This window comes from Humulus lupulus, chromosome 3, assembly GCF_963169125.1.
Source record: "Humulus lupulus chromosome 3, drHumLupu1.1, whole genome shotgun sequence".
In the NCBI taxonomy this organism is placed as follows: Eukaryota; Viridiplantae; Streptophyta; class Magnoliopsida; order Rosales; family Cannabaceae; genus Humulus; species Humulus lupulus.
The window spans coordinates 14,707,672-14,779,760 of record NC_084795.1 but is presented as its reverse complement, the minus strand read 5'-3'; the positions used below and the strand labels follow the sequence as shown (position 1 = coordinate 14,779,760).

Here is a 72,089-nt window from a genome sequence, read left to right as displayed (position 1 = left end):
TTTTTAAGAATTTGCAACTTAAAATGCCTTTGGTAAATTTAAAAAAAAAAAACTTCTTTAAAAATTTATGACAAAGCTAGAGCCAAAATCAAAAGCCAGCTTTTAACTTTTAGCTTATTCGGGAATTAATATTTCCTTTTAATGAAACTTTTGTCTCGACAAACATAACCTCGTTGAATTTGTAAATTCCAACTTAGCCCTCTCAAGTTTTCTTTTGTTCTTCTTGAATGCGGCTTTACTTACAATCTCCAACCCCAAGTTCTCCCACAATTGACCACCACCCACCACCCATCTCCATTGTCGTCCTTGAATGAACCTTCAATATCATCTTCAACATCTGTTTTTTTCTTTATGCATCATTGATAGGACTCCGATGAAGTCCTGTTTAGTATGGGTGCAGGTCGAGCAACACCCATATTTAAAAATTAAATAAAGTTGTTTATTGATAAAAGTCTTAGTAAATGGTACAATTGCAGTTTTCTCTGACATACTTACATAGAGTTGCGGGTCCCACAATAAGGTAAAATAGTATAAAATATTGGCTGTAGCCGGTTTTGTTAACTGGTTTCACATTAAATGATTTATTAATATTTTTCGAAGGGGTAAACATGTCATTGTACGATTTAGTCAATATTTTTTTATTAACTTTTTGGGTTAAATTTGTAATTTTTCTAATCTACATATGCATAGTATTCCAATGCATGCAATGTTAATCATCAAAGCGCAAAAAATACGTCAGAACACACTGAGATTTCTACTATTTTACACAACTTATAGCCTATGATCCACATTATTTTTAACCTAATTGTTGTTACTATATTTTGGTTGATGGAAAGTTTAAATAACTTATTGGGGTTGAAAGTAATTATTGAACACTTTTTCGTACCATGTTATTTGTTTATTGAAGTAATTTATTCTACCGATTGTCTTTTGAGAATTATATGCATCATCTTTAAATTATTATGGTATAATTTTTTTGACAATAACAAAGTAGTGAATATGTAAGGGAGTCTAATTAACATAAAACATGCCACATGATCACAATAATTTAGATATAAATTAGTGCTTATAAGTCTATTGAGATCAAATTGGTACTTGTAGACTTGTAATATTTCATTGGAGTCAGTGTTCTTATTGGGACAATGACCACATGATCATCTTTCACTTGGACTATGTTAGTTGTGTTACTGGTCACTTCGGTTTCATATCCTATGACAATAGTGTCCTCGTTATAGTGAACACACTTTACTGCATAAATATAAGTGGAGAGGTGTATTTGACAAGTGGTGCATGAACGAAGGTCAAATATATATAGAATATGGTTTGTGTAGTATACCCCATCAATCCCATTTGCATTGGGCTACCTATGTTGTTACAAAAAATATTTTGGGGTCAATGGTGGGCAACATATATATATATAAATACATGCAATGAATATAAGTAATGAGATAGCAAAAAAAAAAAAATCAAATTATAATAGCTCACCTATAATAATCGCCCAACGTGATATTGCCATCTTTGTGACTGGTGTAACTGGCATTGATCTCCCCAACTTCAACACCCGATGTGAGAACACTCCTTGGGATGCTAGTATTCAAATCCCATATTGTTATATCTCTTTTGGTTATGGTGGCAACCAGATGATTATTTTGCCATTGTATTGAATTTGAAAATCGATTATTCTGCAAAAGGTTAGCTAGATGCCACAGCAATATCTTTTCTCCATTCTTTATGTCGTAAAGTCATATTAAATTTCCACCACTAACACCGTACAACATACTATTTTTAGTCGGTGCATGGTAATGATTGGTGGATACTGGACGAGGTAGTGTTGGATCATCTCGTTGGTGGATAATCCCTACCTTGAACTCAATAGTCTTTACTTCCCATGAGCAGAATGCTGCTGTCTCCATATAATTGTCTGAACCCAGAACTAAATATGTGTTGGGGCTTCCATCATTTTCTGCTGCTTCTACCTCCCAACACCTGGTCCAGTTGCATGATTTGAATTGTTCGGATGTGTAGTATAGTTTCTGCACTTGCAAAAGAAATATTTGTCATATAATTTCAATGTTATGCAATGTATTTATTTAATTAATTTGATATTTTATGGGAATAATCTACCTTGTTTTGTTCGTAGTCAACAATTTTGCATGTTCCGTCTTGATATGTTAGGACAACAACATAGTGTCTTGATTTCATGATGGTAGAAAAAGTAGTTGATGAACTATTGAAGTGAAATCGATTATAGTGTCTTCTTTCATGCCTATTGGTTGGTGGATCAAGACCACTAGGACGGAAGAAGTCCTCATTATACGCCACTTTTTGTACTGAGAATGTTTCTAGATCTCGAAGACGTGATCTCATGGGGATCAAATAATCCATGATAATTGAATAAAGATAAATTTAAATTTAAATGATAGAAAAATCTCTAGAAATTAAATATAACTTTATCAATTAGTCTGTGGTGGGTGTGATGTAAAAATTAACTTTGATGAAATTGCATCCATAAGCACAATAATGTAATTTATATAAATTAACTAAAATGAAACTAAAACCAAATACATTAATTGTAGTGACGGTGCCATATATGATAGATAATATAATGTTTTACAAATTAATCGCCACTACAAAGGATGATGATAAGCATTCCTACATGACTTGTGTTGAATAAGGCATCTCACTCTCATTTCCCATGGTATCATTACCTGATTCTGTGTATCGATCAAGACTTAGACTGCTCGTGCTTGCTCCTCTTCCCCTAGTAGTTGATACCCCACGAGTGGGACATGTTCGACTATTATGACCAAGCGCACCGCAGACTCCACATGTTTTTTGTCTGTAGTTGGAGCTGTTTGGTGGAATCCCTTGTCCACCATCACTGCATGGTCCTGGATTACTCTGGCCTTTTGTTCGAACCCTAACAGGGTCTTTAGTTATGTTAGGATTGTTTTGGTATGAACGTGTTGCATGTGTCCCTTGTGATTGGTCTTACATCTCAAACCCTTCCTTGAAAATTCTGGTGAGGCAAGCAATTTCTTTCTTTGCAGTGTTAAAGTGGACTTGTGACTTTGAAGCATAGAAGTTCATCATGGTATCATTTGAATTCAACGCACTAAATTGTGACATTTCACACTGCATGGTATTCTCGTCTATTGGCTGGCTTATCTCCATGTTGTCTTGGTTGGTTTTAGCATCCACGCTCCATCATTTTAGTAGAAGTTAATTTGGAATTAGTCTCACACAACATGCCTTCATGACTGCCCAAATGTGTCTGCAAGGGTACCTGTTAGTCTCGTACAATAAACACATGCATTCAAAGTGGTTTGTGCCTATGGTGCGAGTGACCCAGTGTCTCGTTCGGCCATCTTGAAACTTCCCAACCCCAAGTATTGTGCTGTTTGAATGGTCTTCATGGCTGCTAATGAAATACTCATTCTCTTTTTTTAGTTGTGATTCAACTTTGTAGTACATGTCTAGGGTGTGATATTTTGCGCATTGTTCATAATAAATCCTCAGGGCATCTGTTTGCGGGGGTAGATGAGGTAGCGTGTGCTTGCTAGAGTGATCATTTTGCCTCTCGGCGTGGCAGATCTTAGTCACTGCAACGTCTATTGCATTAACAAACTGACGTACAATATACCTTTTTAAGAGGAATATTTTAAGGCAGAAATTCATGGACTCACACCGTTGTGTTGTTCTCATCCCTGCTACAAACTGACAATGGAGGAAGGTCTCAACCCACATTCGCTTTCGACTGTACTAGGTTTTGCACCAATAGTGGTCTTCCATTTAACAAGTCTCAATCAAATCGCTCCATCTGTTTTCAAACTCCTCCTCGGTTAATATGTGTACATTAGATCAACGAAACCTTTTGTAAACCCTGGATCATTTGCCGCTCTTGAAGCATTTGTCATTAGATGCCAAGCACATAATCTATGTGTTGATTGTGGAAGAATCTCTTTTATCGCTTCTCTCATTGCATTAACCCCGTCTATGACTACAACTAAAGGGTTCTTTTGATTGTGACACTATAGGAAAGATCTTAACATCCATGAATAAGTATTTATTTTCTCATCCACCAGTAGAGGAAAGCCAAAAAGACATGTAGAGAAGTGATGATTCACACCCATTAGAATGCATAAGGGCTTGCTGTATTTGTTTGTCATGTGTGTTGTGTCAAAGGCAATAACATCACCGAACGCCAAATAGTCCTTTCTTGCAATTCCATCTGGCCCAGAATACATTGGCGAGTCTATTTTCCTTGTCTGCTTAGTGGCACACAAAAAAATTTGGATCTCGAGTTGACAAACAGTCTAAGAAACCCAAAGCACCTTCTACATATGTCTCTAATTTTTCCTCTCTTATGACCCCTGCTACTTTGTTGTACACATCTCGAGCTTGGCAGGGCATTCTTTCGTACCCTCCTGACTGCATGGCTAAGTGGGACATGATTTGAAAAGTCTTTATCCTGATTGTGTTCATCGAACGAACCTGTGCAAGCAACCCATCTGACACCTCACGGTTTGATCTAAGGAATTGTAACTCCAACACTGACACCATTTCATGATTATGTTCCCAATTAAACTCTTTTTCCAGCCACAAGTTGTTTTTTTTATATGAACCACTCTGAGAGCTGCTTGACAACCTGTTCTTGTAATTGATTTGGGTCGCTTCTTGCGGTCTGCCATATTCACATATTGTTCCCGTCTATACCCTTCTCTGTTGCAAACCCATCGTCTCATGGAGAGACAACACCGTCTATTCTCTTAATATCGTTAGACCGTTGCCAAAACCCATCCATTTTTCATATATTTCATAAAAATACTCCCACTTCTCCACAGAGCTCATGTACTTCCCAACGATGTCTGGCGTTTCTCGTTCTTTCATTGTTTTAGTTAAATTTAAGTCTTCTATAATTGAGGCCCACTCCGAATTTGAGACTATGTCTACATCCACCATCTGTGTGAAAAATTAAAGTAATTATTTGTCTTCTCTATTTCGTAGTCTATAAGTTTGTCTTATCTATTTTCTATTTTATTTATGTAAAAATTAGTAGCTACTTCTGATGTTGTTTAACTAAATTTTTTTGGGGACATGGTCAGTTTTTTGGTCCCTGTCTATACTTAAAGGCCTTTTAGATACGATTTACTTAGTTTTTCAATTAATACTGGGCCTGGTCCAAAAACTCTCAGGCACCAGCTTATGGATTGGGTCGATCTCCGACACCTCGCTTTCGTTTCATCGCATCCACCCTACAAGATTATGCTGAATAACAAAACAATTAAGAAGCATACGAGCTATTCAATCCTGAGACAAGTATTGCAAGCAATTCTAGGCTAAATCGTGTGACACATAGTATAATTGCCAAAAAAAAATGTGGACAACCACCATTAAATATTAAAGGGATGGTCTAATTTCGGTTATCATGAAAAAAACTCAAAGATTGCATGACTACAATCAAAACAGAGTAACACAAATGCATGTTTAAAAAAATGGTCACTACTTAATTGTAATCACAACAAACAGATCATAAACTACAAATACCATCAAAACAAAACATGCTCTTATTATCTTTTTAACCTATCAATTGAAATCGGAACAAGTTATTACATCTTATAAAAAATTGGCTCAAACTTGAAGACTACACCCATTACATTCAAGATTGAAGCTATAATCCATGCATGCATCTTGTAAAGTGATTTACGATCAATCGACAGCTATGGTTTCATCCCAAAATATGAAAAGAAAAACATATAAGAAATTGAAGTTTTTCACTCAAAAACCACGACTCCCCCTCGACGCAAAGATCAAATATGCAAAATTTATTTTTATATAATAAAATTTAAAATAAATATGGAGCTCAAAAGACAAAACAAAATACATCACCACTGAGCTAAACATACATGCTTCACTATTAGTTCTTCAAACCCATAAATTTCAGAGTAACATTAAACATTTTAAAGAAGTTAACGAAATTCTTCAACCCAACTAAGATAAACAAAAAAATAAATTTGTACTTGCACAGAAGGCTTTACCTCGTTAAGATCTAACACAAATAGTTTACGATTCCAACAATAACAACTGCGCACTTGATCTTCCACTAACACAAAAAAATTTATGGCAAAATTTTCTCTTTGAAATATGATACCAACCGATAATGGGGGTTTTTTTTTACAAGAGAAGATAAGTAGTAAGGAAGTGCAACCGGCTCTGTCTCTTCTCTAAAACTAGGGGTGGCAATTCGTGTTATCGTGTTGACACGATTATGACACGACACGATTAGAGTAAACTCGTACACGACACGATTATTATTCGTGTCAGAAATCCAAACCCGTACACGACACGATTATCTTAGCAGGTCACACGACACGACACGATAACACGTTTAATAAATTTGTCATTTGACACAAATCTAAAACTGACACGATTAATACACAATTAAACGTGTAATGACACGACATGAAATTGACACGATTAACATAATATAAATAAATTAAATGTTTATATCATCTTAAACGTGTCATTTTCGGGTTAAGCGTGTTGACCCGAAAATGACACGTTTGATAAACGTGTTAAACGTGTCGACATGAAAATTAAATGTGTCACCCAAACCCATTTATTTCGTGTCGTTTTCGAGTCATGTCATCGTGTCGTATCGAAAATTGTCAGCCCTATCTAAAACCCATTACAAGCTCGGTTTACCCCTACACCATAGGTCTGCCACTGTCTAATCAAATGTCTATTGTCATTACATCTCTCTTGGTCCTCCCTAACCACACGTTTAGGTTAACGGCTACGATTAAAAAATCAACTAGCAACTGCAGCCCTCTAATTAAGGAGGTGTGGATGAATGACTGCGATTAATTGACGACACCCGTCTCGCCTTCGTACCGGGTTGGGCATCATCGGGGTCCTCATTGATATTGTATATATTAACATTGAAGTTAATCAGTATTCAGGTTTAAGAATATTTGGAACCAGATTCTTTATGAGAAGGGGTTCACATGTTTTGTTATTTGTATTTCGGGGGTACTATTTTCTTCCTCCAATTACTATTCTGTATATATGCTTTTGGTGATTTTTATGAATTTTGTGATCTGGGTTTTGGTTTTTCTTTCAGGCTATTGATTTTAGAGACTAATGCTAGCATTTGGCTTATATAGTTGCTTCTTTCTTGGTTTGTCTTTTATCAATTTTATTTTGTTTGGTTTCAATTTAGTATATATTTTCTACAGACATCTCCTTAATTTATCAGTGTCAACTTAGTTAAAATGCTCCATCATGATTTATATATATATATATAAATTTATTTCTTCGATGTTTTTTTTCTAAATTCTCTTGCCAGTTTGTTATAGTATAATCAATTTGTGGATTGGGACTTGTTTCTAGTAGTATGCACTTAATTATTAGAACTTTCAGTGCATTATTATCGTGTGATGATCACGTTAAATGTATTAAAAAATAAACAAAAGACTATTTATGTTGAATTGAAAAAAAATTGTTAGAAAAAATTATTAATACTTAAATTATAAATATATTTACATTTAGTTTATTAATTTAAAATAAATTTATATTATAATGATGTCTATTTTGGTTATTTTATATTTATTAACAAATAAGATAAATACAATTTTTCCAATTCAGAACACCTCTAAATTTATAATTTATCAAAAGCTCAACAACTTTTTTCAACAACACAGTTGCAACAACTTTTTCCTGCAGCACAACTACAGTTGTTTTTCCAATAGCACAGCTATACCAAACGGACCCTAAGAGGACCAACAAACCACTACTTTGATAATTAATTTTTCCCTCTCCAATAGTGCGTGACTTTTGAATAAGCCACTTTGTCGTTAATATTTAAATCTATGCAAATTTTACAAAATATTTTTTTCAGGGAAAAATATTTTTTTCTCAACATGTCAAAATTATTTAGAGTTTATATTTTTTTGGACTATGTATTTTGTCTAATTACCTATTTGAACTTTGTATTTTGACAAACTACTTTTTGGACCATGTGTTTTGTAAAATACTTCAAATAGACCCAAAACTCAATTTTGATGAAGAAAATATTGAAAGTGGCAACACAGTTATTATACAGAATAATTGTGTTTTTGTTATGAATTGTTAATTTGGTAAATTATTTGTGATTTTAGTCCAAAAAATTTTGACCAAAATTGAGTTTATGGGTCTATTTGAACTATTTTTCAAAACGTAGGGTCTAAAAAGTAATTTGACAAAATACATCGCTCAAACAAGTAATGAGACAAAATGTAGGGTCCAAAAAAGTATAAACCATTATTTAGTGTAACTGTTTTGAAAAGATTATTTAGTGTAATTTAAAATTATACACAAAGTTATGTTTATGAATAATTAGGAAAATTTATACACAAATTATTATATTTGTAGCACTTAATTAACCAACTTATTATTATTTTTTGACAAAAAATAGCCTGGCTGATATGATTACAAAACCTCTTCCAAGCAGTAAGTTTGAACACTGCTTGGAGACATCATTGGGATAAAATGCAGCTAAGCCCCTCGTGGCTATGGGAGCAATTCATGACATGGCTTATAATCAAGGTGGAGATGTCTAAATCTTATTAGCTAGCTTAGTGGCTGTTAAGTTAGTTAATTTCCCTTCTTTGTATATATACTTTCCCTTTCTTTGAAGTATTATCATGATTTCATATTACTTATTTTACTGAAAGAATTGGAGAGAGAAACCGTGTCACCTAGAGACAAGTTCTTGTTGCGCACAACAAGAAAAAAAAAAGGCTTTTACTTCGGTTTTTAAGCTGGATTTACTTTGAAAATTCGCAACCGCAGTAGTTTGGAGCGAAGTAAAAATAGTTAAAAACCGAAGTGAAAAATAGGCTTTCTACTTCGGTTATTATGTAAAAAGTGAAGTAGAAAGTGGGGATTCTACTTCGGTTTTTACATAATAACCGAAGTAGAAAGCCTCCTTTATAATAATTATTTCTAATTATTTTTAAATGGCCCAATTTTATTTATATATATATTTTTTGCCCTAGTTTTTTTTAAATAGTCTAATTATATGAATTTATAGTTATATATATTTTTACAATTGGAATCGGTTTATTTTCATTTAATTTATAACAAAAATAAAAATCACAAAATTTATACACTTAGAATTAAAATTCTTATAAAATAAAATATTTATACATTCACATAATTGTTAAGTAGAATAACATAATCATTCATATATACATTCACATAATTGTAATTAAATAAAATAGCCTAAACATTTATATATACATTCACATAAAACTAAATGTATGTATAAACAAAATAGTCTTACTAATAAATTTAAGTCATCAATCAGCTTAACTATTCTTGTTGGATTGTCAAGATGTTCTCCCAACCCTTGGCGACAATTTGACTACTAGTAACTTTGTCATTTAGTTCACTTTACGAAACAAACCAATGTTAGATTAAATTAGTAACTTGTAACAGCACTTAAAAAAAATTCCTACTTTGCTTTAAAACACTTACAACTCTTTTTTCAATTTTTTTGTCCAAATTATCTTCGACAAAAGGTACCTTCCCCCTGAAGTACCTTGGAGTCCCTATGAGACCCACAAAATGGAAAGCGGCTGACTGTGGTGAAATTCTTAAAAAGATAAAGCTCAGACTTCACACTTGGTCTAGTAAACATTTATCCTATGCAGGGAGAGTTCAGTTCATCACTTCTGTTCTTTTGGGGCTGAGAAATTACTTGATAACTCTACAAAATAGAGTTATTTTACCATATTTTATATGCTAATTGTTGCTTAGTTCTTGAGTTTTTAATTAACTTATTAAGTTTTTATGTAATTTTTAATTTATTAGTCTTAGTGTAGTTTTATAGATTTTTGTATGTTTTTATAGATATTTTATTATAAAATGTTGTAATTTAATTATATGAAATTTGGATTGTTAAGTTAGAAGTTAAAAGTGTAATTCTTTTGAACTTAAATGCTTTATTAAATTAAGTTATAATCAATATTTTCAAATAATTAATATGATTTATTTATAATTGAAAATATTTGATTGTTATTTAATTTATTTTTATCTTGTAGGAATTATATTGCATGCTTGAAAGAAAGAAGAGAAAACAAAACAAAAATGGCATTTATGAAGAGAAAATAGCAAATTGTGGCATAGAAGCCCACCAGCCCAGCCACCGCAGGCCCAAGCGCCTGGCCATTTACTCAGCATCTCCTCATATATGCAGCAATGCACTTCACGTGACCCACCATTCAGCAATTCTCCACCATTTAGAAATTTTCAGCAAGCCAACTTGGGCCTCTTCAAATCATTCAGCAGCCCACCAAGGCCCAGGCCCACGCCAGCCTTCAGCTTGCTCCAGCCTGTCCCTTTGCCCAGCCAAACCGGCCCAGCAGCTCCCAATGCCGCCTGCCACATCTGCCAGCAACAACCCAGCCCCCTCTTGAGCCCATCAAGTTGTACAATGTCCCCTATGTCTAAAATGTCACTTTTTACCCATTTTTCTACACACTTTTTACCCAAAAATCATCATCACTCCTATAATTTATCCCTATTTACCATATTATTATTAATTTAATCAATTTACTTAATTTAAATTGATTATTTTAATAATCTCATTTTGGCTATAAATAAGGGTTTTGAAGACCATTTTGGGTGTGCTTAATGTTTTGGTTACCATCTTTTTCTCTCATTTTCTATCTACCATTCTCTCTTCCATTTGGGTTTTTCAAGAGCATTTTGCAAGTATGTATGTCTTTTATTTTGTAATTTCTACTCTAGTTATGTGCTTCTAATCTTTTTCATAAGATTATTAAGATCATGATGAAGCAACTTGTAACTAGGTAATATTTATGTTGTATGTTGATTTCCCTTGTAATACAACAAAGTCTATGGATTTTTCTTCTTCATATATTTCTTTCATCTTAAATATCTTGTATTTTAGATTGTTAGAACATTTTTACACTTTGTTCTTCATTAGTGCATAAACATAATATTCTTTGTGTAAGATGTGTCATTAAATTGTACACATCCATGCTTAGAACAAAAATATTATGTTTTGCCTTATAAATAATGTTCATTGATTTATTTGTTATTTCATTAGATTGATTTACACTAAATGCTTTGAAATTATAATTTTGAAAAGTGAAGAAAAATCCTATCTTTTTATAAGAAAATTGTGCTTAAAATTATAAATATTTTTGGAAAATGATAGTTTAAATTATTTTAACTATCACTAAAACTTGGGAATCAATATACTAATAAATATTATTAAACTTACATTTTGTGGATTCTAGTATCTTAATAATCTTTTCTTTTAACACTTATTTTCAACTCATTATTGGTTTATTTTCATTATCTTAAATAGCTTTATTTTTCAATCTTTTATTTTATGTTCATGATATTGAAACTTATCAATCTTTGGAACTAGGTTAGAATTTATTACTTTTGATTTAAAATAGTTTCATTTTCGATTTTAGACAACTCCTTTGGGTTCGACATCCTTGCTTACGGTCACTATTCTATATGGACGATTCGTGCGCTTGCGATATATAAATTTTTAAACATACCCGTTTTGGGTCCAACATTACTGGATGAATATTTTTTTACTGCCTCAAAGTATAATCAAAGAAGTGGACAAGCTTTGCATGTGGTTTCTTTGGGGTAATGATGGTACAAGGAGCAAATTTCATCTTACATCCTGGTCTACGGTTTGTTTGCCTAAAGCTTTTGGTGGATTGGGGTTTGGAGAAGGGTCTAAGTGGAATAAGGCATTGGTTGGTAAATATATTTGGGCTATTAGCCATCAACAGGAAGCATTATGGGTAAAGTGGGTTCATGCAGTGTATTTAAAGGGCCAAAACTTTTGGCAATACCAACTTAAAGCTGATGCTAGTTGGTAATGGCGCAAAATCTGTCAATTACGTGAGTTGTTATCTCAAGAAGAGATTGAAAAGGCTGGTAGTAATGGAAGGTTTAAAATTAGACAGCTGTATACTGGTCTGTTTCAGCTTATCCCTGTCAATTACAAGCAATTTGTTTGGAACAGAGTGAGTGTTCCTAAACATAGGTTCATCACTTGGCTTGCGGTCAATTCTAAGTTGCTAACTAGGGACCTTTTACAACGAGTGATGCAGCTGGATTCTTCTCTTTGTCCGGTCTGTGATCAAGAGTTGGAGAGTCATATTCATCTGCTATTTGGTTGTTATTTCTCTCAGCAGGTTGTTCAAAAGGTTCATGACTGGTTTGGTTGTTCTTGGCCTCTTATCTACTCAGACTGGTGCAGATGGATTGGAGGTATGAACAAGGAGGTTAGAGCTTCTAAAGTGACGGCTGTGTTCTCTGCTACGGTCTACTATTTGTGGCATAACAGAAACATTTGTGTTGTTCATAATTACTCTCTTAGTATTATGGCTGTAGTTGAGTTGATAAAAAATGCCATTAAGTGTAGACTGAGTGCTTTTTTCTTTGCTGATGTTGTAAAGCCGTGAGTTTTTAGTGTTGAATTTGTAGTTTGGTTTTTTCCAGTGAGCTTGTGTTGGCTGTAGCTTGGTTGTTTTGTGCTGTGATCAATAAAATTCTCTTTTCTTGATCAAAAAAAAAAAATTCTTCTTCGTTTCTCGCGCTCTTATCCAAATTTCATATCCCTCTACATCTTCCAATCCTAGTTCTTTTTTCTAGGACATCCAACATAATTGAAGTTTAATTATTAAATTTTCCTAAGTCTAACAAAATTTCAGCAACATAACAACTGCATTTTAACATCTCCAAAAATTTAAAAACCTGTAAATAACACACAAAATATCTCGACATAGTGTGCGAATTGAAAAAGAAAAACAATTAATAAAATCTATAAAAAAATGGCAGAGTTTACATTGTTTTTGTAGCATATCCCAATTTTATGATTATATATAAATTCAATACAAACAAACACAAAATCAACACACATAATTTCATCCTTATATCACCGCCAACAACAAATTTCCCAGAACCTACTTCACTAAAGTAAAACATGCATGATTTAACTCTAATTTTATAAATAAATATTGCAATAGTAATAAATAAAATTTAAATATTACTCACCTCCAATATTACTCTTGAAGTCACCCAAAATCAATACCAAATTGGCAACTAAATCAACAATCCTACGAAAAAGCTTAAACAAAAACAAATAAAAATCAATTACATAATTAATTAAACTAGTTAGATAATCATCAAACAACATATCAAGCCAGCTAGTTACAGAAAATAAAAAACAAATGTCACTAATAATCCAAACATTTCAAGTTCTAACATTGGCAACAATATTACCTATTGAAGCTATGTTTAGAAATTTAAATAGCAAGTCACAACAATTTTTAAATTTTACTAATATATATATATATATAATTAATAACATTATATAAAATAACAAAATAAATAAAAAAATATAACACAAATATACTAAAAAATAAGTATTAAATTCGGAATAATATAAAAAAAATTAACACAAACAAAGTTTTAAGGTAACACACATTCTTTGATGCTCAAAATAACATCTAAATCAATATTAGCAACTCTAAAACCTATATATAATAAACACATTATATTTATAAGAATTTTTTTTTGAAAATAATATAGAAAATAAAAAAAATCATACAAACAAAGATTTAGTGATTCATACATTTTTTGAAGCTCAAGAACACATTTTAATGTAAGAAAACCAGTCAAAGTCCAATAACAATACCCATTTTCGAATCCTAAAAATACCCACACCCAAAGTTTTTATTTTCTCCCTCAAAAATAAAAATGGAACTAATATTTCTGTTTTTAAGTAAGAAAAATGGTTTCAAATTGTAATGCCCCAAATTTCCTAATGAGATTTAAGACCTTGATTAGGAGGCCGGGAGGGCCATAATTGATTTATTATAGTATTTAATGATTATATGCATGTTTACGTGAATTATATTATTATATGATGGTGAATGCATGCATATGGGTTCATATGTTAATTATGAGGGTATTTTGGTAATTTGGCCACTGTGGGCGTAATTGTATATTTTGGGTGCATAAATGTGATTAATTAATATAGCCACATTATAAGGTGGATTGGTTCGAGCTAGTCGACATGAGACGATCATGAGATGTAAGTGTTCGGTCTAGTCATAACGGGCTTAAGTTCGGGGCTCGGGGTGAGTCTCGGGGTGAATTGAGCTAGGAGATCAAAGGTGGGAGCTAAGGAACTTGATTCAGACATTTAAGGGGATTCAAAATCGTTTTTAAGGTGAGTTCTAGCCATTGAATTCAGGTTATGCTCTGTTTTCCTTTTGGTTTTCAGCTTATGGTTTTTGATGTGGAAAGTGGGAATCAAGGGGAGTTTTTGTGTATGTTTGGTTGGGTTTTGATGAGGGGGAGTTATAGGTGATGTTTAGAGGTTTAATTGTGTGTTTGGAGAAGGTTTGGAACTGGTTTGAAGGCTTGGTTCCAAGGGAAAACGCAGGGGAGAGTTGGCTGGTGCGTGCTGGTTTCTTGGCTGATTTGCGAAATGAGCCGCGGCCTGTGTTGGCTCTAAAGGTGAAAATGGCTCTGTCAGGAGGGTGAGCCGCGGCATGGCTGTGGTGAGCCGCGGCCCATCAGGGCAGATTTGACCAAAATTGTGTTTTTAGCCTAGGGATGTCTACCATAGGCCTCGGGGTTGGTCCTAGTACCCGGTTAAGTGGGGATTGATGTCCCGGAGGCTAGATATTGATTTGGGAACTTTAGTTGATCATTTTTATTGATGATACCTTATATTTGGTTATGACTAGGTGACCGCTAAAGGACTAAAAGTTGATCGTTCTCAAGGGTTGTTCTTTTAATCGTTCTAGCTCGACTTTGAGGTAAGAAAACTGCACCCTGTGTATATGAGACATGCATGGTTGTTGTTGATGCATGTCGATTGATTATTATGTATGACATGCATGGTTATTATGATGCATGTTGGTTGATTAATGGGTATGACATGCATGGCTATTTTTGATGCATGTTGGTTGACTATTAAACGTGACATGCATGGCTGTTACTGGTGCGTGTTAGATTGCTGGATTTATTGCATATGATGCATGAGAAACATGTGATTGGGACATGCTTTATATACTGAGTGAGATATTGTTCAGAGCTTGAGCCTTTGTGTTTATACATGGCTCTAATAGCACTATTACCTGTTTAGTAAGCATGCTAAATGCCTCGTTTATGGATATGGAACATGTGATATATGGTTGGTGGCATGTCTTACTTGTGAAAGACACTGACTAGTCAGGGACCGACTCTAGAGTCGAGAATCGTGCATTGAATGGCTCTATGGCATTAATGCCAGACCGAACCTAAGGTCGAAGTACTTATAAGCGCTTGCCTGGTCTATGACCAGATGTTTATGGCCAAGGTATATGACCCCGGTGACTGTTTGTCACACGGCCAAGGGACGCTGTCCATGGCACGACTCTAGGGTCGGAAGGAAGGTTATGTTGGTGACCATTCACCATGCACCTGTCCTAATCAACTTATGAAAGGATCACTTATCAGTTAAGCCCTGGTGACCCTATCGTCACATGGCTAAAGGGAGCGATGCTCATTATTGTGACTTTTGGCTATTGTCACCTATTTGCTTGGACTGATAGTCCTGAATGGTTATTATGATCGTTGTTGATATTATACCATGCTTTATTGTGTTTTCTTGCTGGGCTTCGGCTCACGGGTGCTACGTGGTGCAGGTAAAGGCAAGAGGAAGCTGGACCATCCTTGAGTTGGAGAGCTTAGGTGATGACGTGTACATATGCAGCTGCTCGTCCGCCAAGGCCGAGGTTTAAAGTGGAACTAGGGTTGAACCCTGTTTTGCCGCTTAGAACGGCCTGTTGTAAATATTTTCTGTAATAGACTTTGAAACTTTATTTTCGGGATCCCAATGTATATATTAAACGTTCTAGTGAAACGTTACATCTTAACCAAAATGTTTAATCCCTAAATTGCTAATCACACTTAGTTACACGTTTTTTGGCCAAATGACTCGAATAGCGGGTTTAGCACTGTTTACAAGGCACACCGTAACGGTCCCTGGAGTTTGGGGCGTTACACAAATGGTAAAAAAACATAAAAAATGGTATATTTAGTGAAACCATTGTGGAAGTACGACAACAATGGAGGTTTTCTGGGTTTGGCGTTTGAGATTTTTGCTTCAGAGAGACGAATGAGGCGAGAGCTATATATTAAGGGTATTAAAACTCTTTTACTTCGGTTCTTATATAAGAACCGAAGTAGAAAGTACCATTTCTACTTCGGTTTTTACATAAGAACTGAAGTAAAAGCCTTTAGGGCCGCGTTTGGTTTGCCCCACTTTTCACTTCGGTTTTTTCATAAAAACCGAAGTGAAAAGCCCTAATATAGTGTGCAAACCAAACATGGCCCTTGCTCATTTTCTATTTTAACTTCGTTTTTTAAGAAACCGAAGTAATAGCCTATTTTTATGTTCTACCATTCCCAAAAGCGAAGTAAAAACCCATTGAAAGGCTTCTACTTCAGTTTTTTTATATTCTATGTGTAAAAAACGAAGTAAAAGTCTATATTTCTAGTAGTGTCGTTTGAAGCAAGAGAGTACCTTGTACTGGTTTTTAACTTGGTGTTTCGAAGGAAATAAAGATTTTATTGCTCCCTAAGGAAGAAGTGTTATATTATTTTATAATATAATGTAAAATTATATTATGTTATAATATAATGCTTTAGATTAAATAAATGTGACAAGGTGTGTCATATATTGTAACATATAATAGAGAGTTACAATATTTAGAATTATGAGGTATATCCAAATAATGTAACATATTTGGTGTTACAAATTTGTAACTTCCAAATATTACCCTTTATTGTGTAAAATTGTTGTTACACAATATTGAGATGAATTTCATAAAACCATATGTGATATGGCTGTTAGAGATATGATTTTAACCCCAATAATGTGTTTTGGGAGTTACAAAATCATTTGGGAAGGTTTGGAACTGTTTGGAAAAACAGCACAATTTTTGTGCTGAAATTGGTCAGTGGCCGCGGCCACCAACATTCAATGGCTGCGGCCTGTGGGACAGAGACCAGTGGCCGCGGCCACCATTGTCTCTGGCCGCGGCCACAGGCCAAAAAACTGACCAATTTTCAGTTTTTTCAATATTTGTTGAACGGCTCAAAAAACCCAAATAACTCCCAAATCTCTTTTTTAATTCCATATTAATCCAATTAAACATTGGTAACAGCCATGAGGTTGGTGGAATTTGAAATTCAAAGGGTGTCTCTAAACTCTATAAATAGGAGCCTATAGCTCACTTGTAAGACACAACTTTTCTATCCACTAGAACACTTGGCTAGAAACACCTTGAGGCTTGATAATTCCAGAAAGCTTTTCTAATATCTGAGAGAGATCCCTTAGTGCTTGAGTTAGGGGGAAATAAGCTTTTGGACAAAGGTTTTAAACCTTGTTCAAGTTGGTGATCTCCAATCCTCTTCACTTAGGTTGTGTAAGTGAGAGTTTGATTGTGTTTCTGTTATTCCTTTTATTCTATTGCTTTTCTTCTTATTCTCTTGTTCTATTTACTTGTATATTTTTTTTAAGAGTTGTAATCTTTTTATTTGGTCTAAACACTTTATTTTACTTGTAATCTTTTTCTTAGAGTTGTATTCTCACTATTATCTTCTTCATCATCATCTTCTTCCTTTCTTTAGTTTATTTGTATTTTTAGTTATAGAGTTGTAACCTTATTTAATCAATCTATATTTACTTGTAATATTATTGCATAGAGTTGTAATATTATAATCATTTCCATTGAGGCAAAACAATATTTTTTCCACTAACATTCAAAAGCTTATCCCTTTTTTGTTTCAATGGAAGGGGAAACAATCAAGATCATGAACCAAGACCTAGTGAGATTGGATAGGTTTGATGGATCCAATTTTACTTGGTGGCAAGACAAGGTGAGGTTTCTTTTAACCACTCTCAAAATCTCCTACATCCTTGAGTCTTCCTTGGCTCCTCTAGCCGAGCCATTCGACAAAGACACTCCCGAGGAGGTGGAGAAGAGAAGGAAGAGGGAGGAGGACAACCTTCTTTGTAGGGGTCATAACCAACCGCAGATGCTGCTCATGCTCTGCCTCTGGCTGAGAGTAGACTAAGATGTCATCGATGAATACAATCACAAACTTGTACAGATAGTCCTTGAAAACCCTATTCATCATGTCCATGAAGGCTACTGGGGCATTGATTAATCCAAAGGACATAACCAGGAATTCATAGTGTCCATACCTCGTTCGGAAAGCGGTCTTTGGTATGTCCTCCTCTTTAATCCTTAACTGATGGTAACCTGATCGGAGATCTATCTTGGAAAACACTGTTCTTCCCTGTAGCTGGTCAAATAAGTCATCGATCCTAGGCAATGGATACTTGTTCTTAATAGTTAACTTGTTTAGCTCCCTGTAATCAATACACATCCTAAGAGATCCATCCTTCTTCTTAATGAACAATACTGGAGCACCCCATGGCGAGAAACTCGGTCTGATGAACCTCAAATCAAGTAACTCCTACAACTGAATCTTCAATTCCTTTAACTCCGCTGGAGCCATTCTATAAGGTGTCCTAAATATTGGCTCCGCTCCTGGTACCAACTTTATAACAAAGTCAATCTCCTGTTGCGGCGGCAACCCTGGCAAATCCGCTGGAAACAGATCCAGAAATTCACACACCAATCTAGTCTCACCCGGTCCAATCGACACCACCCTAGAGGTATCCACGACGCTCGCTAGGAATCTTATGCAACCTTCCTGTATCAGGTCCCTAGCCCTTAAGGCTGAAATCATCGGTATACGCGGTCCACTAACTAACCCCACAAACACAAAGGGTACCTCCCCTTCTGGTTCAAAAGTCACAATTCTGCGCTTGCAGTCAATCGTTGCCCCATACTTGGATAGCCAATCCATTCCCAAAATCATGTCAAAATCATGCATCTCTAACTCAATCAAATCAACAAACAGTTCCCTACCATCTACCTTTATAGGCAACGCTCTAATCCACTTCCTAGAGACTACCAATTCTCCTGTTGGCAACAAAGTCTGAAATCCCCTAGCATACACACCACTAGGTCTACAAAGCTGATCTATCACTCTAGCAGATACAAATGAGTGGGTAGCCCTTGAAACAAACAATGCAGTATACAAAGAACCAACACTAGAGATCTGACCTGTCACCACTGAGGGGCTAGCCTTCGCCTCAGTCTGTGTCAAAGTGAATACCCTGGCAGGAGCAAGACTGTCACTCTGCTTCTGCTCCTCCTTCTTAACTTGAGGGCAGTCCCTCTTCAGATGGCTGGCACCCCCACAAACAAAGCAGGCCCTAATCCTGCACTCACCCTGGTGTCGACGTCTGCACCGCGGACACATTGGAAAACTCCTCCAGTTATCATTGCCACCCTAACGGCCGGTGGAAGCACCCCGTACTCTCCTATCTGAACTGGGAGGAACAAAGGAATCTGGAGCCTTCTTCTTCTGCTCACTAGAACCACCACTACAACTGAACCCAACAAAAGGAGGCACTGTCCTCCTGGCATCGCGCCTAACAACGCTATCCTTCCAAATCTGTTCCTCAGCCCTCTCAGCAGTAAGGGCCTTATCCACAGCTTGGCCATAAGTAGTAGTCGCTGGATCCAAGGTAATATTCACATCGCGGGCGATCATAACATTCAACCCCCGCACAAACCTATCTCTCCTGGCCGCATCTGTCGACACTAGATCTGGCGCAAACTTCGCCAACCTATCAAACTTTATGGCATACTCTGTCACCGTCGATCGATTCTGGGTCAGGTTGATAAACTCATCAACCTTCGTAGCTCGTACTGCCACACTGTAGTACTTCTCATTAAACAGGTTCCTGAATTCTTCCCAGGTCATAACTGATACATCCCTTCTCTGAACCACCACGTCCCACCAAATGCGGGCATCCTCTCTAAACATGTAGCTAGCACAGGCTACCCTCTCATTCCCCTGAACTCTCATAAAATCCAGAATTGAGGCAATCATATTCATCCACTGCTCTCCCCGCAGTGGGTCTGATCCACCCTCGAAGGTGGGAGGATGCTGTTTCCTGAACCTCTCATACAAAGGTTCCCACTTATTCTCCTCAATAAATTGCACTGGCACTGGCGCTGCAACCTGCTGCACTGGCAGCCCAGTAGCCTGAGGCAGGGCCTACTGCCTCAACTGTCACAACTCTTCCTCTGTTCGCTGTAGTCTTGCTTCCATCTCAGCAAACATCTCTTGCCAGTTCTCTAGGGCAGGTGGAGGGTCCTGACCCTGGTTGTCATCCTCGGCCCTACTGCCACGGAGTCTAGCTGATTGTCGAGGCATCTCAACAAATATGCCTGCAACCAACGACGCCGCTCATCAGGCATGATAACAACATCCAAAACCACCTCCCAGGCACATCAGTCATCCACAAATCATAACCCATATAACATATAACACACAACGGGCCATGCCCTAGCATCATGCATATGTTAACTCATTCATCATGCTCTATATAAAATAAGCAGGCAAACAGGGCATTCAAACACATATTCAGACATATTAGCCAATCTTACCAACCAACCCTGAGTTGAGCCTGTCACTGACAACGTGTGTACATGTTCGGTCAATCTCGAGAACCAATAACCTTGGCTCGCTCTGATACCAAGTTGTAACGCCCTACTTCCTTAGAGCCGTTACTAAGTGAGTTTAAAAACGTGCTTCCAACTCGCAAATCGAGGTTTTAGGTTAAACAGTGTAATTAAGTCATAAACAAAGGAAAAACTTTAGAAATAATAATTTCCATAGAAAATCATAAAAGTTTTACACTTGGGATCCCAAAATACAATTTAGAAATATTTACAACATACAAACTGAACCAAGTCGACTAAACGACAAAATCTAGGTTTATTTACAAGCATCTCCCAAAATCCACTGGCTGTGGCAGCCAGGCTGGCCCAACATGTACACGCTGCCTCACGCCTGCTACACTCATGGCTGGTTGGCTTTCTCCTTACCCTTACCTGCACCACAGAGCATCTGTGAGTCGAAGCCCAGCAAGAAAACCCACAAACAGATAACATATGCAACACATATATCGAGTATATAAACAGGCCACCAATGGGCTAAACATATACGGCCTAACTGTCCCAGGCGTTTACCATGCTCTGGGTTCGCGGACCACGCCGTGAGGATATCCCAGGTATCCTTTTAGCGACTCGCCCTGGCAACTCGCACTCCACGTGCTCAACGCTGCTCCCAGCCCCTTGCCGTACTCGGCCTTGCACTCAACGTGCCTAACGCCGTTCCCAGCCCTTCGCCGTTCCCCGCCCCAGCTGTTCTCGGCCTACCCCGTTCCCGGCTCTTGCCGATCATTCACATAATAACATACATAGCATAAGAAGCAAGTGCAAAATTCTAACGTATTCAGTTAAAGGGCTATGCCCCGCAGTTCAAACACAATGGGCTCAACCCTGCATACCAGTTCTATTTAAACACATTGGGCTCAGCCCTGCATACAAGCTCTATGGGAACAAGGGTTTTCTTACCTGAGTCCCGAGCTCTTCGAGCACCGATGTCCCGAGCACAGTCCCCTAACTTGAGCCTCGCCGAAACCCTAGTCACAACACATTAACAATATCCTTCCATCAAGTTCTAACCCAATAAATAACTTTGAGCCATAACCCTAACCTCCGGGACCTTGAATTCTATCAATCCAGGTGATCGAATCCATCTCGAGCCTTAACCATTAAATTCCCAAGCCTAAACACCCTAAAAAACACAAACTGGTACTAAGAGCCGCGACCCTACCCTCAAGCGCTGCGGCTAGCCTCGAAACAGAGGCTAGCTTCCCACTGACTCCCACACGGGCCGCGACGCGCACACCAGGCGCCGCGGCGCGCATGAACTCCTCGGCCTCCCTCGACCGCGCGCGCACACGGGCCGCGGCGCGCCCCTCCTAGGGCCGCGACCCTCACCTCCAAACCCAGAATTTCCATCTTCTTCCCTACACTTTCCTTAAGCTAACTCACTCAAAGCTTATCTAACAAACCCAGATAATTAACACATACTTACCAGCTCAATACCAACATCAAAACCCAACAAGATCTGCTCCAAAACTCAGCTAAGGCACCCAAAAACAGATCAAGTTCTACCCACATGCATAACCCAAAAACACAACTGAAATCCCAACATAATCCCCATAATTAGAGCTTACCTTTGCTAAATTCAATCCCTGAAGTTGATCCTCAATCCTCAAGCTTTAAGCTCCTAAGTTTTCTCAGCCCAAATCTTTGCTTAAGCTAGCTTACACCAGAATTTCCTTGAGTTATTTCTTAGAGAATGAAGGAGAGAGAGATAGGAATGGTGAGAAGCTATCCTTAGTTCAGAAGGAGGAGTATAGGTCGGTTCCTTAAGTGTTCTGTATAGTTCTAAGGTTTGTCTTATTCAACTTATGTCTATATGGTTACCTCAAGGCTCGGGGTACCAAAACGTCCCCGAGGGCAAAATGGTAAATTTCCCCAGTATTCCCTCCTAGACATTCTATCCTCAAATATATCTCCAAATATTTATTTCCATATCCCAATAATCCCATAACACACCTAGTACCCAAATTACCCCTCGACTCGCCCCGAGTCCGAATCTCAACCCTGTTGTGACTTTCTGACTATCCGCTTTCCAGGACTGTCTCGGATCGTGCTGCACAGACACATCGCATATATATAACATTTATCACATTTATACCCCTAATATCCAGACGGGGTCCACATGCACATTTAACTCAACTAAACATGCATCATAATCATATATTCACATAAATCCACATATAAGCATATTAAATCATTTATTTCCCTCCAGGCACACTAATCAAGGCCCTATGCCCGATTAGCAAATTCGGGTCGTTACAACCCCGCCCCCTCTCTCTATCTCGCCTCATTCCCCGACAACCATGATTATCTCACTCTCATTCTCGGAGCCTGTCACCCTGTTCCCGACGTTGACCCCGACCCTCTCCTCTCGAGTCTTCGCGGCTAGAAGGAGCTTTTTAGACATATGGAGCCTCTCAGACACAAGCAACCTCTCTTCTTCGTCATTCTTGGCCATGGAGGTCTCCTCATCTCTCTGACTTGATGTCATCGTCGACCGCGCACAATCGATGGAGGTCTTTGCTTGGCCATGGAGGTCTCCTCGAACAAGTGAGATTTTTCTTCTTGTTGTTATTTTTTTTCCTATTTTAATATCATTATTGTTTGTGTCTTATTTGCTTGCCTCTGTCATGTTAGCATCTATTTGTACTTAATTTTTTTTAACAAAAATATTGTTATATGGGTTGAACTTGAAGATGATTCTATTATGTTAGCATCTAAAATTGGTTTATGATTTCTGATTGTCATTGTTGAAGATGATTCCATCTATTGTGTAGGTTCAACTAAGTTTCGTTTTGTGTTGCTAATGCTAATTGCTATTGTAGTCAACTTCCTTCGCTATATAGTTGTTTGGCTTCTATACTGGTTTTTGAGTTATTTAATATATAGATTATGTTTATCCAGCTTGTTGTATTGTTTAAAAATCTTGCATAAATGATAAAACTTTTGATGAAATGCTTGTTTCTCTTTTTCTTTTTATAAGAGAGTTGATTAAGTATGTATGTGTGTATGTGTCTATAATATTTATATATGCTTGTATGTTATGATATTGATGATGAGTTTATGTTCATTTTTTTTGTTTTCCATGGAGAGATGAAATAGGAAGTGTGGTTGATCTATTTTTTTGGATTTTTTTATTATATGATATTATCAAGATTTATAAATTTGTATTTAGTTTAAATTTAATTAAGATTTTAAAAGTATATAAAATAATAGAATTTAATTAGATATTAAAGCCTAAATTCACTTAAAAAAAAACCAAATAAAAAGCTGCAAAACCTTTTATTTTATAAATATAATAGAAATGATAAGAAGTCCAACACATCTTCTCAAAACTTAACTTAACAAAAATGACAAAAATTATATTTTTAATCTTTAAAATGATAAATTTCAATTCAAACCGGGCCTAAGGCCCAATTCAAGCGAAACCCAAATCCGCAATAAAACTGTATATATTTAGATCGAATTCAGTAGTTTAATTTTAAGATCCGAACCCCCGAAAATTCGAAACACGACAAATCCGTCCTATATGCAGCCCCCTAATTATTAGTGAATTCAGACTGGTGTAGATTATAGATCCAGCTCCATGCTTAAAAGGCTTCTAACAATTATTATTATTATTACTTTTTTTTGTCAGGTAAACTCTTCCAACAATTATTATTATTATTATTAAATATTACTTAAGTTTGGAGTTGTCATGATTATCTGTTATCGTCAGTACACTGAGTACCACAAAAGTAACTTGTCTGTCATTAACATTTGGCCTTTCTTTGATAAGTATATTACGGATTTATTAGTGAAAAGAGATATGATGGAATGGATTGGTGTTTACCTAAAATTCTTTGATAAATTGGAAAGAAAGAGTGGAGTAATCCTATTTTATCACACATACAAAATGTAAACATAAATTCAAGAACATTTTTTTAATTATGGCATTAAATTAATCTTAAAAATTTATCTTCATATTATAACTTAATTTATGACACCTTTATTTGGCATCATCATCAAGTGGTAAAAGATGAACTATTTATTGATCGTACGTACGGCATCTCGAAAGCTTCCTTGACCCTCCGTCTTGTTCCTTCTTGTCTCTCAAATTCTTCCAAAAACTCTGAGAACTTATATCTTCGATAGAGAGGAGGGTGTTCTTCATCAATCAACTCTTCAATTGGACCAATCCACGTGTTCTGGTTTGGTCCATAGAACATAGCTAGTGATATTCGAGGTAACATTTTGTTGGTCACAGCTCTATGGTGTACACTCTTGTATCTTCCATTACTCAGTACCTACATTTTGGACAAATCAAGTAGTTGATCACTGATGACGAGTTTTATTAAGCATAACATTACTACTTTTTTTCTTTTCAAAAGTTCTTCTTTTTTCTTTTTTGGTCTTCTTTGCTTGTATTATTGTGTAAGCATCGAGGAAAAAAAACTTGTGAACAAGTGATTGATGTACCTGAAGTTGATCACCGAGATTGACAACAAAAGCATCTGGGAATGGTTTAACATCAACCCATTTCCCATCTTTGATCACTTGCAGACCATTCACTTCCTCTGATTGCATCAACACTGTGAGGGCTGAAAGATCAGTATGAACAGCCAGTCCTAGTGTGAGCTCAGGGTCTGGACATGGCGGGTAGAAGTTGGCTTGCGCTTTCATTCTTGGCTTCTCACCTAACTTTCTTTGTAAGCAATTCTTCTCCAAGCCAAGACTTAGAGATATTAGGCCGAAAATGATCTCCATCAACTTATTAATCTCCTTTGCATATTCAACAGAAACCTCTCTAAACATGTAAAAAAACAAGAAAACTTAGCATTAATTAAAAAAAATTAGGACACAGTACTACTAGAATTCCAAAATTAATATATACCGATAATGAGGAGGCTTTTCAGGTAACAAAGTGACGAAATCTCCATTAGGATCCCAAGGATGCCTGAAGTTTTCGCTCCACATTGTGACCTTGTCTTGGTTTTGAAATTTAAGGTAGAAGTTGGAAATCCTGGCCTCTTTAGTATGGTCTGCCGAGAAGAACTTGGACCTTTCTTGAGGAGGCAGTTTGAATAAATCAGAAACGGCAGTCATCATGCTTTTGCACAAGTTTTGAGGGACTCCATGGTTTATGACTTGGAAGAAGCCATACTCTTCACAAGCTTGTGATATTTTATCAAGTAGAAGCTGGGATGGACCATGTTTGTTGATGCGATCAACACTCAAATCAATGATGGGAATTGAGGCCAAAGTTGATACTTTTGACAGTTGCGGCCTCTTGTCCTCCGGAAGAATGTAACATTGTGAAAGGGAGAGAGGAGTGCTGTCTTTGGCCATTTGAAATGACTCCATTTGAGAGAGAGAGAGAGAGATTGTTGATATTGATAAAGGTCTCACACTTTGAAAGGCAGGCAAAAGGCACCAAAACTTGTCAACCAAAGATCCCATTATACATGATATCATATATAAAGGGTAAATGTAACAACACAACAAGCTAGCACATGTTCAAGGGCCAACATTATTTTCCCCTGCTGGAAAGGTTGTTGAGCAACTTTACTACCACGTGTTCACTAGCTAACATTATTTACCCTGGACAGGTTGTTGAGAATCCTAATTACCAACTATGAGAGTTTCACTCTAATCTTTTATCATATACGATTCCAAAAACATAAATTCAATTCAAAATCACAACTTAAATTTAAGTTGATTCATAGTCCCTTTAGGCTTAAGAAGAAACTAGAGAGGAACAAGTTAAAGAAAATGTGAAAAAAAAGGCTGAAAAAGAAAAACCTCTTAGGCTAGGGGCGAGAATAAAAGTTTACATCACATGGTTTAAATTTAATTTATTAACTCTGTAGTGTCTTTAAGATTTTTTTTTTTTTGGAGCAAGTAGTGTCTTTAAGATTGATTGTGTGATATAATATATATTTTGTTTTTGAACAACGTTTGCCATCTTCCCCTAATCGAGTCCAACTTTTACTTTCCTAAAAAGAAGAGAGAAAACGACAAAACTATACTATGTTATTAACGACTATAAATAGGTTTTTAATTCAATAATTTTTTATCCAAAAGTGGAGAGTTTAATTTGGAGTATGATATAAAATAGTTATTGGCATGCATTTCTCTTTACTTTTTCATAATTTAATAAAGTGATTCTTTAATTTTTATTTGTTTAATTAGATATTAACATATTAATTGTTTGATAATTATATTACTTTTTGAGATAGTATCCTGTAATTAATGATGAAAAGTTTTAAAAAATATATTGTAAATTGGAAACAAATTCAAAGTAAAAAAGTATCATAAATTTATCACTGCTATTTTTATTTTAATTCAATGGCTGGCCTGTCAAAAAAAGATATAGAATACAATTCATAAAATAACAACCTTATAAATTCTTTATTTCAATAACATAAGAAAATAATTAGTCCAGAAAATATCACTGAAATTTCGACATAAACTCTATAATAAATACTTTCTATGATTTATTATTAAACCGATTTACTAATACTCTATCCACTTAAATTTTTTAAATATAACATTAGTTTAAAACACTTTCTCCGGCAATAAGCTATGTGCATGGTTAACAAACAATAAAAAATAATAATTATAATACGTCTAAGGATTGTGATAAGAGATTAAACATTTTTGAAAAGGTCCAAATCATAGAAATTATATAAGGAATAGCATCAAATGGTAATGGTAAATAATGATACTATTCATGCATTTTGGTCATGTTGTTGAAGCTCAAAAGCTTCCTTTACCCTTCGCCTCGTTCCTTCTTGTCTATTGAATTCTTCTATAAAATCTGAATACTTGAATCTTCGATAGATAGGAGAGTGTTCTTCATCAACTAACTCTTCAATCGGACCTATCCAAGTGTTCTTGTTTGGTCCATAAAACATAGCTAGTGATATTCGAGGTAACATTTTGTTGGTCACAGCTCTATGGTGCACACTCTTGTATCTTCCATTACTTAGGACCTACATTAAAATCATTTTAGTTCAACCAGCATCCAATGCCAATATAAGAGTCATGGGTTGTAGAAAAGAAAAATTCGAACTAAACAATTCAAGTAAAGTTGACCAAATGGTGATCAAATTGGTGGCAATGGAACATTTGATTTTTATAATAAGGAAATTTGTCACATGGCATTTATTTAAATCCATTATAATGAAAATTCAACAGGATAACTAGTGGGGAGTTTTTATGCATATAAAATTCCAGAAATGGTGGACTATTGATCACATGCAATTGTAATTTACTAATTTTTATTTAAAAATGACAATCGTTTTTGTCTTCTTGCTTGAATCATATTATATTGCAAGATTCCCCTAGTTTTTACTTCTCTATTTCTTTTTTAAAAAAAAAGAAGAAGAAGAAAATATTGCACAAGTAATTTTAGTACCTGAAGTTGATCACCTAGATTAATAACAAAAGCATCTGGGACTGGTTTAACATCAACCCAACTCCCATCTTTAATCACTTGTAGACCACTCACTTCTTCTGATTGCATCAACACTGTGAGGGCTGAAAGATCAGTATGAACAGCCAGTCCAAGTGTGAGCTCAGGGTCTGGACATGGCGGGTAGAAGTTGGCTTGTGCTTTCAATATTGGCTTCTCACCTAACTTGCTTTGTAAGCAATTCTTCTCTAGGCCAAGACTTTGAGATATTAGGCCAAAAATGATCTCCATCAAGTTATTTATCTCCTTTGCATATTCCACAAAAACTTCACTAGACAAGCCCAAAAAAAAAAAAAAAAACATTAAAAAGGTATATTATGACAGTACTAGAATACTAAATTAGATAGATACCGATATTGAGGAGGATTTTCTGGTAACAAAGTGGCAAAATCTCCATTAGGATCCCAAGGATGGCTAAAGTTTTCACTCCACATTGTGACCTTGTCTTGATTTTGAAATTTAAGGTAGTAGTTCATAATTCTGGCTTCTTTGGTATGATCTGTAGAGAAGAGCTTGGACCTTTCTTGAGGAGGCAATTTGAATAAATCAGAAATGGCTGTCAACATTCTTTTGCACAAGTCTTGAGGGACTCCATGGTTTATGATGTGGAAGAAGCCATACTCTTCACAAGCTTCTGTTATCTTATCAAGTAGAACCTCATGGGAGGCACCATCTTTGTTGATATGATCAACGCTCAAATCAATGATGGGAATTGAGGCCAAATTTGATACTTTTGAGAGTTGTGGCCTCTTCTCCTCTGGGAGAATGAAACTTTGTGAAAGGGAAAGAGGAGCACTGTCTTTGGCCATTTGAAATGACTCCATTTTCTTCGTACAGAGAGATTATTGATAAGAAGCTGCAATTTGCAAGGCAAGTAAAGACATGTTAATGAAAGAAAATGGAGGATTTTGACCCATTCCAAACACGCTATTGATACTCATTTTTTATTATATTGGTTTTCTTTAAATATTGTCACCTTAAGTATTTATTAAGGTACAAGCAAGCCAACTAAATTATTTTAATACTCAATTAAACCTAATATAGTTACATGAAACATAATCATCCAAGTCATAGTAAAAATATTTGCTTACATTGTTGTTGTTCTTTGTACAGCCCGTAGGCTTGAAATTCTAGGACCTGGAATGTTTAGTCTAATAGCCAAGAAATGTCAAGTGCAGAAATGAGAAACATGAACACCAAATTTACTGGTTCGGATATTGCAAGTGCAATCAGTACAATACACAAAAGTTAACACTTGATCACCCTTAGCACAACTCTGATAAACAATCTCTAAATACACAGTATACCCTGTGTTCAACTCTTGTCACTCTATGACTTTGAACCTCACCAAGATCAACACTCAACCATGATCACCAAGACTCACTTTTCAAATCTTACTGTCTTTTTCTTCTCACATGTACATACTTTTCTCTCTTGTTTTCTGAACCCACGTGAACTTAAAATGATGAGAATATAAAATATAATTCACATGAACAAACTGTCACTATTTATAGAGTTCTAGCTCTTTTTTCAATTTGAAATCATACACCATTCAAACAAATAAAATGTGTAACTCCTAAACACATTAAGATAGTAAGTTACAAATCCTGCAACCTAAGTTAATATATTTGTAACTCCTTTAAATAAGTTACAAAGAATTCTCTAGCTTCTAAACTCCTAACATCTTTTTATTTGATGTATTTATCAAAACATTATATTATTACACTCTGCAACCAAACCACAATTTTTTTTAGCAAAAGGATAATTAATAATATAAATACATATGCCAAATAACATAAGAGAGGAGAGAGATAATTAACAATGTGATAATCTTTCCATCTCAAGCAGGTCTTCAAACATTAGATCCCTCTCAAAATCATCACACAGATATCCATAGAATGCTCTAAGAAATTTATTGAAGTTTTCTGATGTAGTAAGAATTGTTTACCGAGTTTTTCGGAAACTAGAATTATAAAAGATAAGAGAGCTTAAAAAGAAAGGATTTAGAAAATGCAAGAAATTTTTTTACGTGGTAGAGGTGTTAATGAGCCTTAGTCCACGAGTCAGTTGTATTAGAGCTTAGAGAGATTTTGACAATGGAGTTTTCGACAAGTTTTAGCAGAGTAATTGCTTACAAGAAAAATCTGGGATCCACTCCCCAAGGCGCCACTATTCATATTTATAGGCAGGCGAGTGCACTGGGCTTGGGTCGGGCTAGTCCGGACCCAATAAGGGTGTAAATATTATTTGCTCTTTGATGGAGGCTCAATACAAATGATTGAAATATAAAACATAAATTAACCAAGGCCCATTGGGCCAGCCCAAACATGATCACATTATAAGACTTGCGACAAACTGGTGTTTCATTCTAGGTGTCATGGGCTACGAGGTAGATTCGGGGGACAAGATCTGTCAGTGTAGTGGCGGCGCAGTTCTGAACCAACGTCGTACATTCCCGAGGCAGCCTCCTCTGCAAGTTACTTATGGGGGCATAGCTCCACGCTTCTTGGGATGATGTCAGTATCAGGGATACTTTACCACGCCAAACTCGGCCAACCGACCTAGGTCCGTTTACCAACATCCCCCTCCATTTACTAGGGTCCCGGTCCGTTTACTAGGACCTGGGTTCATCCACAGCGATCCCGACCTAATCTCGGACTTGGGAGCCGCAACCTCTTCTACCGCATCTCAGGAGACATCCTAGTACGCAGTCTCGCATTTATACAACCTGCCCCGGCGATGGTCCTGGCTTACACTCTCGGATGCCCTTTGGGCCTTGCTGAGACTTAGGCTGCCAATATTCGTTTTCTCTTCGTCTAATGGGCCCGATCTGGGCTTTAACTCTGTGAAAGGCGGCTCATGGACTTAGAGTGTGGATCCGTACATTTTGGAAGAAACGGAGATAATAATTACCCCCAAGCCTTCATCTGGGCTTGCACGGTGGAGGCTTGTCTCCCTCCCGGACCATCTCAGCACTTTCCGGTTCATTTCCAAGGCGACGGGTCTGCGAATGGGGGGCATTGCTTGCTGAACGATCATGGAGTGAAAGCCTGTTTCGATGTCCTAGACTGAATCCAAAAAGCCTGGTCCGTTTACCAGGATCCGGGTTTTTTTACCAGAGCCCCGGTTCATTTACTTCAGGGCCGTCTCGAGGCCTCCCGTTCGCTCTGCTTCATCGTGAAGGGCATACGTGTCCCATTGTGACTGATGCATTGATGGCACTCAAATTTGAAGGGTCAGCAAACATTAGATTGGTTATTGTGTTGGCAGTTAAATGTCAGCTCAATTTCCGAAGCGTCCTATTCGCACGAATGTCCCCATTATCATCACTGCGACAAAGAGGACCGTTGGATGGGATGACCTTTGAGGTGCTCTTCTTCTGGGCCGTTGGATCGGGGCGGGGCGGATCGCACCTTTTAGTAACCGTGATCCAGTACTCGAGTAGGCCAATTAATGTCCCTACACGATCCAGGATCGTCCGATGGGGGGGATCGCGCCGAACCGTTAGATCAAAAATAGCCTCTCGGTTCTTATAAATACCTTGAGGCTTGCGTTTCAAACTTTTACACTCTCAACATGAAATTGCATAGGGGACCTTTTATGTCCAACATATACCAGCAGCTGCTTAGCCTTCGCCATCATTTATTCCCTACGTGCCTGATCTCCGCACCTCTGCCTGAACAGACGACCTCGACCTATCCACTAGACGAACTTCTGCGTCGTCTCCACCTGTTCAAAACGGTGGTTCTGCCATCGTTGTCGCTGGACATACGCCATTCCTCACGACCAGTCATTTTCAGTAAGTTTTCCTAACTTTTCGCTTTTAATTTCTCACGTTTACCATATTGTCAAGTTGTTTTTATAGCCGTAAGGTTGCTCGAGCCATCGCCTCTATTTAGGGTAGCTCTGGGTGCGTTAGAGTAGGCGAGGAAAAAGTTGTCTGGGCCATCCCGGATCTTCTCAGGTTCGGCCTGTCCCCAGACAAACGGCAATAGGCCGACTTAGGAAAACTTTAGCAAGAACCCTTCCTGTTTGTTCCCAATCAGGATCTTACGGATCCTTGGTGATCTCGGATCCGATCCAGAGGGGACTCTTCCAAGCAGTTCGTAGGAGAGCCCCGTACCTTAACCGACCTCTTTGGGTTTTGGTGCTGACTGCTTAGTTTGTGTTGCTTCCTTTTGTCCTCAGATCAACGGCTATGACTTCCGGCGTCACCCTTCATTCAGAAGAACACGTTCAAACAACCCTTTTGACCCTGCTAGGGCATAAAGCTCCCAGTGGCAACATATGGGAGATGGATGGGGTGAAGAACTTATTCCAAAATTATCAAATGTTGTACGCCCTGGAGAAGCATTTGTGCAAGGAATCGACTCCTGGACTGTTCTACAACCGCCTGACCGGGAAGGAAGAAAAAGCCCACACCGCTGTGGGCAAATTTGGGGCCTGGAGCATGGGTCATATTAGTGTCGGAGCCACTCTCCCGCTTCATGATTACTTCGTGCAATTCTTCAAGTTCGTGGGGATTGCGTCGTTCCAGATCTTGCCTCAAGCATACCGATTGCTTGCGGGATGGCGCATCTTTTGCATAGCGAAGAAAATCCTGGATCCGACTCCTGCAGAGGTGCTGTACTTCTAAAAGATGGAGCCGCAACTTAATGCTAAGGACAAGAGCTTGGACGGCTTCTACTGACTAAAGCCTCGTGGCAACTACGTGGCCCCCACCAGCTCCTGGACGCACCGCCCGAATGTCAGACACTACTGGTTCATGACATCCGGGTTCCTTTTGGATAAGAACCCCACACTGATGCTGGATTTCCAGCGAGTGGGTAAGTAGCTTCCCATTTCCTAGTTCAATTTTTTTTTTTCAATTTTTATTCTCCGTTTTCAACTTGTTGTCTCGGATGACAGGACATTATGCCCAGACTCCCCTCACTCAGTTTATCCTGGATCGAAAGAAGTTCTACTCCACGCTAAGCGCGGAGGACCTGGACGTAGGGGGCTACGTTAACACCAAGAACCTTCGAGTGGTCGGGATGTTAGCAGCCAACCATCCGATCAGGGCCCCTAGTCTCCGGGGGATACAATGCGAGAAAGATCCAGCCTTAAGGGAGGAGCTGGCCCTCGAGCACATCAGGACTGTGGCGGCCGTGGCTCTGGAGGATGCGGCAAAAAGGAAGAGGGACCAGGCTCAACAAAGGGAGAGTGTCGTATCCGAGGAGCTGGAAGCCCTTTTCGACGAGGTCCAACCGAACACGGGGACTCCCGGTGCTAGTGTATCAGGGCGAGGTAATTCACTTTTGATTTTGACTTATGCTCCCTGTGTTTGGGACTTAGATAGGGATAAACTAGTTTATCGAGCCCCCCTGTTCGGGGCTGATGTCGAAACGAGACCTTCATCTCCCATCACTGTAGATCCAGAAACTCTCATGTACTCGTCCGGGTTCCTTCAATATGGGAACTTCCTGGACCCGGATGACATGGGAGACCGAGTCCATTCCTTCGCCTTAGGAGAATTAAGTCGAGCCCGAGTTCTAGGCAAAGGTTCGTCCGAGAGTACTTTTGGCTTTGTTTTTACTCACTTATCCTGGCTTGTTTATTTTGCTAATTCCCTTTCTGTTTATCCATTTCAGAAGGCTCTGACATGTCCAACCTAGTGGAGAAAATGAAGCAAGCCCTTGAGGCTCGGGCTGCTGCTAAGAAAGCTGCCAAGGGTGTGTCCAAGGCGAAGGCGTTGGACGCAGTACTTGAGGGTTCAGTGTCAGAGCCAAACCCGGTCGGGGAGGCCCCACTTGCACTTCCCATTTTGACAGTCCCTGTCAAATTCGTGCCACCTCTTCCCACACGACCTCCGGTGATTGACCTGGAGGAGGACCCCCTGAATAGTCGGGGATCCGAGAAGAGAGTCGCGGACCCGGCTGCAGGCGAGTCCACGAAGGGGGCGAAGAGGTCTAAGACCAAAGACACCCGCCTGGCCGGGGAGTCCTTCAGGGAGAGTCAACTCGCCACCCAGGAACTTTTGGAAGCGCTCGCGCTTCCCATCCATCCGGCTTTGCCCGAAGAGGGAGAGGCAATTTTGCAGGAGGAGCGATCCAAAATGGTGTCCCGGACATGGGAGAATGGTCGAGAGAAGAGGGAGGAGGTTTACCGGGCCTTGATGATTTATTGTAAGGTTGAGTTCTTGGAGTGTCCGGTAGCTTTTAGCGCTTCCCAACCGATCGTGGGCCGACTTGTTGCTGAGACAGGGTTCTGTCCCAAACTGGGGCAAGACATGGCTCCGTTCGCCGCAGACTTGCTGGAGCAGGTTGGGGCTGCTATGTCCAACCTGTAGTTGAAGCAGTACGCCACTATGGCTAACCAGGATGCGCTGTTCATTTCCTAGGCGATCCGCCATCAGGTCACCGCTGTAAGTTATCCGTCTATACATCCTTTTTCTTCTCGTATTTTTAGTTCTTCAGACTTTTCTAACTTAATTTCGTTCCAGGACGCTTTACTGGCCCATCGGAATGCCGACTTGGTGGCCGAGATGGCGATGAAAATGGAGACGGGCCAATTAGAGCTAGAAGCGACTGTGAACCAGCGGGAAGCCGCTCAGGAAGCCATGGCCAAGGAGGTGGCTCAAGCTAAAGCGGACCGCAAAGAGGCAGCCCGAACCAAATTTCAACTCAAAGAGACTTTGTCGCGGAGAGATGTCAAGCATAGAAAGGTGGTGGCCAGTTTGGAGGCGGAGCTTCTCCATGTTAAAGCTCTCCTGGAGGCAGTCGAAGCCCACTCATCCCAAGGTTGGGAGAGGATCACCGGTCTTGAGTCCCAGATCCAGGCTTTGGATGATTCGCTCCAGCTGGAGGTGAAAAAGCATGAGGAGACCCATCAAGGGAATGAGCAAGCAGACACCATGCTGGAGGCTACCTTTGATGAGGCCATCTACATGGTTTGGCTTCAGGACAAGAACATGAACATCATGGTTTACCCCGACCCTGCCGCGAAGAGAGCCGAATTTGAGGCCAAGGAGAAAGCTGACGTGGAACCCTTGGATGAGGAAGAGGCAGATGGAGCCAACCCGAAGGCATCAGGGCACGACGAAGCCTAGGCCCAGGTCTTCTACTTGTTTTTCTTTCTCTTTTTTCTGTTTTTGTAACACTTTTATGGACACGGATGCATCTAAGACAATTTTTATATTCGCATTTACTTCATTTCTTGCATAAGGTTTTCCTGTTTCCATTTGTTAAACTTTCACTAAGTGTTTTTACCACCTTGTGTAAATGAGTCGAATGTTCAGTCTCGATTCCAACGGCTGGGACTGTTGGGGAAAAGTTGCAGAAAGTGTCTCTTCTGGTAACCCATGTTTGGGTCTTGACGGCCTCGACTAAATTATTCTGATTTTACAATACGGGCTCCAATAGCCCGGACCGCTCGAGATCTTTCTAGATTTTAACTCATTAACTCGCTTTAACCCTGTTTCTCAAGTTCCAATGGCCTGGGCCATTAGGGAGTTGGTTAGCTTATTTTGAACCATGGGATAGGTTTTTTCGGCCTGGACCATTTATGGAGGAGACGTGGACGAGTATTTCGTTACTCGGGATCACGTTTTAGTCAACCGAATATTCTCGGACCAAGCATATCCAGGTTAGGATTAGGGCTGGCCCGTATGTCCTATTGGACATTATACCTCTGAACCATGTATGTTCGGGCCAGAATTAGGCCTGAGCCTTAAGTCCTATTGAGTTTGTAGCTCCGAACCACGTATGTCTGGGTCGGGACTAGGTCGGGACTAGGCCGGAGCCTTGCGTCCTACTTGGTTTGTACCCCCCAGACCTTGTCGGTCCGGGTTGGGACTAGGCCTGAGCCTTGCGTCCTACTTGGTTTATACCCCCCAGCCTTGTCGATCCGGGTTGGGACTAGGCGTTAACCTTGTGTCCTTTCGTTAGGAGTTGGGCTTCCATTACTATCTGTTGGTTCGAACCAAGAGCATTTAGCGTCCTGTTTTTTTTTTTGTTCTTGGATTTGCTTGTATGAATGGATATATCACCCCGCCCCCAAGCGATCGAGGACTGGTCATGGGTCACTTGTTTATAGAGACGGACGAGAACTTTCATTGTTTCACATTGTATTTTTTTTCATATATGATGTTTTGAACACATCATTTTTATTATTCATGAAATCGCACTGAGGCGTACATTGTTTACAAGGAAAATTAAAGCCTAAACATGGTCTCCTGACTACTGATAGTACTTGCGAAGATGTTCCGCGTTCCAGGCCCTTAGGACTTTGGTCCCGTCGAGTCGTCTTAATCAGTACGTTCCCGGACATACTTCTTGTTATATTTCGTATGTTCCTTCCCAGTTTGGGCCCAGAACCCCCACTCTTGGATCATGGGTTGCAGGGAAAACTCTCCTTACAACTAGATCGTCGGTTTCAAACCTTTGGCTCTTTACTTTCTAGTTAAAATGTCGAGCGATCTTGCCTTGATACATCTTCAACTGAACTTGAGATTCTTCCCGGATCTCTTCGATAAGATCTAAGGATTCCTAGAGCAAGGCGTGGTTTTGAGCGGGATCATATGTATCCCTCCTGTGGGATGGGACAACTGATTCTACTGGGATGACAGCTTCGCACCCGTACACCATGGAGTAAGAGGTGTGCCCGGTAGACGTTCGTTCGGTGGTCCTGTGCGCCCATAACATGCGGGGCAACTCTTTTGGCTATTTGCTCTTGCAAGCTTGAAGCTTTTTCTTTAACGCTCCCTTCAAGATTTTGTTGACGGCCTCTGTTTTCCCTTTTCCTTGGGGTCTGGCGATCGCAGAGAAGCTTTTGATGATGCCATGTCTCTCACAGAAGTCTGTGAAGTGGATGTTGTCAAACTGCTTCCCGTTGTCGAACACGATCTTGTAGGGGAGCTTGTACCGGCATACGATGTTGTTGATGACAAAGTCCAAGGCCTTCTTTGAGGTGATGGTGTTCATGGGTTCCGCTTCGACCCACTTGGTGTAGTAGTCGACAGTCACGATTGCATACTTCACTCCACCTTTCCCGGTCAGGAGCGATCCTACTAGGCCGATTCCCCATACCGCGAAAGGCCAGTGACTCATCATCAGAGGAGGGCTCGCGGGATCTTCGCGTATCTTTTGCATTGTCGCACTTACAGACGTAATCAACATAGTCTTTCTTCATGGTTGCCCAGAAATATCCTTGCCATAGGATTTTCTTGGACAAGCTGAGCCCGACTGTATAATCTCCGCAGAAACCTTCGCGCACCTCGTGCATGATTGCACTCATTTCAGTCCCGGATACGCATCGGAGGTATGGCATGAATAGCCCTCTGCGATAGAGTTTTCCGTCCATCATGACGTATATGGGGACCTGGTACTGAAGCTTCCTGGCTGCTGCCCTGTTCGTAGGCAACCCCCCGGTTGTTAGGTATTGGATTATGGGTCTCATCCAGGACGTGGAGTAGTCTATATCGTTGATTGTGGGGGAATGGATACTTGGTGTGGGGAGATGGTTGATCGGGACCAGCCTGAAAAGCTCTGCCTTGGCATCTGTGGCTAGCTTTGCCAATGTGTCTGCAAACACGTTTTGTTCCCTTGAGATCTGGCGGATGGAGTGCTTCTTGAAAGACTGAAGTATCTCCTGCGTCTGCATCACATAAGCTGCCATCCTTTCCTCTTTCGTTTGGTATTCTCCTGAGATTTTTCTGACAACCAATTGGGAGTTGCTATAGATCTCTAGGTTCCCGGCCCCTACTTCTCGAGCCAAGCGCAGTCCGGCCAACATGGCCTCGTGTTCGGCCTCGTTGTTTGAAGCCTTGAACTGGAAACGCAGGGCGCTTTGCAACTTGTGTCCCTGTGGTGACATTAGGATGACTCTGACCCCTGCTCCATTTTCATTTGAGGCTCCATCTACGAAAATCTTCCACAAGGGTGTTGCGAAATCGGCAGGATCATCTTCTTCAGTGATCCCGGAGCATTCCACGATGAAGTCAACCAAGGCCTGCCCTTTGATTGATACCCTAGGGATGTACGCAATATCGAACTGACCCAACTCCATGGCCCACTTCAAGAGCCTTCCCGATGATTCGGGTTTTTGCAACACTTTTCTGAGGGGATGGTTAGTCAGTACTTTTATCGCATGGGCCTGAAAATAAGGCCTAAGCTTTCGGGACGCGATTAGCAGGCAAAATATCAATTTTTAGATTAATAGGTATCGTGATTCCGCACCTAATAACCTTTTGCTCACATAATAGACCGGGAGCTGGGCCTTCCCGTCCTCCCATACTAATGCGGCGCTGACGGCGTGTTCGGTCACGACCAAATAGAGGTACAGCGGTTCTCCCTCCACCGATTTTGCCAATATTGGTGATCGGGCCAGATGTTCTTTTAGCCTTTGGAAAGCCTCTTCGCATTCAGCCGACCATTCGAAACTTTGGCTTCCTCGAAGGACGTTGAAGAACGAGATGCACTTGTCTGTGGCCTTCAAGACAAAACAGCTCAAAGCGGCTATCCGCCCAGTCAGACTCTGAACATCGTTGTGCTTCCGTGGTGAGGGCATCTCAATCAGTGCCTTGATTTTGTCCGGATTGGCCTCTATTCCCGGGTAGCTTACTATGAACCCCAGGAACTTCCTGAATGCCACGCCGAAGGTGCATTTTTTTGGATTCAACTTCATCCCATACCTTCGAATGATCGCGAAGGCTTCGACCAGATCGTCAGAATGTTCCTTGGAGATCTTGGATTTGACCAGCATGTCGTCGATGTAGACCTCCATGTTCCGTCCTAGCTGGGCTCGGAACATTCTGTTGACTAGCCATTGATAGGTGGCTCCGGCATTTTTGAGTCAAAAGGGCATGACGACATAGCAGTTACCCCCTTGTCGGTTTGGAAGCTGGTATGTTCCTGGTCCGCTACATGCATATAGATCTGGTTGTAGCCTAAATAGGCATCCATAAAGCTCAAGATTTCGTAGCCGGATGTTGCGTCCACCATCTGATCAATTCGAGGGAGCGGGAAGGAATCTTTGGGGCAAGCTTTGTTGAGGTCCATGAAATCGATGCACGTTCTCCAAGTCTCGTTCGGCTTTGGCACCAGCACTGGATTGGCTAACCACACGGGGTACAAAGCTTCTCGGATGAAGTTGATCGAGTATAACTTTTCAACTTCCAGCTTGAGGGCTTCTGCCCTTTCCGCACCTAGGGGTCTCCGTTTCTGCCAGACCGGGGTCGCATCCTTGTCGATATTTAAGGTGTGGTAGATGATATTTCAGTCAATCCTGGTCATATCCGAGTGAGACCAGGCCAGTACATCTTGGTTCTCTTTTACCCGGGTGATGATGGCAGCCCGAACCTCCGCACTTAGATTCTTCTCGACTTGGATTATCTTGGTTGGATCGGTGTCGTTGATGCACACCTCCTCAATTTCCTCCATGGGCTCCAGTACAAGGTCTTCCCCAATCCGTGGATCCAGCTCGTCTTCTTCCCGGACAACCCGTCTTAACGGAGGGGGCGGGACTGGATCAGCGTCTTCCTCCTCAAGAGGTTCTTCGCGGACCATGTAAATGGGTCGGGCAGACACGTGGTAACATTTACGGGCGCTCTTCTAATCTCCCCGGACTGTTCCCACTCCTCTGTTATCGCAGGGGAATTTCATGCAGAGGTGGAGGATGAAGGTGATAGCCCCGAAGTCGACCAATGCGGGCTGGCTAAAAATGATGATGTAAGCGGTGGGGCAGTCAACCACCACGAATGTACAAAATTTGAACGAGCTTTGCATCTCGTTCCCTAGTGTTACGGGAAACTGGATTTTCCCTATTGGGAGTATTGAGTCTCCATTGAAGCCGTAGATCTGGGTTGGGCATGAGGCCAGATCTGCCTCAGTTAAGCCAATCGTGACGAAGGCTGGTTTGAACAAGATGTTGACGGAGCTTCCGTCGTCCACCAATACTCGGGACACCAGGTTATTGCCTATTTGGGCATCAATGACTAGAGGGTCATGATGCAGGAAATGGACGTTGCGGGCATCGTCTTTTATGAAGGTGATGGGGAGGTTCATCAACTTCAGGTGTTGAGCCAATGCTTGGACCAAGGCGCATACCTCTTGGTCGTGGTCAAGTTCGCTGAGGTCGCGCTTTTGAAAATTTCGGAACGGTCCTCCCAAATAAGGCCCACCCGAGATGGTGGCTACGTGACCATCTACTCGCGGGGCATGGTCCCGGCAGGGTATGGCATTCCGGGTCCCGGCGCTTGCACAGCGGGGGCCCCCTGAGGGGCTTGTGCTCCCAGGCCCTTTGCGTATCCTCCCTGAGGAGGTGGGTACGCTCCAGGTGCGCCCGGGACCGTGGCCTGTCCGGGGACTGCTGGCAGTCCTGGAACTCCCACAGGCATTCTAACCCACTGGTGGAGATGTCCCAGCTTGATCAAATTTTTGATCTCATCCTTCAGCTGCTGACATTCTTCGGGTTTGTGGCCCACCTCCTTATGGTACGTGCACCTTTTGCTGGTATCCCTTGGGTTCTTTCCTCCTTTGAACATGGGGGTAGGTTTCTGGTAATGAACCGTCCTTTCTGTGGCCAAGTAGATGTTTTCCCAGGTATCCAATAGGTTGGTGTACTCTGAATACTGGGGCTCATAACCCCTATTGCCCTTCTTAGAGGGTTCGGACCGATTTTGTCATTTCCCGGATCTCTTTCCTCGGGAGGGATTCACACTTGCCTCGGTTCCCTCCATCTGGGATGGCTGGGCCCCACCGGGAGCAGTGTTGTACCCGATTAACACGACTCCGTACCCAGGTAAAGGGGTAGACTAGGCCGGGGCATACCCCGAAGATGCAGGGCCATAGACCGCAGGCGCAGGAAAGGTCATTCCAAGCGCAGCTGTCAATCCTGGCGCTATCAGGGGAGTTAGATACTGCTGGGCAGGATAGTGCGCCCCATATCCCGCAAAGGTTTGGGCATTTGGCTGAGGGGCCGGCTACCATCCAAATGCCTGGATTCAGGCGTCCTCCCAATTGATAAAGCCTTGTGCCCTCCTTATGAATTCTTCGAGGGTAGCCGCCTTGATGTGCTGCATGTCGTCCCAGAGGGGGGATCCGGCCCGGATTCTGTATTGTAGGGTCACCAGGCACTGCCCATCATCCACCTTGGTTTTGGAGGCTTCCTCTATAAAATGCTAGATGTGGGCCCTCAACGTCTCCGTGGGGAGCTGCTTGATGCTGGTGAAGGCACTGATCTACATGTCCATCCTCATGGCGGCCACAAACTGTTTGCGGAATGCCGACTGCAGTCCAGAATAGGATTGGATGGATCCTGGCTTGAGCCTCTTCCACCATTCCTCTGCAAGTCCGCCTAGAGTAATTGAAAAGCAGAGGCACTTGCCGTTGTCGCAGACGTGGGCTACGGTCATTAACCCATTGTAACGCAATAGATGATCTCTGGGGTCGGTGTTCCCAGTGTAGGCAGGTAGATTCGAAATTTTGAACCCTTTGGGGAGCACAACATCCAGGATGTGCTTGGCGTAGGGCTCCTTTTCATCTTCTTCGGAGTAGGAGTGTCCTCCTTCCTACTTGCGAACCAGGCAGTCCGTGACCTTTTTTAAGGCAGCCAGCAGTTCCATGAACTGTCTGGCCGTACCATCATCTAGAGGAACTTTCTCGTTCCTTCTGTCGTTGAGATTATTTCTCAAATCGCCTCCTCAAGGGCGAATCTTTTCCTTTCGGGCCCGTTCTTTTTGGGTGTTCAGCCCCTCGCGCAAGTCTACCTAGGACATGTCGTCCCTGGAGCTAAGGGTGTTCGGTTCGTCATCATGCTGGCGTCCTCGGTGATCTTTATTCACGGAGGCGCTCGGGTGGAAAAACCACTCCCGTCCAGTCTACCCTGAGGCAGGGCAGGGCCTGGTACCCCTTTGCGGATTGATCGGGTAGCCCTGTCCTGGGACAGGACACACCCTCTCTTTCCTAGGGAGCGGCCTGGGGTAGGTCCTGGTTTTCTGGATAGGAGGAACTTCCCTCTGGGTGTTTGCATTTCCCTCTGGGTTGGCCGCTTTGGCCTTCCCCTTCTCTTGGGCCGGGTTAACCGGAACCTGTCCGGGAGCTTGTCCCGGGGCTGGAATTGACCTCGCATTTTCGAGCACGTTATTCCTAGCCTGCGGAGCAGGCGATTGTGTTCCTGGAGACAGAACAACTGGAGGACTAGCCGCTAAACCTTGGGCGGCAATGAAGGCTTGGAGGGCCTGGAGGAACTCTTGCATCCTTCGAGTGGCTTCCTTTTGTTCGGAAATCCTGGCCTCTTGGTCCAGGACTTGTTGTCTTAGTTTGGTCACCTCCGGGTTCTCTTAGTTGGGGTCTACTTCTTCTGGGATTGCGGGATCCTCAGCTTCGAGATCATGGTATTCCCCCTCATTTCTCTCCTCTTCCTCATAATCTGCTCCACCTTCATAGTTCTGCAACTCGTCAGGCTGGGACATCTAATGAGGTGTGTCCTCTGGTTGGCTCTGAGGAAGAGGTTGGATAGGCATTGGCTCTCCACTGTCAGTGAAGTGGCAGTGCAGTTCTAAACCAACGACGTACATTCCTGAGGCAGCCTCATCTGCAGGTTACTTATGGGGACATAGCTCCACGCTTCTTGGGATGATGTCGGTATCGGGGATACTTTACCACGCCAAACTCGGCCAATCGACCTAGGTCCGTTTACCAACATCCCCCTCCATTTACCAGGGTCCCGGTCCGTTTACCAAGACCCGGGTTCATCCACAGTGATCCTGGCCTAATCTTGGACTTGGGAGCCACAACCGCTTCTACCGCATCTCAGGAGACATCCCGGTACGCGGTCTCGGGTATATACAACCTGCCCCAGCGATGGTCCCAGCTTACACTCCCGGATGCCCTTTGGGTCTTGCTGAGACTTGGGCTGCCAATATTCATTTTCTCTTCGTCTAATGGGCTCGATCTGGGCTTTAACTACGTGGAAGGCGGCTCATGGACTTAGAGTGTGGATCCGTACATTTTAGAAGAAATGGGGATAACAAGAATAATCTAGAATATATTAGGTTTATTAATGTCATTTTGTTTATTTACTTTATATTATCATAATTGTGAGAGTTCTATAAATACCTCACTTGTTTTTATTGTAAGGGAATTTTTGGGAATTGATATTTGAAATAGAGTTTTGAGAATCTCTCATATTTGAGGTTTTCCCCTTATTGCCATGGATTTGGCATGAGCATTGCTCAACCTAATAAATCCATTGCACTATTTTATCCTACCAAAATTTTCGTAGCAAATACCAAAACTTTGGTGGCTAATTAAAGTACATTTTAGTAACAAGGTCTGTATCAAAACCCCTTATCTTTACCTTTTGATATACTTAAACCCCAATTTTTTATTTTTACGGTGAAACCTCTCGATCCACCATTCTATTAGTAAATCCACAATCCTAGTTTTTTTTGTCTGTTAGTTGCCAGCATGGAGCCACGTGACCATCTAATACCAATGTTACGTCATAATTCATTAATTATTTTAAAATTTAAAAATTATTAAAAATTAAAAATCATTTTAATTTAAAATAAGAATGAAAAGAAAGATTTTAGAATTAAAAAGTAAAAAAGCAAAATTTCATCTCCTACCCGATATATCATCATCAAAACCATTTCCATCATCATTAAACTTTAGATTAAGTTTGTTCTCATCTCCAACCTCAATCAATGTTAGGAACAAAATATTAAAAAAAAATCCCACCAAATATCAACACCAACAACTAAAAATCCTAGTTATAAACAACACAATAAATCTACAATCAAACAACTCCAATAAACTCACAATCAAACCCATAAGTTCACAACACAAACCATTAAACATAAAACAAAAATCAATGATTTAAACTAATACGGAATCCCAGCAGTTCTCGTTACTCGTCGCCCCAGATCCCCCAGCCCTAGCACATCGTCGGCCCACATCTCTCCGTGTCGCCCAGTCGCGTCCGTGAGCCTAGCGCCTGCGAGGTTGTTCGTCCAACATCAGTGAGCCTATCCCAGATCCAACTCCTCCCGTCGACGAAGGCCTCGCATGGATCCTGCCACCTCTAGCCCAGATCCATCTTCTCCTTCCGTTGATGAAGGCCTTGCACAGATCCTCCATCACACCCTCACTTTATCTCCCAAAGTTGTCCCAAATCCGCTCACACAACCAACGACGTCCACAACCTCCGTCCCCAGCCACCGATTTGCAGTTCACATCCCCAGCCACCGAAGAAGGAGAGCTGAGATGAGGCAAGGTGATGGTGAGTGGAACGGTAGAGAGATATAGAGGAAGAGAGAAACCTGATTTTAGGTTTTCTTTTTTATTTGTTTTTTATTATTTAATTTTTAAATTAGAAAGGTTTTTTATTTTTTAATTAATTTAAATATTTATATTAATTTTTTAATTTAAAATAATTAAATATTTATGACTACGTGACATTAGTTTAGATAACCACGTGACTCCATACTGGCAACTAACAAAGAAAACTAAATGGATTGTAGATTTTCTAACGGAATGGGAGATTGGGAGGTTTCTAGTAAAAAAAAAAAAGTTAAGTGTATCAAAATATAAAAATAAAAGAGTTTTGCTGCCAATTATCTTTCAAAGATTAACAACCTTATAAATTCTTAATTTTCTTATATTACTAGTATTTTAGCTTTCCATAAAACTAATTAGCTCAAAAAACTCATTGAAATTTTGACACAAACTCTATAAAAAGTACTATACATGTAAAGCTGATTTATCATTTAATACCATTTTCGAATAGTGCTCTACAAACTTAGAAATTTAGGATGTAGTTTAATAAGAAAGTTTGAAGTAATTTATCTTTAACAAACAAGAAAAGGAAAGGGATTAAACATTTTGACAAGGTCCAAATCATAAAAAGGACTCGTATCAAATGGTAAATAATAATGAATCTATTCATGCTTTTTTTTCATGTCGAAACTCGAAAGCTTCCTTCACCATTCGCCTCGTTCCTTCTTGCCTTAGGAATTCTTCTATGAACTCTGCAAACTCATACCTTCGATAGAGAGGAGGGTGTTCTTCATCAACCAACTCTTCAATTGGACTAATCCATGTGTTCTGGTTTGGTCCATAGAACATAGCTAGTGATATTCGAGGTAACATTTTGTTGGTCACAGCTCTATGGTGCACACTCTTGTATCTTCCATTGGTTAGTACCTACATGGAAATCACTTTAGTTCATCCTAACCATCCAATGACAATCAAATCATGATTTATAAATAAAAAATAAATCAAATGATGATCGAATTGGTTGGTGCCGGTCATCATTTTAAATCACGACATTTTGACTCTTGATTAAGGCAAGAGGATTTGTAAATTATTTTAAGTTTATATTATGATTAAAAATTCAAGAGGAAAAACTAGTGGGGAGTTTTTTATGTATAAAAGATTCCAGAAATGGTGCATTATCACATGCTTCTGTCTTCTTGCTTCAGTTATGTTATATTAATTATATTGCAAGAGATATCCTCCAAGGTTCTTACTTCTCTTATTTAAAGATTAATAAAAAAAAATTAAGTTAGAAAAAGAAAATTTTGCACAAGTAATTACTGTACCTGAAGTTGATCACCTAGATTAATAACAAATGAATCTGGGACTGGTTTGACATCAACCCATTTCTCATCTTTGATCACTTGGAGACCACTTACTTCCTCTGATTGCATCAACACTGTGAGAGCATAATAATCAGTATGAACAGCCAGCCCAAGTGTGAGCTCAGGGTCTGGACATGGCGGGTAGAAGTTGGCTTGTGCTTTCAATATTGGCTTCACACCTAACTTGCTTTGTAAGCTATTCTTCTCCAACCCAAGACTTTGAGATATTAGGCCGAAAATTATCTCCATCAACTTGTTAATCTCCTTTGCATATTGAACTAAAACCTCTCTAAACAAGAAAAAAAAAAGTAGCATTAAAAGGAATATTATGACACAATAGTACTAGAATACTAAACTAGATATATACCGATAATTAGGAGGATTTTCTGGTAACAAAGTGACAAAATCTCCATTAGGATCCCAAACATGATTAAAGTTTTCGCTCCACATTGTGACCTCTTGGTTTTGAAATTTAAGGAAGTAGTTCATAATTCTGGCTTCTTTGGTATGATCTGTAGAGAAGAGCTTGGATCTTTCTTGAGGAGGCAGTTTGAATAAATCAGAAATGGCAGTCAACATTCTTTTGCACAAGTCTTGAGGGACTCCATGGTTTATGATTTGGAAGAAGCCATACTCTTCACATGCTTGTGTTATCTTATCAAGTAGAATCTGGGAAGGACCATCTTGGTTGCTATGATCAATACTCAAGTCAATGATGGGAATTGAGGCAAAAGTTGACACTTTTGAGAGTTGTGGCCTATTATCCTCCGGAAGAATGAAATTTTGTGAAAGGGAAAGAGGAGCACTGTCTTTGGCCATTTGAAATGACTCCATTTTCTTGAGAGAGGGAGAGAGAGATTATTGACAAGGGTTGCAATTTGCAAAGGCAAGAAAAGATGTCTTAATGAGAGAAAATGTAGGATTTTGGCTCATTCCAAACACGCTGTTGATACTCATCAATTTTTTATGGGATTTTTACAATTATATATATATAATATAAAATAATTACAAAAATCACATACAAAATTTTATTTACAAAAATATCAAATTATATAAGTAATATACCTGAATTTGAAACTAACCCGAAATCTCGTTTTCCCCGTTTTTCTAGATTTTAAAAAGTAACTTTTTGGTTACTTAAAATGTTAACAAGTTACCAATTTGTTACTTTTTTCATGAAAAGTTTATTTTTAGAGCATATTATTTTATATACATTATAGTTACCTCCAAAACTTATTTGCTGAAACTATTTTATCTTGAGCCACAAATTAGTCATTTTAAGTTATATTATAGTGTCTTATTATTTATGATACGTTTACGTTGTCGATTAGTCATTTTTTATAAACGAATGAGTTACAAAAAAATATAACAAATTACTATATAACTTATTATTAAAAGTTACTCTTAGTATATTGTACAATACTTTTGTAATGAAATATTTTAATTCACTTTTTAGTCACTAATATAATTTACATAGGAGTAATAATGTTTTTTAATTAATCAAACAAAAAAGAAACTTAAAAGTTACCATATACTTTATTAAAAAAAATTAATTTAGTATACTACACAATAACTTTTAAATGAAAATTTTCCATAGACTTTTTTAGTCACTCATGTAATTTACATATCTGATTATTAATATATTTTTACATTACCTTCAAGTCTATTTTTAAAACTAATTACTTATCATATAATATAAAAAAAAATTACTCCTTTAATTCAAAGTTATCATGAATAGCTTATTAGAAAATGATTTCATTTAGTATACTGCACATTTACTTTTAAAAGCTACATTTTCGTTGCATTTTATAAATCATTTAAGATACTAATTGGTTACCTTTTGATATATGACTAACTTTTTTAGTATGCCACAAATTTAAAGTAACCAACAAACTTAGCAACTTACCAAAAAGAGTCTTATGTTCTATTTAAAAGTTTCCAAATAATATACTAAAGAATCTATTATAAAAAAGTTAGTTGAAATGTTTTTAAATAACTTGAAAGTTATTTAGAATACTATATGGTATCTTTTAAATGTAAAATAAGAATACAAATGTTAGTATATTAAATTTTGTTTAAGTTTAAAATTTAGTTATTTTTTGCTTAAGATAATATAAAAAAAGAAACTAAAATGTTGTTTTTTATTCTGGTCATCTTCTCCGGTGACGGCGAAAAAACATATACTTCCCACATATCAAAATAATCACATTGAAGAGTAGGTGGCGATAGTACTACTATTGAGCCCAACCGACTAGTGTGTGGCTAGAAATTTTTTTTTTTTTTAAATTAAGGAAAAAGAAAGAGAATGTACGAAACTTAAAAAAAAATAAACACGGTGAAGAGAGAGAGACCATATACTCTTTTAAAGCTGCCAAAACTTACATAATAAGACAAGCATGTAACGTATAAAATATATTCACAAATTCTTTAAATTACGGTACAAATAACGATATTTTTGTAAATAAAAATGCACACATCATATTTGTAAATAAAATGCAAATAACGGTGTGAGGTGTAAATTGATCATTTTTTATTATATTGGTTTTTATAAAATATTGTTCACCTTTCTATTAAACTACAAATAAGTCAACTAAATTTTTTAACAACTCAAGTAAACCTAATACAATTATATGAAACATGATCGAAGTCGCAAGAACAGACACTGTTTAATTAGACAATTCACGCTATTGATTTTTGATGAGATTTGTAAAGATCTCCAAAAATAGTTGTTGAGCTTTACACACTTAGGACCGATTTGGTAGAGCTTTTAGCACTTCTTTTTGAAAAAGTTGAAGAATTAAAACATTTGTTAAACAATCGGAAAGCAGCTTATTATAATTTTTTTTTTCACACGTTAATAAAACGATTCTTTATTTGTAATTTAACTAGATATTAACTTCAATTACATAGCAACTACTAAAATAGCTTATAATTTAATTGGCATTTATGCCTCTTTAATTTATCGCAAGTTAAATTAATAAAACGATTCTTGATGACAAAACAATAATCAAGAATAGTTATGAACCATACATTCAAATACTAACCACGTTATAAATTCTTCACTGTCTTTTATTTATTGATATTTTATTTTGTCTTGAGAATAATTAGTCCAAAAAATATATCAAAGAAATTGTGATGCATATACATTAGAACAAATGTTTTATATGTTAATCTAATTCTTTATTAGATATTACGAGATTTACGAATTGTACTCTCTACCCACTCAAGACTTTAAGATAATATTAAGACAATAACCATTAATTACATATAGTTTAAGAAAGTTTTAAGTACTTTTTCTATTAATAATAAGCTATGTATGATTTATTGCAACAAAAATTAACAAACAAGAACAGTTAGCGGAAAGAAGAAAAAAAAGTGTTAATTAGGATACAATTCTTCATGCTTGTTGTTCACGCCGAATCTCGAAAATTTCCTTCGCCCTTCGCCTTGTTCCTACTTGCTTTTTGACTTCTTCCATATACTCTGAAAACTCATATCTTCGGTAGAGAGGAGGGTGTTCTTCGTCAACCAACTCTTCAACTGGACCAATCCAAGTGTTCTCGTTTGGTCCATAGAACATAGCTAGTGATATTCGAGGTACCATTTTGTTGTTCACGGCTCTATGGATAACACTCTCGTATCTTCCATTACTTAGGACCTACATGGAAATAATCAATTTAGTTCATCCTCACCATCCAATGCCAATGGGTGAGACCCCGTTATAGAAATGTTGATTAAAGGAATGTAAAACTCAATTATTCAAATAGATTAGAATTATTCTCAAATAAAGCTAAAAAATGAAACTCTCCTGCAAAAACAATCTCTTAAATCATCAAATATAAACTTACTCAAACATACGATAATAGATTTGATATTCTCATTCTCACCAAATCAAACTTCCTATTCCAAACAACGGCTTATAATTTACTACACTTCTCTTTTTAAAAATCTTTTTTTTTAAAAAATGACAATTTTGCACAAGTAAATATTGTACCTGAAGTTGATCACCAATATTGACAACAAATGAATCTGGGACTGGTTTAACATCAACCCAATTCCCATCTTTGATCACTTGGAGACCATTCACTTCCTCTGATTGCATCAACACTGTGAGGGCATAAAAATCAGAATGAACAGCCAGTCCAAGTGTGAGCTCAGGGTCTGGACATGGCGGGTAGAAGTTGGCTAGTGCTTTCAACATTGGCTTCTCACCTAACTTGCTTTGTAAACAATTCCTCTCCAGGCCAAGACTTTGAGATATTAGCCCGAAAATGATCTCCATCAACTTATTAATCTCCTTTGCATATTCAACAAAAAGTTCTCTGCAAAAAAAAACAGAGAGAAATTAGCATCAAACCAAAAAATAATTGACAGAGTAGTAGCACAACTTAAATTTTGATACTAAATTAGATAGATACCGATATAGAGGGGGATTTTCTGGTAACAAAGTGAAAAAATCTCCATTAGGATCCCAAGGATGGCTAAAGTTTTCGCTCCACATTGTGACCTTGTCTTGGTTTTGAAATTTAAGGAAGTAGTTCATAATTCTGGCTTCTTTGGTATGATCTGTAGAGAAGAGCTTGGACCTTTCTTGAGGAGGCAATTTGAATAAATCAGAAACGGCTGTCAACATTCTTTTGCACAAGTCTTGAGGGACTCCATGGTTTATGATGTGGAAGAAGCCATACTCTTCACAAGCTTCTGTTATCTTATCAAGTAGAACCTCATGGGAAGCACCATCTTTGTTGATAACACTAAAATCAATTATGGGAATTGAGTCCAAAGTTGACACTTTTGAGAGTTGTGGCCTCTTTTCTTCCGGAAGAATGAAATTTTGTGAAAGGGAAAGAGGAGTGTTGTCTTTGGCCATTTGAAATGACTCCATTTCTTCCGAGAGAGAGATAGAAAGAAAGAGAGAAATTATTGATAAAGGGTTGCAAGTTGCAAGCCAAAGTAAAGATATGATTATAATGAGAGAAAATGGAGGATTGTGGCTCATTCTAAACCAAAAAAAAAAAATCACCAATCCTCTATTTCCTGTCTCATTCATGTCCCCGCCAGTTACATTTTGCTACCTAATTTAAAATACCACGTATACATTTGGAAGACCAGTATCATTTAAAAAGAATTATTAACTTTTGTCATTAATCCACCCATATAGAGAGGGAGGGATTATGTTTGGCGGGACAAAGGATTGATTGGCAATCCATAGTAATTTCAAGCACTATAAAAAAAATTACTAAACTGCATACAATTGTCTTAGTGAAATTTAAGAAATATGTGCTTTTTTATTTTCTTGAGTGCAGTTCCCAAAAACAGAATAAAATAGAACCAAATAAAAGGGCGATAACAAAAGAAAACATAACATGAATATGCACAAATGAAATGCCAAATAAGAAGTTCTCAAATTAACTAATAACTAGCTTTATTTATGTTCTTTGACTGATAACTAGCTGCAATGCACAATCCACTGATTGTTCACTTGAATTCCTCCTTCATTTCGGTGCCATTTTGCCTTGATTTCTTTCGTTCACATATCCCTGCAACAAACATAAAAAAATCAATATGAAAAAAAAAGCTATTAATATATATATATATATATATATATATATAAAGGGAGAAGATAGAGATAGATGATTGACAATGATAACCTTTCCATTTCAAGCAGGTCTTCAAGCATTAAATCCCACTCAAAATCATCACACAGATACTCCATAGAATGCTCTAAGTTATAGTTATGCACTTTCAAAATCTCCTCAGTTAAGCTGTTCAAACTAAATCCCATTTCAGCAACTTTATCCAGAATGGCTTCCTCTTCAACTTTTGTATTATCACTACCTAACAAATCATCATCATCTTCAGGTGCAACAATCTCTGGTAGAGATTCATCATCATCTTCAGCTGCCACAATATCTGATACAGGTAGAGATTCATCTTCAACATCAGTACTGAAATCTCCATCATCATCTTCTTCTTCATCATCATATTCATCTTCTCCATCTTCATCATCATGTTCATCTTCTTCTTTTTCATCATCATATTCATCATCTTCATCATCTTTATAATCTTCTTCACCATATTCATCTTCTTCTTCTTCATCATCATCATACTCATCATCTTCTTCATCGTCTTTATAATCTTCTTCACCACCTTCATCTCCTTCATCATCATTTTCTTCCTTATTTTCCCCTTCATCATCTTCTTCATAAGCACGATCCATAGTCTTCTTAGTCCTGACTTCATTGAACAATAATTTCCCCATGGTCTGGTGTACTAATGGATCTTCAAAAAAGTGACAATTCTTAAACTTCTTCAGACTCGACTCCACAAACTCATTATTCCACTTTGCATGATCAACAAATCTCAACGAGTCAAATCGTGGATAATAATAAGAAGCAACCTGTGAAAGAATACTACATATATATATCACTATATAACTTGTATGTATATATATATACACAAAAACTGAAATATACGTACAGCCATCTTCTTCACTCCCTCCATGAAATCTTGTATTTTTCTGAGATTTTTATCATTTTCTTCGACCATCCTACAAAAACGAATATACAACTAAAATAATAATAATAATAATAATAATAATCATGAATATTGAAAATGGTCAACATCAATGGAAATTTTTTAGCTTACATTGAGGAGGGATTTTCTTCACTGGAAAATGCTTCGTCAAGCTCACCTTGATCAAGATCATCACAAGACAAATTCAAATCTAACAATAATTCAGTGTCTTTCTCAACCTTACTATCAAAAGCTATGTTGTCATTAGTTTTGTTACGTTCTTGAAACTTTTGGATCAAACTATCGGTGATAAGACCTGAGACCTTGACTAGTACATCGATTAGTTCCGATGAAGAATTTAAACGTCCAGAGCTTTCCAAGGTTTCCTCAGACCTCGAAGAAGAAGCAGAAGAAAAAGAAAAAGAAGTAGAACTGGTACTTGGTAAAACAAAGTCTATGGTTTTACCGGTTACAAAGATTCTCAAAGGTTTCAGATTTAACCTGAAAGCCTCGTAAAGATCTTCATCGTCAATAAGAGAGATTTCGTCAGAGTCTTCATCAATGTACGTTAAGGAAAAGTCTTGATCTTCGGAAGAAATGTTAAAGAGATGAAGAATTTTCTCTCTGAGTCCACGCAAGTCAGAAAAATTGGTTCCATTTGGAGCAACAGTAAAACGTCGAACACTGTTGCGATATTTAACCTAAACAATAATTAAGCAAATTAACTACTTTGTAAATTTTCACACAGTTTGAAGAACATAATATTATGAAAATGTATATATATATATATTAAAAATATAAATAAAAAACTCACCTTGACCACTCTAGATTCCATGAAATCCTTCCCTTTTGATTTTGTTGATGGAGTACTTCGAAGAGAATACAGAAAAACAGTGATGATATACTGATGACCATTATTTTAAATATCTTGTTATGTAACAATAATATCCTTGATTTGTGCTATTTCAATATTTTTGAATTTGAAGTAAGTTTTTTCTTCCCAAAAAAAAGAGAGAGTTTTGTTTTAATTACCTAATTTATTAATTATACTATTCTTCCTTTAAAAAAATCCTTATTTTAATAACAAATTGATCTTCAAGAATCAACAACACTTTGTAATACTCTTAGTTTCCCTATTATATAGAATCAACAGTTTTAATTAGGACGATTGTGTTTTTATGGACGATTAAAATTTACTTTTTTTTCCTCCATAAATGATTGCATCATATTATGTTGTTAAAAAACAATATTTACTCCTTTTTAATTTGCTTGACAAGCTCAGGAATCAAATTATCAATAATTTAAAATATAAAGAAATTTGCTTCATTCATCGTCATCATTTTCAATATCGAAAGATGATATATATTTTCAACTTTCATATAATTTAGTTAGATTTCATTGATAATATAAATTTGAAATAATGTATCTCTAAAAAAATATATATTGTAATAGTTTTGAATTTTCCTACCTAATATTACTTCTTATGTATTATTATTATTATTATTATCAATATTTTTGGTTCAAAGATAATAAGGGAAATTAATCAAAGATTAGAAGTAATTTCGCATATGTATATTTAAGGATTGTTACTAAATATGTATATTTAAGGATCGTGACTATACATATGTAAAAACGACGACCAAATGTACACTAAAACCAGTTATATAATCAAAGATTAGAATTAATTTCGATAACAAATAAGATATCTTCACTATTTATTTGCATATAGTTGCATAACGATATATTCTAGTAGAAAGACTTGGCAAATAAATATAGTTAATTAATTACAAATTCATCCCTTTATTCTTCAATTTTCCAATAGTTAGGTGTATTTGTAAAGTTATTGGTGATTAAAATGGAATGTGACTACAAGAAAAATCAGTTTTATGGGTGACACGCTGTCACTCCTAATATTGGGATTATCAGAGATGACAAGGTGTCAGTCGCCTCTAATATTGTTGAAACAATATTAGGGGTGACATGTCGCCCGTGATATACAATATTCTTGCCCCTAAAATTTTAATATACCTAGTCCTAATGTCCCTTCTTCTTCTCTCTGTGCCGATTGCAAAAAAAAAATTTCTCCTCTCACCCGAAATCCCCTTTCAGTTTCTCTCTATCCTCATCTCTCAAATCATTTTCTTTCTCAAATCCCTTAAATAATTTTGGTTATCTCTCTCACAAAACCCCCAAATCTCGTTTCTCTCTATCCCTCTCTCTTAATTTTTTTTTTACTTCTTCTCTTTTGCCTACACCTCCACCACCACGCCACACTGACGACCTTCGCGCCTCCACCACGATGCCGACGACCCCTGCGCCTCCACCACGCCAAAATGCCTCCACCGATCGGATGTAAGTTGTAATTTTTATTTTAGTTTCTTAAAACAGTAAGATTATATATATATATATTTTTTTGGTCTTATTTGTATTTTATTAATAACTATTATATATATATTTGTGTTGGTGTTTAGAAATTGAAGGAGAGAAAGGGAACATTGAAGCATAATAGGAAAATTGTATAAAGCTATTTTTTTTATTTGATTATGTTGTCTTAATTAGTTTAATTTAGTTGATAAAAAATATAATGTAATAATTAAATAATAAAATATTAATGCAATAATTAATAAGATAATTAAATAATAAAATATTAATGTAATAATTAATAATATAATTAAGTAATAAAATATTAATTTAGTAATTAATAAGATAATTAAATAATAATCAATTAATTTAATAATTATATTATCAATTAATTAAATAATAATAATAAAGTCATAGACATACATCTAGTGGATGTCTTGGGGATAGTAATCCGAGTCAATGTATTCATCTAGTATTCCTCATTTTTTGAGGAGTAGTAAATGTTTGCTTACTTTTTCCAAGAGATCCACTAGATCGGAATATGGTAGGTTAGAGTTAAAATAAAATAATTAAATAATAATTATAACATGAATTCAATAAAACGATAAGACTTTGGAAGACATCATAAACTACGTTGAGAAAATATTTCATTTTTGTTAATTTTCTCTTTCTCAAATTCTTCCATCCTCATTTCGTCTACCGAATGTTCAGATGTTGCCTATGCCTGATAGCGACAATATTTCTAGAGTTTCGTCTTCTCAAGCTCCAACTTCAGCCTATCCTTCCATGTACGTGGCAGCGTCATCTCAACCTATGGCACCTCCATGCATGTACGAAGCAACACCATCACCTTATATGTGGCCGATTCCACCGTCGTCGCAGCCATTGTACCCCTACATGTATGGACCAGGATCATCCACATTACCTCCCCAATATCCCTAGTTGATGTTGTCGCCGCAGCCACCACAACTGCAACAAGAAGACAATATGGATGACGAGGCAGCTGATTTAGGAGACTAGGTTTATATTATTCTTAGTAATTGTTACATTATATTAACAATATGGATATTTTTTTATCTTAATTAACTAATTTGATTATTTAATATAATATTTTATTTTTAATATATTTATTTTCAATGATTTAAATTTTAATTAATTAATTTTTAATTTTTAAAATAATTTTATTATTTTGTATAAATAAAAATGTATTAGGAGCGACGGTCACCCCTAATAATTAAGTATCAAGGGCGGCTGGTGACATATTAGGGGTGACACATTGACCAAAAGTTATGCCACATGTGAAAAAATTTGGGGTGACATCTCAACTTTTAGGGGTGACCCATTAATCTTCCCTAATGAACACCATTAAGCACATTTTATTAGGAGCGACGTTTATGGTTATTAAGGGCGACAAGCGTCGCCCCTAAGAGTGATTTATGTTGTAGTGTGTAGTTAATGGAAATTACTTATACTTTGTTTAATCAAGTAATTGCATTATAATACTATAATAAGAGATCATTTAGGAGCATCAATTACTCTCTAATCCTCAAGGCCGACCATCTCCAATGTATATGCAAATATTGTGTTATATTTTGCACAAAAAGTACGTATTTGACACAATTTTTACAATTGTACTCCAACACACAAGTGTAAAAGTTTATGCAAAAATGAATCATACATTAATGCTCATTTAATATTTATTCAAAATATGAAGAAAAAAATAATTTTCTTTTGTATTTTATTATTATCCCACTAAAGAAATAAAAAAAAATGAAGTAAAAGTCTACATTTACATTTAATATTGATGTTTACGGTAAGATCTCGTCAACGATATTAGGTCAGAAAACTCAAAGCGTAGTAACAAAATAACATAGAAGGAACTTAGAAAGAACTTGAGGGGTGAGAATATTTCTTAATAGCCTGAGTATACAATGAATTTTCCAACTCCTTTGTTGGAGGGGTAAATATCTATTTATAGTGGAGCTCTAATGACTCCTGATACATTGTGGTTCCAGGAGACATGATTTTAGAAAAGTACATTCTCAGGGTAGTGGCATAGGTCGTAGTGGAGCAGAAGATTGTGGTGTCGTACATGGTAAGAGGTATGCAGGTAGTGCCTCCACTATTTGTAAAAATGCAAACCACCACTACTTGTCTGATACAGATGTCAGGGTCACGCCTCTGTCCTCCTCACAGTCGTACATCTCGTATGCGTACACGTTCACGTACCTTGTACGTAATGGTTATTCTCACATTTTCATGACATGTATTTGCTCCAAGCTCTTCCATATTACGCTAAGTGTGGGAAAGCTTGTGAGTTATCATGAATGATATACTCAGTCGTCCTCATCACTCTTGGCTTGACACCAAATAATTGTTAGGTCTCTCTTAGTGTTCCTCATACGCCCATTCATGAGGTCTCAAACATTACATATAGTAAGAAGCCACGGTGAGGGTGTGCCTTGCTGGTGGCACATGATTTAGGAAGGGAAGCAAGGCCTCTTCAGCAAGGCATGAGGTGCATGTGATGGGACAAGGTGCCTCGAGCGAGTCCTCGGGCTGCTGAGACGCAAGGTCTCGCATGGATTCTCGGGCGCAAGACAGGTGTCCTCTGACAGGCAGGGTGTCGCATCTTCAGGTGTGTATCTTGGCACATACGTGTATTAGGCCTCGCTATGCGAGGCCCTTATTCCTTCCGGGTGCATGGCATATGGCTGTGGGGGTATATTTTTGTGTATGGGCATGTTGGGTGATTATTCAATTTGAGGTGATGAAGGTTTGTAAGGAATGACAAGGTCGAACCCCCACCAATTCTTCTCAGAATATTGCATCATTTAACAATAAAGAAAAATGTGAGGGCCCTTATAAAAAAAATATGGATGAATTGGGAAAATATCTTGAAAATTTGTGCTTGAATGCTTGAAATGAGACAATAATCTCGATGTAATCGAGCCAACAAAGACTCTGAGTATCGAGATTATATCCACAAAAAGTGGATACTTAATTTCCAATTTGGGTAATCCTAATTTTCTAGCCCCCCCCCCCCCCCCCCCCCCCCCCCCCCCCCAACAAAAAGAGGGGTTATTGTTGGGATGAGTGCACTTAAACCCTATTTCTAAAACCCAATACCTTGTTCTACACGATAATCGCATCTAACCAATCTATAACCTCGGAAAGATGTAATTTTTACCCATCTTTTACCTTAAAAAATTCATTTTTTTTTTCATTTATACCTTAGAAAAATAAGCCAAATTACCCTCTTTTCCACAAATCATCAAGAATAAGATAAAAAAACAACAAGAAGAAAAAAACTCATAAACATTATCAAAAGAGAAGTGATAGAGGAACTTATACATAGGAATTTGGTGATGAAATTGAAGCGTGGATTGGTAATATTTGTGCAAAGAGATCCTTGGAAATTCTTCGTAAAAGGGAGAATGTGTGGGAAATTGAGAAATCTTTGATATATCTTTCTTCGAAGAGGACATGGAAGAGGGAAAGAGAGCTTTGGTTTTGTGTTTTGAAAAATGAAAGCAATGGACAAAAGGAGAAGAAGGTTTTTAATAGGATCAAGCAGTGGCTCTTAGATGAATCTTGGCCATTAAATTAGATTAATCCATGATCCAAGGGACCACGTTTAACCTCGAAAACTTGCAACAAAAATTAGAAGTGGAAGGGACATGGGCAGAAAAAGAGTACTTGAGTATCCATTCTCACACTGACGTGTGTCCATACTAGAGTGTGGCAGGTGAGTGTGTTTCCCAAAGGAGAAGTTCAAAAGTTTCATTCTCACGGGGCTCAAAAAGATACTTTTGAGGGGGCAAAATGTTACATCCCAAATTTTGATAATTAAATAGCAACCTCGAAATGTAGGCTCGCAAATGTGGAGATCAAATATGCAAAGGGCAAACAGTATGATTACTTATGGAAATAGTTAATCACGCCTAACTGTTACGTCATTGGCACCTGAGCATACTGTGTAAGATGTGAGCTCGAAGGCAAAGTGATAACTCTACAAAACAGAGTTATTTTATCATATTTTATATGATAATTGTTGCTTAGTTCTTGAGTTTTTAATTGATTATTAAGTTTTTAATTAATTTTGAATTTATTAGTCTTATCATGATTTTATATATTTTTGTGTGATTTTATAGATATTTTATTATAATATGTTGTAGTTTAATTATTTGTATTATTGTCGTGAAGTTAGAAGTAAAAACATGCACTTTTGAGCTTAATTGTTTAAGTAAATTAAGTTTTAGTTAATATTTTTCAAAGAATTAATATGATTTATTTTATAATTGAAAATATTTAATTATGATTTAATTTATGTTTATTTTGTAGAGAATTTGTTGCATATTTTTTTTGCTCTTGAAAAAAAAGAAAAATGAAGGAAAATGTGGCATTTTGAAGGAAAAGAAAGGAGAAAAAAAATGAAAATACTGAAAACTAAAAGCCCAAAGCAACTGGCCAGCCACTCGGCCCAGCCAGCAACCACCAGCAGCCCCTAGGCCTGCCACCAAGCCTCCATGCCATGTCTTCTTGAGCCCAACATCCATTTGTCCTCTTATGTCCAAAAATACCATTTTTTTTACCAAAACTTTTATATACATTTTACCCCAAAATCATCATTACACCTAAAATTTACCATTACTTGCCATATTATTATTTATTTAATTAATTTAATCAATTTAATTAATTTAAATTGATTTTTCTAATTTTGGCTATAAATAGGGAATTTTCAATACCATTGGGGTATGCTTAATTTGGGGGGTTACACTACAAAATTTCTACACTTGGAAGACCACTCCATTCTCTTCACCCTTTTCTTCTTTTTGGTCATTTTTCTATGGGTATTTAGAGGAAAATTTTGGGGGTTCCTCCTCCAAATTTTCCTATATGTTTGTAATTTTTGGGTTTGTAATATCTATTCTAGTTATTAGTTTCTAATCTTTTAAAGATTATTAATGTGATAATGAAACAATATCTAACTAGATAGTATTTATGCTGTATGTTGATTTCCCATTTTGTGAAATAAAGTTTATGGATTTTCTTCTTTAAATATTTTGTTTCATCTTAAATATCTTGTATTTTTATTGTTAGAACATATTTACACTTTATTCTTCATTTTGCAAAACATAATATTCTTTGTATAAGATGTGTCATTAAATTGTACACATCCAATGCTTAGAACAAAAATATTATGTTTTTCCTTATAAATAATGTTATTTGATTTTTTTTTGTTTCATTAGGTTGATTCACAGTAAATTCTTTGAAATTATAATTTTAAAAGTGAAGATAAGTCATACAATTCCATGATAATTTGTGCTTAAATAGAATATCTAATTTGAATAAGTGATAGTGATTAATTTCTACTATTAATGAAACTTGAGAATCAATGTACTTATAAGTATTATTAAACTTACATTCTGTGGATTCTAGTATCTTAATAATATTTCTTTTACAACTTATTTTCAAATCATAATTGTTTTATTTTTATTCTCTTAAATAGCTTTACTTTAAATCTTTTATTTTATGTTCATGACATTAAATCTCATCAATCTTTGGAGCTAGGTTAGAATTTATTAATTTTGGTTTAAAATAATTTTCTTTTTTATTTTAGACAACTCATTTGGGTTCGACAACGTGCTTACACGAACACTATACTTCATATACGATTCGTGCGTTTGCGAGTTATAAATATTTAAAATATACATGTTTTGGGTCCATCACAAAGATTCCCTCCGAAGGAAAGCCTCTAATGTTTGATAGATGAGGAGGTGACATTACTGCTATGCTAAGCTCGAAACATCCTGTAGGCTTGAAAACACGTTGAAGCAACAGTGTGTTCACGGTTATAAAACCCTATAATGGTGACCTTAGTTGAAACCGTGTGTAAACAACTCTATTTGTAAAGATTTTGGTTTAATTAATAAATTTAATTGTATTTTAATATATTCATTTGTATTTCAAATTAGATATATGGTAACTTGCTTAAAATTAATGGAAGAATATTCTGTAACCAGGTCTATAAATAGTATGGAATTGGTCATTTATTTCCTACGCACAAATTTGTATTCAAAGCTTTGTGAAATTGCTTTCAAAGCTTTAAACGCAGATTACTTATTGAATAAAAGTGACTCGTAGACATATGTAGATTTAACTATTGAACTACGTAAAAATCTATTATTTTATTTTCTTTCTTTATTGTTGATAAGTGCTTAATTACTCTTATTTAATTTTAGTCGACGAAAAATGTCGTCAACAAATTGAGATGTAATTCTATGATTCATTGATAAAATATTAAACACTTAAAAAAAATTTCTTCAATAGTGTGTTAAAAGTTATACTAAATTTTGCGTATATTAAAAATCGATTGAATGAAATTGGAATTAGAATATAGCATTATCCAAATTTAGATTAACAATAAATTATTACTTTTTTATTTAAAAATTTTCCATTAATTATTATTTTTGGTATCTTATTTGTTATTAGCATTAAATTCAAATTTTTGGATACTTCAAAATTGAAAAATAAAATTATTATTTTATATATTTTCAATAATATTAATTGATTATTAATTGAATATTTATGTTTATATTACTATTACTTTTACATATATGTGCATTGAACTATAATTATAAAAGTTGTGCCAAATAGGTCATTCATTATCCTTTTGCATTATTTTTGCATCTTGCATTGGAAATGATCTAAAAATGACAAATAAATTCTAAATTCATTTTAAAATTTATCTATTTTTATTTTTACTAAATATTATTAATTTTCACATGTCCAATGTTTATTTTTACTGTATAAATTGAAATGTAATTGCTTCTTGACATTCAAATATTTTAAATACTATGTAATTACTAGGTTTAATTAGTTATATAATTGTATTTACGCAATGACTTCCAAACACTTTGTTTGGTTATTGAATTTTAGGAGAAAAAATAATAGTAATTTTTTTTTTTTTTTTTTTTTTTATGTTTAGACATAAACAGAAAATTGAGAATTATTTGAGATAACTAAAACTTAAATGTAATATAATTTTATAATATTTATAAATATATTAAAAAATATATCTCTTATCAAATTATAAGAAAATATTATCCTTCATTTCTTATACTCTTTTTCTTCATTATTATGTTGTAAAATTGAAAGTCCTCCAAAAGAGAAGAAATTATGGAAATTTCTTGTTCTTGTCTGCAACTATTATTCCCAGTGTGTGAGTTGAAACTAAATACTTTAAAGTATAAGTAGCCATGTGTTATGTTTGTTTTCTTGGAGTGGATGTTGGTGAGGACTGAGGAGTGAGATAAACAAACTATTGAATCGAACATAATATTGTTAAACGACAACTTATTTTTAAAACGGCAATATTTAAGAAAATTTTGTATAGAAAGGATTACAGATATTCTTTGAGTAAATTGCAGCTAAAATATTTAATATTTTCAAAATGTTACATTTTTATACTTATTTTTTATTATTATTTTGAGAAATAATAGGAAAGTGAAAGAAAAATATAGATTTTTAATTTTAAATTATTTTCACATTCTTATTCTTTTTCAAAATAATGAAGAAAAAAAATCATTTAAAATTTTAAAATTAATCAAAATAATTAAACTTATATTTTCGTTCACTTTTTAAAAAAAAATTATATTTTAAATTTATGGAAAAATATAAGTTTTCAATTATTTTTTATTAATTTTAATAAAATATTTATTAATTTCTAATTTAAAATAGCTATTTTGAGAAAGAATCAAAATAATTAAATTTAAAAAATAATTAAAAACCTATACTTTTCCTTCACTTTCTTATTATTTCTCAAAATAATAAAAAAATATATAAGTATAAAAGTGCAACGTTTTAAAAAATATTGGGTATATTTAACGCCAAAAAGAAAATTGAGTATAGAAGTGCAGCATTTTGAAGACATTGAATATATTTACCACAAAAAAAAGATTGAGTATAAAAATGTAAAATTTTGAAAATATTAGATATTTTAGTCACAATTTACTCTTCTTCCTTCTTCTACGGAATCGATACCCTACATGTAACTTACTAATGAAACAAATGATAAAGAAGACTAATCTTAGCTGTGTTTTCAATTTCTAAAGGAAATTTGAGTTTTTATGCTTAATGAGGGGTTCTAAGTCAAAAAAATACTAAGCATTTAAATCATTTTAAAAAAATGTCAATTCTTTTGACAATACTCAAAATACCTCTCCTATAATATTTCCCGTCCACTTCCTCTTGTCTCTTCTCTCTCTCTCCCTCAACTCATTCCTCTCAACTCTCTCTCTCTAGAAAAAAAATCAATGGGTAAGATAAAATATAAGAGAACTCAATGTAGTGGCAAGTATTCCTCATTTAGGCCACTAAAATACTGTATTTTGAATATATCTGGGCATAATTTTTTGGATTTTTTTTTGCGATTTTTTTCAGATCTGAAACTTTGAAATCTGCAGAAAATTGACTTGGTTCGATGGTGCTCGATGCCAGCTCGATGGGGCCTTCAAAATCAAGATTTTCATAAAAAAAAAATTCTCGATGGTGGTTCAATGGTGTTCAATGTGATTCTTGTAAGATAGGTAATTTTTTACTCTGGTGTTTGCTTAGGGTGATTTTTTTTTTTATTTTAGGTATTTTTTCAAGATCTACATGTTTGAGATGTGTATATACATATTTGGGAAATGTAAATCTTGAAAAAAAATGCATAATGCAAAATATACCTTATGTTCAAGATATGTTTTGGTATGTTTTCAAGTTCTAAACTTTTAAAATGTGTATGTGAACATCTAAAATGTGTAGATCTCAAAACAATATCCAAAATAAAAAAAAATCACCCAAAATCGACACCCAAGTGAAAAATTATGTCTTTTACAAGAATTTCATCGAACCATTATCGAGCAACGTCGATTTTTTCATAAAAATCTTGTTTTTGAAGGCCCCATCGAGTTGGCATTGAACACCATCGAGAAACCATCGAATTGGGCATGATTTTTTTATTAATTTTTCAGATCTGAAACTTTGAAATATGTAGAAAATTGATTTTTCTCAATTGTTGCTCGATGGTGCTCGATATTAGCTCGATTGGGCCTTCAAAATCAAGATTTTCATGAAAAAAAATCGACATTGCTCGATAGTGGTTCGATGCAATTATTGTAAGAGACATAATTTTTCACTCGCGTGTCCGTTTGGGGTGATTTTATTTTTGGTATTTTTTTTGAGATCTACACGTTTTATATGTTCACATATACATTTTCAAAGTGTAGAACTTGAAAACATACCAAAACATATCTTGAAGAGGTATGGTTTGCATTTTGCATTTTTTCAAGATTTACATTTCCCAAATGTGTATATACACATCTCAAACGTGTAGATTTTGAAAAAATACCCAAAATAAAAAAAATCACCCCAAACGGATACCCGAATGGAAAATTACGTATCTTGTAAGAATCGAATCGAACACCATCGAGTAACATCGATTTTTTCATGAAAATCTTGATTTTGAAGGCCCCATCGAGCTGGCATCAAGCATCATCGAACCACGTCGATTTTCTGCAAATTTCAAAATTTCAGATCTGAAAAAAAAAAAATGCAAAAACAACCAAAGAATAATGTCCAAATCTGTTCGAAATGCAGTATTTTAGTGTTATAAGTGAGGAATATTTGCCATTACATTGAGTTCTCTTTTATTTTACTTTATCCATTGATTTTTTTTCTAGAGAGAGAGTTGAGATGAATGGGTTAAAGGGGAGAGAGGGAAAAGAAAAGAGGAAGTGAATAGGAAAAATTATGAGAGAAATATTTTAGATATTGTCAAAAGATTTAACATTTTTCTGAAATGATTAGAATGTCAAACATTTTTTTAATTTAGGACATCTCATTATCTCATTAAGCATAAAAACTCAAATTTCCTTTTCTAAAACACATTTGCTCCACACGCCTTGTCAGTTTGTTTCTCTTTTTGACTATCTTCTTTTCTTTTCTTTTTCTATTTATTAGTCTGTAAGATACAATTTTCATGGGATACTTTCTTCAACCTATAGTTATTTTCAAGCTGTTCATTCTATATATAATAATAATATAAGGAACTTTTGCTACTTTTCTTTTCTCTTTTTTCCTTTTTCTTTTTAAATTCGTGTCTAAAGTAATTAGGGCCCCTTCTTATATAATACTGAACAATGATGCTTTTGTATGTTGCACTCAAAATAAAATATCCCTTCTTTCAATACAAATATCCCTGCTTCTTACAAAATAAAAATATCACAACCATTGCTTTTATCTTCTTTTCTTCCAACAAATTATGATATAATGTTTCTCGTACCTTATTCCAACCATTGCGTATAAAGAAGTACAACAAGCATCCAAAATTAATGAGCAAAATAATTAAAAAAAACCCATCTCATATAGAATATATCTATAAATAGATATATAATGACTTCTATTATTTCTTGACCACGTTCAAATGAATGACAGCCACAATATTGGTAGAAAAATGTGGGTTGAAATTAAAGGAAGCAATCTTAATACATATGGATAATTTTTTATTATTGTTATTATTACAATTTTGATTTCTTAATTTTTTTTAGTAATGAATATATTTCATTAAAAAGACTAAGAGGGTAATACAACTAGAGAACAAAAGCCAAAAAAAAAAAGTCAACATGTCATATTCAACAAGAAATAGAAGAACAATCCATAGCCAACATTAAAATCACACCTTCTGCTTGGATAATTGAGAAACAACCTACAAAAAATATTAAAAAAATAAAATTGATGTGAGTATTAAACTTTTAAGAAGGAAATAACAATAATAAAAATATGTTTTTTATAAAACAAAAAATACTAATTGTAAAATTAAGATCTCACTTTAAAATAACAATAAAAATTACAAATTATAAACATGTGTTTTGCTTGTTTTTACTTCAAATAAAAAGAATATTTGTAGTTAGTTGAAAGAAAAAGAATAAATAAAAGGATAAAAAGATATTAAAATTGTCAACTAAATAAATTATATTGAAATTATAAATCTCAATATATTTATCATAAAAAAAAAACGTATCTAGGAATTACAATGATCTTTCGTCAAACTTTTACTAACTTACAACAACAACTCACAATAACAAAACTTATAATAACAAATAACTCCAATATTGAAACAATACAACTACTATGATTCAACATAACTTATTAATTGAAAGAATGCAATTAATAATCAAAATTGATAAATTCATATGCTACATCAAAATAAAATAAAATAATGGTGATAGATTCATGGATATGGGATAAAGTTGTAGAGCAATCTCAGTGTAATACTCCAAAATCCCTAATGAAGTTTTTGGCAAAGTTTGATTGAGTTTTGATGCCTAGGACTTGTAGAATGAGTTTTTGGGTTCATTTGTGAGTTTGGTTGAGGTTTGGATTCAGTTTTTGAAGTTTGAAAATTGGAGAACTCAAAGGGGAAAAACCAAGGCTGAAACACCCCTAGTTCTGGCGCTATAGCGCTGTCCAGGGCATAGCAGCCCTGCTTGTAGCGCCATGGCGCCTGGGGGCAGCGCTGTAGTGCTACCCTATTTTTCCAGGGGTACTGTTTTGGGAACTTTTGAGGGTTTTTGGCTTGGGGTTTCAATTCCTAAGGCTCGGGATCGATTCTACTGACCGTTTTAGTACGATTCGAGGTCCGAGGAGCAAGGTTTAGATAAATAACATTTTATTATTGATTTTATAGATGGAATTCCATATTTGGTTATGACTAGGTGACCGGTAAAGGATCAAAGGATTGATTGTTCTCAAGAGTCGTTCTTTTATTATTTCACACTCGAACCAGAGGTAAGAAAACTGCACCCAGTATGTGATATGCATGGTTATTAATGAGGCATGTTGAGTGCTCTATATGTGGACATTGATTGCATATTAAATGCTTAGTAATCTTGCTTACTTGTGAGTGGTACTGACTTTTTAGTCAGAATCGGCAATGGTGTCAGTATTGACTGTGAAGTTGTGACTTATTAGTCATGTTCGACAGTAGTACTGAGCACTGGTCGTATGGGATTGACCTATGATTCAGGAACGGTATTAGCGTGTTTAACGCAAGCCGAAAAGATTAGATCTAATCGACATAAGCATTATCATCATAAGCATGAAATGCTTGACCGACCTTAAGTTCGATGAAAACAAAAGCGCTTGTCTAGTCTAAAGGCTAGTTACTTAGAGCCAAGGCCAAAAGGCCCAGGTGTCTGAATCGTCACATGGCTAAGGGTGCGGAGCCCAAGTTCGTGACTCCACAGTCACTTATCTAGCTTAAGTTCGTGACATACTCATCAGTCACTTATCTGATTAGAGTTATAAGCCCCAGCATCATTACTAGAATCTTGATATTATCTGATTGGGCCGCAAGCCCCAGCATGATTATTAGAATCTTTATTGATCTTCACTTATCTGATTTGGGCTGCAAGCCCAGTATGATTATCATAATCATCTGTTAATATTGAATACATGCAGTAATGAGTTTCCTTGTTGAGCATTGGCTCACGGGTGCTATGTGATGCAGGTAAAGGGAAAGAAAAGCTCACCCAGCCTTGAGTGGAGAGCTTAGGTGGTGATGTGTACATATGTGGCCGCTTGACCACCACAGCCAAGGTGTTTCCTCAGAGGAACTAGGGGTTAACCCTATTTATGTCGCTTAGGTTGGCAGGTTGTAATTTTTACATTGTAATGAACATTTTGGATTGTAAATAACTTGTAAATGCTTTTATGGGCCCATGTACAGTTTTATGTTTCAAATAAAATATCACATTTCCTTTATTCGAGATTTTTCACCTTAACCTATTAATGACACCTAAATGCATGTTTATAACCAAATGACTCGTTTAGCGAGTTAAGCACGGTTTAAAGTTCACAGTAACGGTCTTGGAGTAACTAGGGCGTTACAACTTGGTATCAGAGCGTGTCAAGGTTTAGGGTTCCTAGAGATTGGCTGGGCATGCACACTTGCCACTGAAGACAAGCTTGACTCATGGTTTGGTAACTATTTATGTGGTTATATGTTTAACTGCTTAAATAAAGTATAAATGCTTTACCTGTCCACATGAAATACCTTAATAAGGCTGGGCCTTGACTATTGCATCATAAGCAAGAACGTGCTTATTAGTACTGATATTGCTAGAACATACTTATTAGTATTGTTCATTATGAATTATTAACTGATACGTGTTAAATGCTAAATGCTATGATCATGTATCCATTTGTATATCTGTATAATTGTGGAATGTGGGTGATTATCTGTTAATCTTGGACCGTGAGGCGGCAAGAGGTTTAGTTATCACTGTCTAACTGGCCGCATTGATTATTTCAGCACAGTATAAGTTGATAAGAATGACTCCAAGACAGACAGATTCACCAGCTAGCCAGGAAGATCAGGGTCAGAATAACAGACAAGGTCAAGAGAATGACCATAATCAGATTCCTCAGCTAGCTCTTGATAACTGGCAGCAGCTATTTAATGACTTATAGGCCAAAGCAAGGGCTACATCACAGTAATACTTTTCATTAAACAGCTGCCTAAACTCTTTCGAGTCCATCACAGCTGTATCTCGTGTCTAGGATACTACTTCCCACCATGTCCGGGCATCATCCCACAATACATATGTCGCACAAGCCACCCTATCGTGACCTACCAGCCCCATACTGTCAAGAATGGAACTGATCATGGCCATCCATTGCTCAGCTCTGAATGGATCTAGGCCTCCCTCGAAAACTGGAGGGTAATACTCCTGGAATCTTCCACAGAGAAATTCTCATTTGCTCTCAACCCTAGGCTGAGCCAAAGCTGGTGCCACTCCTGGCACAACAAAGGAAGAGGTGCTCCCCAACAAATTCTGCTGTTGCTTCAAACTCCTAATCTCTTCCTCATGCCTCTGCAATCTTGATTGCAAATCTGTGATCATCTGTTGAAAACTCTGAGGGGCAGATGACGAACTCAACCCCTGGCTGAAACTCCCAGCCTCTGTATAACCATCACCAGGCCTCATTATCCGCCTTGGCTATACACATGCTGATTGAATCTGCAGTCAATAACTTGACCCATTAATCATGATGAGCATATCAAAAGCTTTCCTCACGGGAACAATCTTACCACACCACAATCACAAACCACTTGCAGTGCTAAAAACATACCCATGGCATTCATACATCAATCATAATCCCTGCTCTTCCATCTTTCATACCATTCCTCCAACTCTAGCAGGCAAATATTACAATTATACATTCATGGAGCAGGTAATCATATGATCACAATCATATACATATTCACGGAGCATATAATCATATAGTCAAGAGTTTAGCCTGGCTCTATCAAAATCTCATGCTCCCTAATACAATGTGCAGGTAAAGCATTCACATTCTATTTAAGCTGTTAAACACATAACTACAGAAATAGTTACCATTCCCTGAGTGAAGCTATCTTCAGTGATGAGTGTACATGCCCAGCTTGTCTTCAGGAACCCATAAACCTTGACAGGCTCTGATACCAAAATTGTAACGCCCCAACTCCAGGGACCGTTACGGTGCACATTGCAAACAGTGCCAAACTCACTAATCGAGTCATTTGGCCATAAACGTGTAACTGAGTATGATTAGCAGTTTAGGGATTACAAATTTCGGTTAAGATATAACGTTTCACTAGAACGTTTACTGTATATATTGGGATCCCAAAAATATAATTTAAAGGTTTATTACAACAAAATATTTACAACCCGCTGATCTAAGCGGCAAAACAGGGTTTAGCCCTAGTTCCTCTCCTTCAAGCCTCAGCCGTGGCGGTCGAGAAGCTGCATATGTACACGTCTTCACCTAAGCTCTCCAACTCAAGGATGGTCCAGCTTTCTTTTGCCTTTACCTGCACCACATAGCACCCGTGAGTCGAAGCCCAGCAAGAAAACTTAATATGCTCATGAACAATCATATTATGATATCAAATCATATCTGGCATGCCTAGCAAACATAACTTTATTCAAGCATGCAAATAAGTTCAAACAATGCTGGGGTATCCAGGATAATAAATCCCGCCCTTTTGATTGGATGACTATCAAGTCAATCCTAATCAGATGAGTGTTTCGACACTTGAGGTTCTGGTAAACCATACTGAGTGACCAACAAGCAAGTCACTACGGGGCTCAGCACCCAAAGCCATGCATATGATGATCAAAATTATCATACAGAGCTTATAGCTCTGAACAGATGAGTGAATATCACTTTGAGGTTCTGTTAACCATACTGAGTGACTGACAAACAAGTCACTATGGGGCTCGGTGCCCATATCCGTGTAACAAAACCGTTACCTGGGCTTTCCTGAAATGGCTCTAAACAGATGAGTGACTGATGGGTAGTCACTAGCTTAAACAGATGAGTGACTGATGGGTAAGTCGCACAAGCGCTTTTAGTTTTCATCGAACTTGAGGTCGGTCCCGCATTAACGCTCTTCTGAGTCATTTAATGCAGATGTCGATTAGATCTAATCTTTATTGGCTTGCATTGAACACGCTAAGGCCGTCCTGACTTATGAGTCAGCACTGTGTGACTAATGCCCTGTACCAATGCTGAACCTAGCTAATGAGTCACAGCTTCACAGTTGATACTGATACCTTTGCCAATTCTGACTAATGAGTCAGTACCATGCACAAGTAAGCAATGCTACCAAACATATGTCATATGTCGAATATTCAACGTAGGGCACCCAACATGCTTACTTAACAGTTGCTAGCACAATTATGATCATGCACAAACAGAGACTCAAGCTTTGATCAATCTCACAATCAATATTCATGGCATGCCCTAATCACATGTTTCTCGTGAATCACATGCATCACACTTAATCATCCAGCATGCTTCAATAATAACCATATACAAATGAGCAAGATTGCTAAGCATTCAATATGCTATAAATGTTTACATTTAAACATCCAACATGCATCAAGAATAACCATACATGTCACTTATGGGGTGCAGTTTTCTTACCTTTGGTCCAAGCACGGGTTACCAATAAACGAGCCACAAGCACAATCCCGATTCCAAGCCTCTAGTGATAACCTAGTCACAACCACAAATGGTGATCCAATGAGTTCAAGTTCTAAAACTAATCCTGGAACCAAAACCTAGCCTCCAAGACATCAAACCCCACCAATTCGGGTAGTAGGAATGATCCCGAGGCCTAAAACCAAGTTCCCGAGGTCAAAACACTGAAACGGGCTCAACCCTGCTCAAGGGCTGCGGACCTAGCACCTTGGGTCGCGGCCCCCAGCCACTCCAAAAGCAAGGACCGCGGCGCCCAACACTAAGGGCCGCAGCGCCCAGCAAGGCAAAACTGCTCCACCTACATCTTCAAGCTAGGGCCGCGACCCCCAACCCAGAGCCATCCCCAAACACGATTTCCAACATCCCAAAGCCTCCAAAATCATGCCTAAACATTACCAAATCATCAAATCAAATTTCCCAAACATCCCCATGATCCAAAACCCATAAAACCCAAGCTTCAAATCTAACAAAAACTCATCAAAACACAAAGTCCAATTCAAGCTTGAAAACTTAAAACTTGAATTACCTCTAATTGAGTTGTTTCCAACTAAATCCTCCAGCTAAAAAGCTTCTAATCTTCCCTAGGATCGCTATGCCTCGATCCTCGCTTGAATCTGGGTCCTAGAACTCAAGTTATCTTCGAAAACACGATCGGGAGACAAAAAGGAAACTTTGAGGGAGAAAGAACGTACAGAACATTCTTTTATTCTTTTAAAAGGTTACTTCAAACTTAAGTAGCCTCAACCAAATCCTAACGCTCGGGGTCCCGAAAACACCCCCGGGGACAAAATAGTCGAAACCTCCAGAATTTCCCCCTGATCTTACTAACTCCCAATTTATCACAAAATATTAATTCCCATTACCCAATAACCCAATAATACTCTAATTACCCATTGACTCACTCCAAGTCAAGAATAAATCCCGTTGTGACTTTCCCACTAGCTTACCTCCTAGGATCGTCTTGTGCTGAGTAACCCTGGCATAACCAAACAATAATAAAGCACTACACACATATCACATATATGTCAAATATGCCCAAAATGGCCAAAATATGAAAATCGCTCAATTACTCAAAAATGAGTTCACATGCATATTTAATACACCTAAACATGCATATTATCATTTAATAACACAATAAATCAATTATGGCCCTCCCAACCTTCTAATCAAGGTCCTAAACCTTATTAGGAAATTTGGGGCATTATAGTAACATCCCAAATTTCCTAATGTGGCTTAGTGCCTGGATTAGGGGGTGGGGAGGCATTAACGACATTATTATGTGAATTATATTATAATATAATTATGATTGCATGTTATAATTATTAAATGTGTATGTGGGCCCGTTTCTTATAAGTAG

At 37.2% G+C, this 72,089-nt stretch overlaps 5 protein-coding genes across 5 annotated transcripts; all 5 read right to left on the bottom strand.

Annotated features, from left to right (window-relative positions):
* Positions 1-24,600: 24,600 nt before the first annotated feature.
* LOC133820946 (protein DMR6-LIKE OXYGENASE 2-like) lies at positions 24,601-26,118 on the bottom strand. Its single transcript, XM_062253504.1, has 3 exons — positions 25,576-26,118; positions 25,161-25,488; positions 24,601-24,988 (listed from the first exon to the last, which is right to left on the bottom strand). Exons 1-3 carry the CDS (start codon positions 26,043-26,045, stop codon positions 24,707-24,709), a joined length of 1,080 nt encoding a protein of 359 aa, XP_062109488.1. The 5' UTR covers positions 26,046-26,118; the 3' UTR covers positions 24,601-24,706.
* Positions 26,119-27,324: 1,206 nt separating this feature from the next.
* LOC133820945 (protein DOWNY MILDEW RESISTANCE 6-like) lies at positions 27,325-29,427 on the bottom strand. The gene is made up of 4 exons (XM_062253503.1): positions 29,250-29,427; positions 28,510-29,014; positions 28,102-28,429; positions 27,325-27,676 (listed from the first exon to the last, which is right to left on the bottom strand). The coding sequence occupies exons 2-4, from the start codon at positions 28,980-28,982 to the stop codon at positions 27,413-27,415; spliced, it is 1,065 nt and encodes a 354-aa protein (XP_062109487.1). The 5' UTR covers positions 28,983-29,014; positions 29,250-29,427; the 3' UTR covers positions 27,325-27,412.
* A 15,653-nt stretch (positions 29,428-45,080) lies between these two features.
* Positions 45,081-46,612, bottom strand: LOC133823675 (protein DOWNY MILDEW RESISTANCE 6-like). The gene is made up of 3 exons (XM_062256526.1): positions 46,146-46,612; positions 45,740-46,067; positions 45,081-45,341 (listed from the first exon to the last, which is right to left on the bottom strand). Exons 1-3 carry the CDS (start codon positions 46,610-46,612, stop codon positions 45,081-45,083), a joined length of 1,056 nt encoding a protein of 351 aa, XP_062112510.1.
* Positions 46,613-48,936: 2,324 nt separating this feature from the next.
* Positions 48,937-50,729, bottom strand: LOC133822183 (protein DMR6-LIKE OXYGENASE 2-like). Its single transcript, XM_062254431.1, has 3 exons — positions 50,197-50,729; positions 49,773-50,100; positions 48,937-49,436 (listed from the first exon to the last, which is right to left on the bottom strand). Exons 1-3 carry the CDS (start codon positions 50,661-50,663, stop codon positions 49,176-49,178), a joined length of 1,056 nt encoding a protein of 351 aa, XP_062110415.1. The 5' UTR covers positions 50,664-50,729; the 3' UTR covers positions 48,937-49,175.
* A 579-nt stretch (positions 50,730-51,308) lies between these two features.
* LOC133823674 (uncharacterized) lies at positions 51,309-56,944 on the bottom strand. The gene is made up of 8 exons (XM_062256525.1): positions 56,885-56,944; positions 55,581-55,658; positions 53,109-53,198; positions 52,427-52,995; positions 52,259-52,328; positions 51,929-52,178; positions 51,430-51,871; positions 51,309-51,318 (listed from the first exon to the last, which is right to left on the bottom strand). Exons 1-8 carry the CDS (start codon positions 56,942-56,944, stop codon positions 51,309-51,311), a joined length of 1,569 nt encoding a protein of 522 aa, XP_062112509.1.
* Positions 56,945-72,089: the final 15,145 nt, after the last annotated feature.

What these genes read in the sequence shown, in the direction of transcription:
- LOC133820946 (XM_062253504.1), bottom strand. Translation starts at nt 26,045, where the DNA reads ATGGAGTCATTTCAAATGGCCAAAGACAGCACTCCTCTCTCCCTTTCA. An exon ending in GAAAAGCCTCCTCATTATCG is followed by an intron (nt 25,489 to 25,575) that starts GTATATATTAAT and finishes TTACATGTTTAG; the next exon opens with AGAGGTTTCTGTTGAATATG. An exon ending in ATCTCGGTGATCAACTTCAG is followed by an intron (nt 24,989 to 25,160) that starts GTACATCAATCA and finishes TCCAAAATGTAG; the next exon opens with GTACTGAGTAATGGAAGATA.
- LOC133820945 (XM_062253503.1), bottom strand. Translation starts at nt 28,982, where the DNA reads ATGGAGTCATTTCAAATGGCCAAAGACAGTGCTCCTCTTTCCCTTTCA. An exon ending in GAAAATCCTCCTCAATATCG is followed by an intron (nt 28,430 to 28,509) that starts GTATCTATCTAA and finishes GGGCTTGTCTAG; the next exon opens with TGAAGTTTTTGTGGAATATG. An exon ending in ATCTAGGTGATCAACTTCAG is followed by an intron (nt 27,677 to 28,101) that starts GTACTAAAATTA and finishes ATTTTAATGTAG; the next exon opens with GTCCTAAGTAATGGAAGATA.
- LOC133823675 (XM_062256526.1), bottom strand. Translation starts at nt 46,612, where the DNA reads ATGGAGTCATTTCAAATGGCCAAAGACAGTGCTCCTCTTTCCCTTTCA. An exon ending in GAAAATCCTCCTAATTATCG is followed by an intron (nt 46,068 to 46,145) that starts GTATATATCTAG and finishes TTTCTTGTTTAG; the next exon opens with AGAGGTTTTAGTTCAATATG. An exon ending in ATCTAGGTGATCAACTTCAG is followed by an intron (nt 45,342 to 45,739) that starts GTACAGTAATTA and finishes ATTTCCATGTAG; the next exon opens with GTACTAACCAATGGAAGATA.
- LOC133822183 (XM_062254431.1), bottom strand. Translation starts at nt 50,663, where the DNA reads ATGGAGTCATTTCAAATGGCCAAAGACAACACTCCTCTTTCCCTTTCA. An exon ending in GAAAATCCCCCTCTATATCG is followed by an intron (nt 50,101 to 50,196) that starts GTATCTATCTAA and finishes TTTTTTTTGCAG; the next exon opens with AGAACTTTTTGTTGAATATG. An exon ending in ATATTGGTGATCAACTTCAG is followed by an intron (nt 49,437 to 49,772) that starts GTACAATATTTA and finishes ATTTCCATGTAG; the next exon opens with GTCCTAAGTAATGGAAGATA.
- LOC133823674 (XM_062256525.1), bottom strand. Translation starts at nt 56,944, where the DNA reads ATGGAAGAGCTTGGAGCAAATACATGTCATGAAAATGTGAGAATAACC. An exon ending in GAAGAAAATCCCTCCTCAAT is followed by an intron (nt 52,329 to 52,426) that starts GTAAGCTAAAAA and finishes TCGTTTTTGTAG; the next exon opens with GATGGTCGAAGAAAATGATA. An exon ending in AGGGAGTGAAGAAGATGGCT is followed by an intron (nt 52,179 to 52,258) that starts GTACGTATATTT and finishes ATTCTTTCACAG; the next exon opens with GTTGCTTCTTATTATTATCC.